This window comes from Lithobates pipiens, unplaced genomic scaffold, assembly GCF_037356315.1.
Source record: "Lithobates pipiens isolate NorthernLeopardFrog02 unplaced genomic scaffold, aLitPip1_a1.2 Scaffold_3, whole genome shotgun sequence".
In the NCBI taxonomy this organism is placed as follows: Eukaryota; Metazoa; Chordata; class Amphibia; order Anura; family Ranidae; genus Lithobates; species Lithobates pipiens.
In genome coordinates, this window is record NW_027507790.1 from 197,527,794 (window position 1) to 197,599,882 (window position 72,089).

The window sequence follows — 72,089 nt, forward strand, 5'->3', positions numbered from 1 at the left end:
GGTTTTCCTGTAACTTCATATGATTAGAAATGTTATTTAATTACAAAATATATGTATAGTTTATACTATAAAAGAAAATTGCTGTGCACCGCTAAAGTGTTCAGGTTTGACTTGAGGAAAAGGTGGTAACCCTAATGAGCCCCCCTATACTTCCCAGATCATTGCTCCTGGGTTTATATAACCCACATTCAGGAGGATCCTGTGAATAGAAGCAGCTTGTTAGAGTCAGGGGTAATAGCAGATGATGATTTTGCAGCCAGAAGTCATGTAGGATCCCATTATCAGACACATGACATCTCCTTCCCATTGATGTCATGCCACTCCCAGCACTGAGTGTAATGTGAGGAGGGAGGAGCCCGGAGACTCTCCTCCATCCATTCTCACATCATCTCCTCTCTTGTGCTGAGTGCACTGCCGGGGACAGCTGCTGCTGCTGGGAGTACTCCAGGTGAGAGCAGTCCATGGAATTAGTGGGGGGTTCATGGCAGGGATCAGGGGATCTGCTCAGCTCTGACTTGGATTAGTGATCCTGGATGTGTGGAATAAACTCTTGTAGGTGATCTCTGATCTGACTTTGATTTAAGGATCCTATGTTATAAGTGATCTCTCATCTGACTTTTATTTAGTGATCCTGTATTATTGGGGATCTCTCATCTGACTTTGATTTAATGATCCTATATTATTTGGGATCTCTGATTTGTGTCTTGTATTTAATGATCCTGCATTATTGAGGATCTCTGATCTGACTTCAATTTAATGATCCTATATTATAAGCCATCTCTCATTTGACTTTGATGTAATGATCGTATATTATATGGGATCTCTGCTTTTTGTCTTGTAGTCATCCTGTGTTTTATATGTTATCTCTGATCTGGCGATCCCTGATCTTCTCCAGTTACACCTGGGGTTTGGCATGATGTGTAAACTGTCTTTGTAGATGTAGCAGGTGCAATAAGATTGCTCTGTATGCCTTCCATTAGTGCAGTGTTGGCAACCTACCAGATTGAAATTTACTGACACGACACCCAAAACTTCCCAGCACAGCCAAAAGTTTTCCAAAAGTTAAAACATTACAGTTTTAAGTGCAAATTTTTAGTATTTAGGCTACAAACAAGTATAATATGCAATCAGCAATGTGATTTAAGGTAGATATTAAGGCAAAAAAAAAACGTATTTTATTTTTGATATAGTAAGTGGCTCAGGGACAGGACTCAGGAGGGCAAGAAATTAGAATAGGAAGACGCACACATGAAGTTGACACTTTAAACAGCACTGACAGTCCCGCTCCCGACCTGCCCTGCTCCTGTACAAGGCTCTGGCAGCTCTGCTTGGCTCCCTTGCACCATGACATCACCCGACACTCACCTCCTCCACCAGAGCTGCCCAAACACACTGTACCAGGGACTCGGATGGTTTTGGCTGGCACTGGACCGAGCCGAACATCACAGCCATATTCTTTACTGGCATGAGAAAATTAGGTGTGTGTGTGTGTGTGTGTGTGTTTTTTTTTTTTTTTTTTTTTTTAATTCTGGCTGCCAATAGAAATACAGATGGTTGGCAACACTGCATTAGTGTGACTGGGCTCCAGTATGGGTTTGGGGAAAGGTTGGTCTTTGAATACATGTGGCTGAAATTCTGTGTCCCCCCCATTAAAAGCAATGGGTGGCTGTGGGCTCATCTACTCAATGTGATCGCTCGTGCAGCGATTGATCAGCTCAGAATGCAGACTGCGAATGCGCCATAAATGTGAAAGTTTATAGGAAAATCAAATGCCGAAAGCAATCGTTTTGGAATTGATTGCTTACTGTATGTTCTATGTGATTGGCTTCCCAACAGGTTTGCGTAATGAAGGATAATGACTATATTCATTAAAAATATAGCGATCGTCTTGTAAAAACTACAGCTTGATATACATGTATGAGACCAGCAATAAGGTTATCAATCTTTCTCTACCACAACAACCCCCCATTTAACTATGGCCAACTATGATTGTACAATCCGATTGTAACATGTATGGCGACCTTAAAGGGAAGTGTACTATGGCCATGTTAAAGGATACTAGGCACAGGTTGGACAGGTAGGTAAGATTTTGCTGGTTTTAAATGTGGTACACTCATCGGTTTCATCAGAATAACAACATGCAGTTCTCTAATAGAAAATGCAGGATGAATAAAAAGCTGCAAGTGGGATCTGTATACAGAAGCAACGTGTGATTACTAATGTGTGAAGTGCAGAGATCTTAGGTGGTAGAAATTCTCGTTCTCTAATTTTACAACTCTAGAAGCCTCATTGCCATGAGATAGTGCAATCTGCACCTTGTCACTTTTCATCTGGCTTTTATGTTCATAAATATGTGAATGTACTTCTTTATCTTATCCAGTTTTGTGTAATCCTTTCCCCATATCTATCATTTATCAAAGCATTCTGACCAGAATGGTGTCTGTACAATGTAGAGGTGGTGATCACACCCTTCCTCAGTCAGCAGGTGTATTCCATTTCCTGCTCTAAGTCGTGACATTGGAATGTATGGGGTTGGCATTCACACTCGTCATCTCCCAGTGTATTGTACTCAGCATTTCCACCAACTCCCACTTCATTCTGGACAGTGCATGGGAAATCCATTGTATGGAACAGACAGGGGCTGAAATGAGGGCTCTCAGTGCTGACTGCCTCCTAGAAAATGCCCATCTGTCCCCAGGAGCAGCAGCGACTTGGCAGAAAAAATGCTGAAGCATCAAATGCTTGAGCATTTAATTAATTAAAATAAAATATTCTGGCCAATCAAATGAATTAACACCCAAGAGCTTGACACGCCTAAACATGTTTAGACACATGTACATGCATTTACAAGTTTTTATTTTTTTCTGCTTAGGAGCAAAGGCATCCAGGAGAGATGGCCAAACACCCTGTGTGCATAATGCCTAAGACAGCTTTAAAAGGCAAGGTCAGCACTTTGCAGCCTACATATGACTATATAGGTAGCTAAAAGATAAATAAAGGCTGGGTGTTGCATATATATTCCACGTGTTTTTAAGGTTGAACATGTTTCAGCTCCTGCAGCTCCCCCCATCCCCCCCCTCCCTGTGACTGTGAGTTAAGGATCTTGTCCCCACACACGCTGTCACAATTTTAAAAAGAGCGAGGCTGTACAGGTCTACAACCACATTGCCGCGTCATTCATTCAGTTTAATTCAGTTCTGTGAATGAATGCCTACAAGTACCTTTATCCTTTGCGGCTGACAGCTTGTAGTTCTCAATAAACTGCAAGGGCTCTGCTGAGTAGTCCATTGAGTTTCCTGGACTGAAGTAACTGCCTGACTGTATTGGAGGTACGGGCATGCCAGTCTGCAGGAGCCTGACATTATACCTGCGATCTGTCTGCAGTTAGGCAGCCCCATACACAACAAAATGTAATGTTCTGACACCTTTCTATGAGAACCAGAATTAAAGTGGAGCTCCACCCAAAAGGGGAAGTTGCACTTGTTTGAACCCTCCTCCCTCCACTGCTATATTTACCACTTTTGAGGGGCTATTGGGTAGCTGGTTAAGGCCCCTTTTCACACTGGGGTGCTTTTCAGACGATACAGCGCTAAAAAAAAGCGCCTGCAAAGCGCCCTGAAAAAGCCTCTCCTGTCTCTCTAATGTGAAATCCCCCAGGGCTTCCACACTGGAGCAGTCCTGCTAGCAGCATGTGAAGGAGCGGTGTGTATACCGTGCTGCCCATTGAAATCAATGGGCAGCACGGCTATACCGCTGGCAAAGTGCTGCCGTAGCAGCGCTTTGCGGGTGGTTGTAACCCTTTCTCGGCCGCTAGTGGGAGGTAAAGTACCCCGCTAGTGGCTGAATAGCGTAAGGAAATTGACGGTAAAGCGCTGCTAAAAAGCTGACACAACCACCTCCCAGGTGTAAAAGGGGCCTTAGACGGGTACCCACTCCCACTTTCAGCTCAGATCGCCACAGTGATCTGAGTCGGAAGTTTGTCCCCTCTCCTTCCACTCGCAATCTTCTGAGACACGTCACAGGTCCCAGAAGACTACAGGGCCATTCAAAAAGCGCAACGCGGCTCACTCATGCATGGTAGGAAACTGGGCATGAAGCCGCACTTCCTTTTTCCCTTACTAGAGATGCCAGCGCCTGCACCCTGGCTTGGGTGAAAATCGCTGGATCCCTGGACAGGTAAGTGTCCTTGTATTATAAGTCAGCAGCTACAGTACAGTTTTTTTTATTTATTTTTTTTTTAGCTGGGGGGGAGCCTGGAGCTTCCCTTTTAACCTTTCTAGCAATTTGCGTTACAATTGCTTTTCTATTGGATCAGACTATATATGCCAGCCTTCCCTCTTCACCTGCATCAGTGACCATTGACTGCTCTTGACCTGATCCCAGTTTTCCTCCTTGGATCACTTTGGTAGGTCCTGACTACTGCATACTGGGAACATCCCACAAGTGCTGCAGGTTTTGGAGTTTCTCTGACTTGGTGTTCTAGCCATTGCAATTTGGCCCTAGTCAAAGTCGCTCAAATCCTTATGCCTTCTTCTTCTTCTTCTTCTTCTTCTTGTTCTTGTTCTTGTTCTTGTTCTTCTTGTTCTTGTTCTTGTTCTTCTTCTTCTTGTTCTTCTTCTTCTTGTTCTTCTTCTTCTTGTTCTTCTTCTTCTTGTTCTTCTTCTTCTTGTTCTTCTTCTTTTTCGTCTGCTTTCGACCTCAACTTCAGGTACAACATGTTCACTTGCTGCCTAATCTATCCCACCCACTTGCAGGTACCACTGTCACAAGGTAATCAATGTTATTCACTTTACCTGTCAATGGTCATTGTTTATAGATGATACATACATACATGAATTATTTTATCTATCTCTCATGAAGCCAGCAATAGCAGATTATGCATTTTGACAATACCGTATATTTCTTTTGCTATCCCAGTTTGCATTATCCTCAGGAGTGTGGTAATGACTGCGGAAGGCAAGTGTTATTTTCCTAACAGGAAATTTGAATTTTAAATGAAGTCGGGTATTATTTGAATAAGCTTGTAGTTTAATCTTCCCCTTCTTTTTATTTAATTTTTTTATATGTTTCTGCTTTGGTTAAAATCTAGATCTGTACATTAAATGGAAACCAAATGAGCTGAAAGGAGAAGTACACCCAAAGCTTGTTTGGCTGTACTTCTCCTATGGAGGAAACAGGAGTGCAGTCCGTTCTGCACTACTGTGACCTGCTGTCGGCTGATGTCACAGAGCCAGTCCAGGTTCAGGAAAGATCGCAACCATACGGTTGGGTAACCCCTCAGATGCCTGGACCAGCAGTCACTGAAATCCTGAGCCGGCCCTCCACAGCCCAGCACTCGAGTTAGCACAGAGGGGAGCAGAGAGAAAAAAGTTTTGCGTTTTTAGTTCTACTTTAACCATCATATTATAATAGGCTAGGCGAGAATTCCCTGGTTTCCCAGAGGATATCCTATGAGGTCCTTCCAGTTGTGCGCAATCTGGCATCCTCTGGTCACATACTGGGGCCAGTCCGGTATCGGTGTACCGGACTGGCCCCAGTATCGTCTGATTACTGTAACCAATCGCACCCATCACATACCAGTTGTACACTATTGTGTTTTGTCTCTGTGATTGGTCACAGATATCACATGGTACAGACAGCCAATTACATTGCTCTGTGATTAGCCGTGGCCCAGTAATACATAATGGTAATAAATGGATGCCATTCATAAAAAGGATTGCTTATAAGTTAAGTTACTCTAGCAGCATTGCAGTGCTCTGGTCACCATATGTAACAAAAAAAAAACACACCAGTCATATAATGACGCTGTACTTCTCTGGATATATATATATATATATATATAACACACACGTATGAAGCCAGCCTTTAGGTGAGCCCTGTGCACAAATACTTTCATATACATATATACCATTAATAGCCACAAAGGATAAAAATCAACGTTGCATGCACCAAAAGACTTTGCAAACCTAATTGTTGCCTTGGAAAAGTAACAGTGACATTATCGCCTGTTCAGAGAGCAGAGCTATGGGAGGGGTTCTGCAGGCCCCACCCAATACAGGCTGCCTGCAGAACCCTACAGGAACGGATGGATACAAGACCATTCACCCTACACAAGTAGATAGAGCAGCAGTGACTGGTCTTAATGCAGGAATTTCCTCCACAGAGACTTATTTTTTATTTTTTTGCTGGATTACTGCACAGATCTAAAAGAAACACACCATCTATACCGAAGACACAGTGAGAATACATATGCCTCTTGTATTTACATAGTATGGCAAGGTGGGTGTGGAAATTCTCCCCGCTGAGTTATTGTATTCTGACAGTGGGGACTCCTCTGCTGTTAGAATTTACTGATCAGCACTGCAGCCAATTAGCTACATGCACTGATCAAATTAAAATTTACTAGCTGTCCCGTTCGAGAGGAAACCATCATTCTATATATTAATATATTATATCTATATATAAACTCCTCTTTGAATGGGAATGCCATAGATGGAGCGAAAATTGGCCAGTCCTTGCTGAACCAGCCAGACTTTGATTAATTTTATGGCCAGCTTTAAGTGGAAGTAAACCCTCCTATCGTTTTCAGCTAAGGAAGCTGCCATCTTGTCCTCTGTTTTAATTTTCAGTTGCCATGATGCTGCACTTGTGATCAGTTATGATACCAGCCATTGGATGGGATTGACAGTTTGGTTAAGAGCTCAACCAATGTGACAGCATTCCCGGCATGTGACAGAAATGTACCGTATTTATCGGTGTATAACACGCACCCCAAGTTTAGGAGGGAATTTTAAGGAAAAAAAATTACATTTAAATGCCCATCAATGCAGCCGTGTTCATGTCCATCTGCAGCCGTGCCGTTTTTTGGGATGGCATTGCGATGTGTACATGTGCCCCATACCCAGAAGTGCTAGGATTTCCATAAGGGCAGCAGCAATAAATGGCATGGTGGATGGGAACGGAGATGAGTAAAGGAGCAGGGAATGGGTTTTGAAGTTTTTATGTAATTATCACCGTGTTTTAAAGGCAAAGTCCACCCTTTAAAAAAATTGCATAATATTTGCAGGAAAAAAGTGCATTTTAATATTTGCAAATCAGCCTGCAGAGCATTGCAACCTTGATCAGTGGATCACGTATATAACGCCAGGCTCCTGCAGTCTTTTCCTCCAGCTCTTCATCTGTACTGAAGTATAGAATTTCAGTTAGAGAGCTGAAGGTAGTGTCAATGGACAATGAGCGTGGTGATCACTGCACTTCTTTGGTTCCATGAGAACTACAGTTTTATGTGCTGCAGTGGAAGATGGGTCTTGTAGTTCCTTCATTCATGGATCTGTGGGGAGGAAGAACCATGCTGTCCCAGGAAAGGGGGGGGGGGGGGGGGGGCGGCGGTTGGTGTTTGGGCTCTTGACTCATGTTACACCCAAAATAGGTATCATGACTCCAGGCATTTCCACTTGCATTGACAGGAGTGAGCAAAGGAATAAAGGTTCTGATGTTCCTCTCTATGCTGTTTCCTTGGTGTCTGTGGCAACAGGAAAATGCTACACAGACAACTGACAAGATGTTCCGTCCTTTGTTTAGAAGGCACAACCTGAGGCACAAGTTTTACCCTGCCTCTAGGTAGAAACGCTTAGACTTTGATGGATGGGATTATATATATATATATATATATATATATATATATATATATATATTTATACATTTTTTTTTTTCTTTGCCCATTGCAAATCCCCCTAATAGAAAAGTACAATGCTTTTCTTGGTGTGTCCCCAGTGCTTACATTTAGGGTGGTGGCCCAGTTACTAAACACAGAACTTAAATTGCTACTCTTTTGGTTGCTAAGTGATGAAGTAACCAGGCAATAATGCACTGTCAGAGGTATAGACGCATGCGGTGTCAGGTCATCGCACAAAATCAGCAGTCCTGGTTTTATAGGGCGTTTTCACACATAGTTCTTAATATTGTTTTTATGGTGCAGATTAGTACAGTAGCATGACTGAAATATGACGTCAAATGTTATCAGAGGTCACATTTTGTAGGTGAGATCACTAGTAGAGGTTTGTGAAGAATACTTGAAATGTGTGGCATGTGATACCAGTTACATAAGCGTCTAGTGACTTCGCTTACATGAAGAATATAGGATTACTTGATGTGGCAGAAGAAATCAGATGTGTGACTTTCACTTCCTGTTGTGAAATGTGGAGAATTACAGGTGTGTTCATCGAGGCTGGGCAAAGAGCAAGAGCGAGGTGCAGAATCCCACTGGAACCAATAAGATTTAATTGTGTCTAAATCGGTGAAATCATTTCTCATTGGTTTATTTTTTGCCCAAATATCTTGCCAAGTAGGGAAGTCGATTACACCACCTTTGCAAAATTAGAGACTTGTTGAGAGTTATTTGGGAGCTGGAGTTGAGACCTTATTATAATCGCCCCCGAAGTCTTCCAGCCTGCTGCCTCTACTCAGTACAGATTGAACAATATCCTCCTCATCTGCTCCTTCATGGTCCATTGTACCCTGCAAGCAGCCCACTCTCTACAATGTATACCTACACTTCTCTGTGTTGCCAACCATAGCAGAAACCACCTCAGTTAAGACACAGGACATCCTTTAACCAGTTTGTGTATGAATACTTCTTCCCATCAACCTTGAGGGCTCATTCATACCTATGCTTTGTTTTACACGCAGTAGAATAACATTATCTACTGCACATTACTACAGTGTGCATACTGTAAGAAGGTGCCATTCATCAACAACAACCCAACACCCCAAAACGTTAGTGGACTACACTACATGACAATGCACGTGTTGCCGTAGAGCAGGGATCTCCAAACTTTCTAAACAAAGAGACAGTTTCTGGTCCTTCAGAAATGGGCCAAACTGTGGCCAGCGGCCGTAGAAATTTTCCTGGCATCGATGGGACTAAACATCACCACATTTGGTGTGTGGGGGAGGAATGGTGATCCATTGGTTTTATTGGAAGAAATTTGTTGCGGTACATTGGCAACACCTTTAAAAACAAATGAGTTGCCTTATTGCAACGTAGCACTCTAAAGTGTGAATGGGCCCAGAGTGTTGGCTTTGCAGTAAAGAGCTTGTGTCCAGTCACCATGTTAACATGTTGTTCAGTCATCACAATTACTTAAATGGATAGAAAACTAGCACGGAGTCGGTGTCTGTTCACTATGACTGTTGTAAAAGGGACAGGGTGGTGGAGCACCCAGAACATTGTGCATAATTTGCAGGACAGATTCACTTTAACATGTGTGTGTAAAAGCTAGAACCTCTATGCGCTATCTGCGTTTATTATTGTTTTTGTCTCTCTTTTTGGGAAGTTCTACCTTCACTGTTTAGTCCTGTGTCCCATTGTCATCAGAAGAAAAAGTGAGAATTCCAAAATGTTATTTTTGTCACAGAATCTGTAGATTGGATATCTTCCAACTGGGGACCTTCCCCTCATTTTTCTGGAGGTTTTCACTTTTGTGATGACATTGGCAGCAAGGAAAATCTAACGGAGGTTTTAACCCTTCCCACCATGTCCAAGACCAGAAGACTGGATAGAGGGAAATAGGGAATCCTGAGGTGCTTGCTTTTACCTCTCCAGTGTCTCCCCATAACCTACGCAGCTTCCTATGTGAATTTATGAAAGTCCCTTGGCATTTCCTTATTTATTTTGGTTACTTATATAGCACTGTCGTTTATGCAGAACTTAATATGTAGCCCTTAAAGTGATTGTAAGGGTTCATTTAAAAAAAAAAAAAAAAAAAGTATATATACTTGCCTCCACTGTGCAGCTTTTGCACAGAGTGGCCCTGAACACCATCTTCTGGGGTCCCTCAGCGGCTCTCGCTGCTCCTCACCCACCAAGATAACCCCTTAGGAGAAACGCTCTCCTGGGGAGTTACCTTGTGGGTGCGCTCCCGTGTTCAGCATTCGGCGTCCATAGAGGCCCAATGCAGGACTTGGCCCGACGCCCACGTCATTGGATGCGCTTGACTGTAGCGGGTACCAATGGCTGCGCTGCTATCAATCTATCCAATCAAGAGCCGAGACCCTCAGGCAGATAGCCAGTGCGTCCCCGTGGTTCAAGTTCCAGGGCTCAGATAAGTAAAACGTGGGGTGGGGGGGGGGCACGGTCACTGCCAGGTGTGTTTTTTCACCTTAATGCATTGGATGCACTAAGGTGAAAAAGAAAAACGTAGGTTTACAACCCCTTTGATACATATAGTATACATTTACATCAGTCCTTGCCCTCAAGGAGCTTACAATATAAGGTCACTAACTCACATACACACTAGGGACAATTAAGACGAGCCAATTAACCTACCAGCATGTCTTTGGAGTGTGGGAGAAACTGGAGTACATGGCAGAAACCCACACAGGGAGAACATGCAAACTCCAAGCCGGTAGTAAGAAGAAAACCCACTCCAGGCATCTGTACCTGAATATCGCCTTTCCTGCCAAAGGGTGCTGGCTCAGTATGTATGATGAATATGAGCAAATTAGTATCCGGATATCTGCACTCCAAAAAACAGGATAAAATGCAGACTGCTAATGCATTTTACACCGCTCTCACTGGTGCTTAATCATAATCCAAGCAGGTAGTGCCATGGCTGGGATTTGAACCAATGACCCTAGTGCTGCCAGGTAGAAATGCTAGCCACTATGCTGCCCTTGAGAATCGAATTGTGTGAGGTAGAGATTTGTCTCACTTGTTACCCCATACCTGTGGGATTTTGTACCTCAGCTTTGGGGGCAGAAGAATGCTGGCAAGGTTAGAGCCAACTGATACTCAGCCTGGGGATAACTTAAAGTAAAGTAGCTCTAAAGCCATTTTTTTTCTTTATTCTTGAAGGAAATTGTGAGGTCTGGAAGCAATATCAAATTGGTGTGTTTTCTTTTTTGCAGTCTATTCACGCTGAAAAGATAAAAAAAATTTATTTGTCCTGCGACCAATCATGGAGCTCTCTCTGGCGCATTAATATGGAACTAAAAGCACCATACTTTCCTCTTCTCCAACCCTCCGAAGTTCACAAGGAGTTCCTCATCAGCATCTTTTCCCCAGCCCCTTCCGGGTGCCAGACTTTGGCCATCTTGATTAGCTAGAGCGCATGCGTAGGCGTTATGGCCTCCGTAACAATGGCAGCGTGAAAGAAATATAAACTGAGCCACACATGCATGGCTCGGTTTGCATGACACAGAAGACCGCAATCAGACAGGTAGGTTTATTTTATTACCAAAGAGACATTGCATGTCTCTTCTGTGATAAATAGCCTGCCTGTTGGTAGGTTTTTAAATGTTGCCTTTAATTCCACTTTAAGCAGAGAAAACGCCATGGAGTGTCAGCTCCACAATGCCACCTGCATTTTTAGGAATGTTCCATAAAATGTAGCTTGTGGTGAGTGTATCCTAGTGCTGAATACCAGACAGCAGTGGTGCTGTGTAGCCCCTGTTATAAATTGTCCCCCAAGGGGGAATTTCCCTTGCTTTTGAGGTGATTTTTATTTTCAATTTTTTTTCAAAATTTTGTTATTTCAAACTATTATAAATTGGAGAAAAATGTAGCATCGTCACAGAGTAAAGTGCAATAAAACAAATAACGGTAATTTTGTCAATCTAAATGGTGTGAGGCATCCAATGTAAATTGCGAGTGTATTTCCTCTCTCTGGAGAGACATCTGCAGCATATACTCTCCTATAGCTGACATACATCCATTGATTACTGTTGGTAGCTATAGACTGAAGCTGTCTCTTCCGGGTGCGAAAAAATACCTGCAATTACCGCCCCAAGAATAATAAATACTTAAAATGTGGGCACACATTTGCATACCTCCCAACTTTTTGAGATGGGAGCAATGGGGACACCTAAAAGCAAAAGTATATAGAGATACACACCCCTTAAAGGAGAATTGTACAAAAAAAATGAATAGTTAAACCCACAAGCGATTGTGTGGTTTTTTTTTTTTGTTTGTTTTTTTTCCACTACTATTCCTTTTTATACTGGCTTTTGAAATGTACAAATGCAGCAATTTAGAAATTGGATAAAAGGTTTAGCACTGGGAAACTCTTTATGAAAAATAAATGTGGGATTTATATACAACTATATATACAGTAGATCCGACCAAAATGAGGGACAAATGAGGAGGAAAGCAGGGCAGAGGGACTTGGTTGCAAATGAGGGCAGTCCCTCAAAATCGGGGATAGTTAAGAGCTATGCACATTTGCACTACACCTTGTGGTAGTAGAATGGTTGTTTGCTTAATGAGGTTAAATGGTTGCCAGAGAGTAGTAGATCCTGCTGAACTGGTTAGACTGGTTTCTACACATGTGAAGCAATGTGAACTGGTCTCCTTGTGATGCCCCTAGTTTCTCCAGCACAACCTTCCCACAATACATTCCTATTGTGTTCTGGGACAGTGTCAGCAATGTTAGGAGAAGTTCTGTGCACATAAAGTACACTACACACTGGTTTGGTTTAATAATAAACAGGATTATTTCATGGAGGAGATAATAACCGACTCCCCAGGCAACTGACTGCGGTTATTGCACTAACTGCTGTTTAATCTCATTAACGAGACACGCGAGGTCCCAAATCCCCCTTATTTTTTTATGGTTGATGTAAATCTGATGTATAGGTATGTATAGAGCAGTGATGGCGAACCTTGGCACTCCAGATGTTTTGGAACTACATTTCCCATGATGCTCAACTACACTGCAGAGTGCAGGAGCATCATGGGAAATGTGGGTGCCGAGGTTCGCCATCACTGGTATAGAGTATCAAACGCATTTCTTTGGGACTTAAATAAAAAAAAAAAAAAAAAAAAAAGAGGCTGCCAATAGCAACCAGTCAAATGTTCTTTATTTTCTAAATTCATAAACAATGTTGCCTTTGCCCAGAACAGCTATTTTTTCTATGAACGGGCACCTATCTATGCAACTAATACCATCAATTTTAAAGCGGTTGTAAAGGCACAACCCCTTCTTTTTTTTACCTTCGTGTCAATGCATTACGGTAAAAAAAACACCTGTGTGCAGCATCCCCCCACAATACTTGCCCCTCTCGATCCAACGGTGTCCACAAGAGTCTTACCTCTCCGGGGACTTGCACTCCTAAATGGCAGTTGGCTCCCACTACTGCCAAAAGCCAATCAGGAGATGGAGAAGGTTGGGACCAAGCTGTGGCTCCATGTGTGAATGGACACACAGGGCCGCGGCTCAGGAACATGCCTGCTTGTTTGCCCCCAAAGCAAGCTACTTGCTGTGGGGACACCCAACAAGAGGGGGGGGGGGGGGATCCAGGAGCCCTAGAACACCGGAGAAGAGGAGGATCTGGACTGCCGTGTGCAAAACCATTACACAGAGCAGGTAAGTATAACATGTTTGTTACAGTGGAAAGTATTCACAGCGCTTCATTTTTTTCCATATTAAAACCTTATTCCAAAATGGATTAAATTCATAATTTTTATTTTTTTTTTTAAATCTACAAACCATACCACATAATGACAACATGAAAGAAGTTTGTTTTTAAATCTTTGCAAATTTATTAAAAATAAAAATCACATGTTTGCCATGACACTCGAAATTGAGCTCAGGTGCATCCTGTTTCCACTGATCATTCTTGGGGTGTCTGTACAACTGTATTTGAGTCCACCTGTGATAAATTTAGTTGATTGGACATGATTTGGAAAAGGCACACACCTGTCTATATAAGTCCCCACAGTTAACAGTGCATGTCAGAGCACAAACCAAGCCATAAAGTCCAAGGAATTGTCTGTAGATCTCTGAGACAGGATTGTATCGAGGCACAGATCTGGGGAAGGGTACAAAAAAAATTCTGCAGCATTGGAGGAAGTTTGGAACCATCAGAACTGTTCTTTGAGCAGGCCATCAGGCCAAACTGAGCAGTCTGGTGAGAAAGGCCTTAGTCGGGGAGGTGGCCAGGAACCCGATGGTCACTTTGACAGAGCTCCAGCATTTCTCTGTGGAGAGAGAGGAACCTTCCAGAAGAACAACCATCTCAACACCAATCGGGCCTGCATAGTAGAGTGACCAGACAGAAGCCATTCCTCACTAAAAGGCACAGGACAGCCTGCTTCAAGTTTGCTAAAAGGCATCTGAAGTACTCTTGGATCATGAGAAACTAAATTTTCTGGTCTGAGGAAACAAAGCTTGAACTCCTTTGGCCTGAATGGCAAACTTCATGTCTGGAGGAAACCAGGCACCACTTGTCACCTGGCCAATACTATCCCTACAGTGAAGCATGGTGGTGGCAGCATCGTGCGGTGGGGATGTCTTTCAGCGGTGGGAACTGGGAAGACTAGTCCGGATCGAGGGAAAGATGAATGCAACAATGTACAGAGACCCCCCTTAATGAAAACCTGCTCTAGAACGCTCTGGATCACAGACTGGGGAGAAGGTTCATCTTCCAACAGGGCAACGACCCTAAGCACCAAGATAACAAAGGAGTGGCTATGGGACAACTCTGTGAATGTAATTGAGTAGTCCAGCCAGAGCCCAGACTTGAACCCGATTGAACATCTCTGGATGGAGAGATCTGAAAATCTCCACACTAGACCCCCCAAAACCATACAAGGCCACATGCTCGTATCATATGCTACTCCAGGTCATTAACTATTTCTTTGCTTTGAATTACTTACATAAATTACTTGCATGAGCTGCTTGCATGAACATAAGCATTGGCTCTAACCATGGAACCTGTATAGTTTAGACAAATCCGAATTTAAAAAGAATATGGTGACGCTGGTAATACCCCCCCCCGGCACATTTAGCACCTGTGATAGTCCTTGCAGTTGTAGGACCACAAGTATGTTCTTATACAGTTCCCATGTCAATATTCCCCACATTCGTTTGGTTATAGCGAGTCTAAGGATTAAAAGATGGAACGCTTATTTTTATATCTCTTAGGGCTCATGTCCATTGAGCTGCATTGATCTGCGTAGACCAAGCGTGGGGGCTTAGTGAATCCTTGTGAATGTCAAGGCATACCAGTTCTGCAAGTAGATAATTGATGGTTTCTAGATGTCCATTCCAGAATGCTGTCCTTTTGTGATCACTTTATCCATTTTGTCATGCCGTTATCTGCTCAACAAAGTTAAAATATACAATGAAGAGCCTGTGGAAGGGTGCATGAATAATGAGGGAAGCTGAGGGCCCTGGTACCGACTAGTACTGGTATACTGCCTGCACCAAGGGCACCACATAAATCTTCATTGTTCTGTAATGTAACTAAGGAATGTGTGTATCTGACAGAGGAAGGTTTCTTTGTGTATTCTGTGTGTATCTGACAGAGGAAGGTTTCTTTGTGCTGAACAGACACAAATATGTTGAATTTAAAGACCAACTTCAGGGGGGGGGGGGGGGGGATCTGCCTATGAATTGGAGCCCCTTTGCACTGCAAGGGTCAAATGTTTGTTTAGTTTAGGGGCAGAGTATTAAGGCCTGGTTCACACCTGGGCGCTTGTATGTTCATTGCACAAAAACACGTCATGAAATGCATTGATTCCATTGATACTGTTCACATCTGCATGCTGCCTTGTAAAAAAATAAAAAATAAAAAAAAAATAGACATGTCCTGATATTCTATGCATTTTCTTGCCCAATGAACTCTATGGAAGTCCATGAAAATGCATATAAAGCACATGAAAAAAGACCTGTTAACCGCATGTAAAACGCACTAAAAATGCTCATTAAAGAACATAAACAAAAGGAAAAAATGCATGACAGCAGAATGGAGAAATGAGGCCTAAGGGTTGGTTCCATCCTATACACCATTTTACACCCGTATATAGGATGTAACATTGTGCCAAGCGTACCCCCACCTCCAAAACGCCCTTCCTCCCATGACAGAATGGGGTTTATTTACTAAAGCTGGAGAATCAGGCATACATCTGCATAGAAATCAGTCAGCTTCTAACTTCCTTGGTCGTCTTATGACCACTAGGGGGCACTGCGCCACGCAAGAGCTGATGCAAGTGCCCGGTGGGCGTGATGACCACCGGGCACCCGCAATCGCTCGTGACAGAGTGAGAACCGGGATCTGTGTGTGTAAACGCACAGATGCCGGTTCTCTCAGGGGAGAAGAGACAGATCGTGTGTTCATACCAAGTATGAACACCGATCTCTCTCTTCCCCTTGTTAGTCCCATCCCCCTACAGTTAGAACACACTAGGGAACAGTTAACCCCTTCCCTGTCAGTGACATTTATACAGTAATGAGTGCAATTTTTATAGCACTAATCACTGTATAATGATCCCAAAAAATGTGTCGAAAGTGTCCGCCGCGATATCACAGTCCCGATAAAAATCACTGATCGCCGCCATTACTAGTAAAGAAAATAATAATTCCATAAATCTATTCCCTATTTTGTAGACGCTATAACTTTTGTGCAGACCAATCGATATACGCTTATTACGATATATTTATTTTTTTTTTCTTACCAAAAATATGTAGTAGCATACACTTTGGCCTAAACTGAAGAAAAAATGTGTGGTTGTGTGTGGTGGTGGGTTTTTTTTTTTTTTGGGGATATTTATGATAGCAAACAGTTAAGATATTGTGATTTGTTTTTTTTTCAACATTGTTGCTCCTCTCTTTTTTGTTTATAGTGCAAAAAAATGAAAACCGCAGAGGTGATCAAATACCACGAAAAGAAAGCTCTATTTGTGGGGAAAAAAGGAAATCAATTTTGTTTGGGTACAGCATCACACAACTGCACAATTGTCAGTTAAGTCGACGTAGTGCTGTATTGCAAAAAATGGCCTAGTCGTTGAGCAGCCAAATCTTCCGGGGCTGAAGTGGTTAAGATTTAAAAAATCTTCTGCCTTTTTATAACTCCTTTTTAAGCTTTGGCAATAAAATGATTTTGCACTCTCCAGCTTTAGTAAATAAAACCCAATGTGTAATTTTCTCAGAGAGCTATAATGAATGAACTACAAGCCCCATCTGCCACAGAGAGGCACTTGGACTCGTCCATTAATGCTTCCTCCAGGTCTCCAACTGAAAGTCCGTACCTAGGGAAGGGCATGAGGCTGGAGGAAGAGTCTCTGCAGGAGCCTGGCATTGAACCCCCAATCCACTGCTTGCTGGTGCAATGCTTTGCAGGTCCTGTGTAAAATAAATAAATGCACATTTTCTTCTTTTAGCAAATACTGTATAAGTGCATTTTTTTGGCCTTTAATCTGTAAATACTTCCCTAGTTCCTTGCTCCAGCAGGCTTCCGCCTGTCCCCTGCAGCAGTTCTGTAAGCTGTGATCAGCTCTGGTTGCACTCTAGCTTCCTCAGTGTACCACACGGGGTTAATGTCACAATATGGTACCTGATGACCCTAAGGCTCTGTCCACAGACCAGGGCTTGGGAGCAAAAGATCTGTGTTCTGGGTTTTCATCCCTGAATGAAAAAGACCCTAAACTCCCTGTGGGAGACCAGATACAGTATAGTGAATCCAGGGTCTTGGGTTTAGTAACAATTTAAAGTGGTTGTAAACCCTTACAAACCACTTTGACCCATAGGTAAGCCTAGATTAAGGCTTACCTGTAGGTCCAAGCAATATCTCCTAAACCTATATGGAAAACGTAGCGCAGGCGCACTGAGCGCGGCATTCTCAGTGACGGAGCTGCCGCGCGTGTCGGCTCCCGTGCGCATGCGCGGGAGTGACGTCATCGCAGCTTCGCCGAATGACAGCAGCGGAGCTGCGAGACCCCACCAACAAGATGGATGCGGCGGACTACAAGGGACAGCGGCGACTTCGCTGGCTCCTGTGTCAGGTAAGTGACACATAATGGGCTACTATGCGATGCATAGTAGTCCATTATGCTTTGCCTTTGCAGGGAATGAAAGAGGAAGTAAACTCATCAGGGTTTACTTCCTCTTTAAAGTCAGGATTTAATCACTGGTGCTGAATCAAGTTTCTGTTCTGTTCAATAAAGTCCTATTAAAGTGGTATTAAACCACTGGACTATTTAAAAAAAAAAGAATAGTGCCCAGGCCCCATCAGTTCAAAATGGGGGGGCCCTGGGCACCTGCTGAGCAGGACAGCGGGCTGTACTGTCTTATTACAGACATTGAGCCGCTTCTGCCTTCTCCTGCAGTGTTCTTCTCTCCCTCTGGCTGCACTGCAGGGGGAATAGTCCTAGCACATATGCTTTTTCCACCTGGAGTCCAAGCCCCCTTGGGTGCCCCTTTCCCCCACAACACTGCCGGCTTCCCTCTTCTCCCGTCAGCAGCTGTTTCGGGCACACAGGGATGTTTCAGGATGGAGAGCGGGTGAAGGGGCCCGTAAATATGTCATTTACTGGCTCCTTCCTTTCCTGAATGAACACAGTGATCAATCAATGGGGCCCCGTGATTTTTAACAGCAGCCCTGCCTACAAGGTAAAGGCATAATGTGCTAGTATCATCGTAGCATCGCATACTAGAACATTATGTTAAACTTGGCTTAAAACGAAGCCCTTCCAGCGCCGAGCAGCCATCTTCACCCATCTTCCTTCTGGGTTCATGAATTCCGGGAGCTGTAGCTTACGGCACAGGGCTCTGAAGGAACAGCCACCCAGGCCGATCCTTCAGAGCGTATGCGCCGGTGATGTCACTGGCTGCATCTATAGTAAATATCTCTAAGGCTCGGTTCACACAGCGGGCGGCACGACTTGCAGCGCTGCGACCTGCACACGATCAGCGGCGGCTTGCAAAACGACTTCTGTATAGAAGTCAATGCAAGTCGCCCGAAGTCGCTGCAAAAGTAGTACAGGAACCTTTTTTCTAAGTCGGAGCGACTTGAGTCGCTCCTATTAGAACGGTTCCGTAGTACAGAACGGAGCGCGACTTGTCAGGTGGCGAAGTCGCCTGGACAAGTCGCCCCTGTGTGATCCGAGCCTTAAACTGCATTTAGGAGATATTTACATTGCCTATGGGTAAGCCTTATTGTAGACTTGCCCTATAGGTAAAAGTCATGTATTGGAGTTTACGCCCACTTTAAAGACTACTGCAAAGGTTTAGCTTTTCTCTTGGAAGCAGATGACAGATTTGCCTTCAAAACACCTGATTTGGAAACTTTGTATGCTAATCCAGGGTGGATACACACAAAATACATATTTGTAAAACTTGTAACAAGTGTCTTGTGTAGAGTTTACGAGCAGAAGTAGGCTCAGGAGGAAATGTGGAATGTAAACTATCTTGCTGTGGGTAGAAAAAAAAAATCAAAAGAATGTTGAGTGTATTTCAGGCATTTGAGTATGAAGTTTCATGTGGGATCTTGGTTCTCCTTCCCCTTTTTTTTTTTTTTTTTTTTTTTCCTCCTTCAGGTAGGCAGGAATATATGAATAATAAATATATATATATATATATATATATATATATATATATATATATATATATATATATATATATATATATATATATATATATATATATATATATATATATAATTAGTTGTGCCCGTTAAGCTAACTATGAGTTGACCTTCCAGTTTTGGCTAGATCGGGCAAAGATCTCATGTCTGTAGATTCTGCACACGATCCTGACCTAGTGGGTTTGGGAGAAACAATCAAATGGGTCTCGAATCCTTTTTATGCAACCCCCAATTTCAAAAAAGTTGCGACACTGTGTAAAATCCTACATTAAAAACAGAACGCAGCAATTTGCAGGCATAATTCATAATTTATTCACAATAGAAAATGTATCAAATGTTTAAACTGAGAAAATATACCATTTATAAGAAAAAAAATTCATTTTTGAAATTGTTAGCAACAACATGCCTCAAAAAGCAGGGACAGAGCTGTTTGCATCCCCTCTTCTTCTTTAACACTCTGTAAATGTCTGGGAACTATGACCAGTTTCTTGGGTTTTGGGAGAGGAATGTTGTCCCAGTCATAGGCGTGTGCCAGATGTGCCTGGCACATCCTAATTGCCCCGAGCTGTCTCCTGAGATCTGCCTCGAAATGTTGCATCCAAGCAGTATGTAGTCCATTCTGCCTGTAAAACCGTTTCACTGGCAGCAGATCATGGCGGCTTGCCAGAGCCTCTCTGTTTGTGGAACTGACATGTAATGTAACTGCAGAGAGAAAGACCAGCTGTCTAAAATCAGCGGCGGGTGGGACCAAATGGCTATCAAGCACTAGCCAATGGGATAGGGTCTGGGCAGGCTGCTACATTAATGTGGTTCCGCCCCATTTCTTAACCCAGGGCTCGACAAACCCCAGGCGCCAGGTCGCCAATGCGACCAGAAATCGCAACCTGGCGCCTAAGCTGCTGCCACCAGCCCACTCACTATCGATGCAGCAGCATGAACAGTGACTGCCGTCCTCCTCCCTCCTCCACACTCAGCTGCGCTGAGTGTGTGAAACTGACAAGCAATGGAGAGAGGAGGATCTGTCAGCCTGATGCTGGGGTGGGCGGGACCCGGCAGGGGTGGGGCCGGGACCCGGCCGGGGTGGGGGCGGGACCCAGCAGCTATCAAACACCAGCCAATGGGACCTGGGCGGGCCGCTACGTGTATGTGGCCCGCCCCTTTTCTTAAGCAGCCCAATTGTTGGCTGGTGTTTGATAGCTGCTGAGTCCCGCCCACCCCGGCCGGGCCCCGCCCACCCCGACATCAGGCTGAAATCTGACATATCAGCCTCTCTGTTACTTGTCAGTTTCACACCCGGCAGGGTCTCGCCCATTCCGACATTAAGCTCAATTCTGACAGCTCCTCTGTTACATTTCAGTAACAGAGTGCTCCGTGTGAAACCTGCCACCGCCAATCAGTGCCACCTGCCACCAATCAATACCACCTGCAACCACCAACCAGTGCCACCTGCCACCGCCAATCAGTGCCAGCGCCACCTGTCAGCGCCAACCAATGCCACCTGCCAGTGTCAGTGCCACCTGCTAGTGCTAATCAGTGCCACCTGCCAGTGCCACAGTCAGTCAGTGCCACCTGCCACCCCCAATCAGTGCCACCACCAATCAGTGCCACCTGCCAGCGGCAACCAGTGCCATCTGCCAGCGCCAATCAGTGCCACCACAAATCAGTGCCACCTGCTAATGCCAACCAGTGCCACCGCCAATCAATACCACCTGCAACCGCCACCCAGTGCCAACCAGTGCCACCTGCCAGCGCCAACCAATGCCACCTGCCAGTGTCAGTGCCACCGCCAATCAGTGCCACCTGCTAGTGCCACCGCCAATCAATACCACGTGCCACCGTCAACCAGTGCCACCGCCAATCAGTGCCACCTGCCAGTGCCACCTGCCAGCGGCAACCAGTGCCACCTGCCACCGCCAATCAGTGCCACCTGCTAGTGCCAACCAGTGCCACTGCCAATCAATACCACCTGCAACCACCAACCAGTGCCACCTGCCACCGCCAATCAGTGCCAGCGCCACCTGTCAGCGCCAACCAATGCCACCTGCCAGTGTCAGTGCCACCTGCCACCGCCAATCAGTGCCACCTGCTAGTGCCAACCAGTGCCACCGCCAATCAATACCACCTGCCACCAACCAGTGCCACCGCCAATCAGTGCCACCTGCCAGTGCCACAGTCAGTCAGTGCCACGTGCCACCACCAATCAGTGCCACCTGCCAGCGGCAACCAGTGCCATCTGCCAGCGCAAATCAGTGCCACCACAAATCAGTGCCACCTGCTAGTGCCAACCAGTGCCACCGCCAATCAATACCACCTGCAACCACCACCCAGTGCCACCCAGTGCCAACCAGTGCCACCTGCCAGCGCCAACCAATGCCACCTGCCAGTGTCAGTGCCACCGCCAATCAGTGCCACCTGCTAGTGCCAACCAGTGCCACCGCCAATCAATACCACGTGCCACCGTCAATCAGTGCCACCTGCCAGTGGCAACCAGTGCCATCTGCCACCGCCAATCAGTGCCACCACAAATCAGTGCCACCTGCTAGTGCCAACCAGTGCCACTGCCAATCAATACCACCTGCAACCACCACCCAGTGCCACCTGCCACCACCCAGTGCCAATCAGTGCCACCTGCCAGTGCCGAGTGTCACCGTCAATCAGTGCCACCTGCCACTGCCATCTGCCACTGCCAATCAGTGCCACCTGCCATACCCCTGATGTAACAGCGTTTCAATGGAGTTATTGACTGGGTGCTCCATTGTGAGTTAGGGATAGGGGGTGAAAATGAGTGGCCTTACCCCGGGAGCTGAAAAAAAAAACTGGCTCCTAAATTCAAAGCAAATTTGTCAACCCCTGTCTTAACCAGCCCAATCATCACCTGGTGTTGCTAGCTGCTCAATCCCGCCCATCCCTGATATCGCGGCGGAGTTGTTACAGCTCACTTTTCTCCCTGCAAGCGGTTACTTTATCTGACAGTTTTACACATTGAGCAGCTTTTGCAAGTCTCGCCATCTGCTGAATGTGAAACTCCCCCTCCCCACTATCAGTGCCAATCTGAGTTGCCTATTGGTGCCAACCAATGCTGCCTCAGTGCTTATCAATGCTGCCTATTGGTGGCAAACAGTTTTTCCAATCAGCGCTGCCTACCAGTGGACATAGGTGGCACTGATCGGCAGCACTTATCAGTGTCAATCAGGGGAAGCTATCAGTGCACTGAGTGCAGGGATGGAGAGATGAACTCTGCAACTAGGCACATTGTCCATGGGGGCTGGTGGGGCACAACTGAAATCTGTTGATGTTTATTAATGCCACATGCCAAGCTTTAGTATAATAAGTAATCACCACACTAGTATTTACAATGAACTACTGGAGGTAAAAAAAGTGTCAGTAAAAGGCCTGCCACTAAACACTGTTGTGTTCCCACACCACAAAAAAAGTGCAGCGCTAACTTACTTATCAATAACTTAACAATAATGGTGAAACCCTCTAATGTATGGTAATCTCTAACTTCAGTATTGCCACAATACCGGTCTCTGTGATACGCAACGTCACATATAATATACATCAAACTGAAAATAAGATAAAACAAATTAAACTTGGCAGGGATGGTGGAAACCCCTCTGCCGATAATTGCAAAACAAATGACTTCAAGTGCAACAACGTTTTAGTTGGGAGGTTCACATCATTATAGCACTTTGGAATTTATATTTTTTTAGATAGTAACTAAAACATATAAAATTAAGTGTAACTATTATAATGTGAATTATTGCACTTGAAGTTAATTTTCCACCACCCCTAAGTCCATGTCTTTACCTTTCTTTGTGTACTGGTGCACAGTCATGTTGGAACAAGAAAGGGCCATCCACAAACTGTTCCCCCCAAAGTTTGGAGCATGAAATTGTCCAAAATCTCTTGGTATGCTGACACCTCAGTTCCCTTCACTGGAACTTAGAGGCCAAGCCCAGAGCCTCAAGAATAACCCCCACACCATAACTCCCCCCCCCCCCTCCCCTTCCACCAAATGATTTGGACCAGTGTACAAACCAAGGTCCATAAAGACATGGCTGAGGGAGTTAGGGGTGGTAGAACTTGACTGTCCTGACCTTCTGGGATGAGTTGGAGCAGAGACTGCAAGTCAGACCTTCTCATCGAACATCAGTGCCTGACCTCACAAATGTGCTTCTGGAGGAATTGTCAAACATTCCCATAGATGCTCCTAAACCTTGTGGACATTCTTCCCAGAAGAGTTGAAGCGGTTATAGCCTGTAAAGGGTGGGCCAACTCAATATTGAACCCTACAGACTAAGACTGGCCATTAAAGTTCATGTGCGTGTAAAGGCAGGCATCCCAATACTTTTGATTATGTGTGCGTGTATAGTATACCAGGGCTCGACAAACCCCAGGCGCCAGGTCGCCAATGCGACCAGAAATCGCAACCTGGCGCTTAAGCTGCCACCAGCCCACTCGCTATTGATGCCCCAGACATGCAGAGCATAACACTGACTGCCGTCCTCCTCCCTCCTCCACACTCAGCGAGTGTGTGAAACTGACAAGCAACGGAGAGAGGAGGATCTGTCAGATTTCAGCCTGATGTCTGGGTGGGACCCGGCAGGGGTGGGGGTGGGACCCAGCAGCTATCAAACACCAGCCAATGGGATCTGGGCGGGCTGCTACGTGTATGTGGCCCCACCCCTTTTCTTAAGCAGCCCAATCATTGGCTGGTGTTTGATAGCTGCTGAGTCCCGCCCACCCCGGCCGGGTCCCGCCCATTCCGACATTAAGCTCAATTCTGACAGCTCCTCTGTTACATTTCAGTAACAGTGCTCTGTATGAAACCTGCCAGTGCCATCTGACAGCGCCAACCAGTGCCATCTGCCACCGCCAATCAGTGCCACCTGCCAGTGTCAGTGCCAACTGCTACTGCCAATCAATGCCACCGCCAACCAGTGCCACCTGCCAACACCAACCAGTGCCAGTGCCAATAGTGCCCCCTGCCAGTTCCAAATCAGTGTCGCCTGCCAATGCCAACCAGTGTCACCTGCCAATGCCATCTGGCAGTTCCATGTGCCTGCCAGTGGCAACCAGTGCCACCTGCCACTGCCCATCAGTGCCACCTGCCACTACCAATCAGTGCAACATGCCACCTGCCAGTGCCACCGACAACCAGTGCCACCTGCCAACACCAACCAGTGCCACCGCCAATCAGTGCCACCTGCCAGTTCCAAACCAGTGCCACCTGCCAGTTCCAACCAGTGTCACCTGCCAGTGCCATCTAGCAGTTCCACGTTCCTGCCAGTGCCATCTGGCAGTTCCACGTTCCTGCCAGTGCCACCTGCCAGTTCCATCTGTTGCCAGCCTTACTCTGAAACAGCGTTTCATTGGAGTTATTGACTGGGTGCTCCATTGTGAGTTAGGGATAGGGGGTGAAAATGAGTGGCCTTACCCCGGGAGCTGACAATCCATACCACTCTAAAAAAAATAACAAAAAAAAAAACTGGCTCCTAACTTTTTTAACCGGCTCCTAAATTCAAAGAAAATCTGTCAACCCCTGTAGTATACATACACACACACATATATATATATATAGATATCTCTATATTACAGTATCTCAGAAAAGTGATTACACCCCTCACGTGTTGTTAAATGTTTTATTCTATCATTTTATATGACACTTTGCCACAATGTAAAGTAGTGAGTGTACAGTTTGTATAACAGTGTACATTTGCTGTTCCCTCAAAATAACCCAACACACAGCCCTTATTGTCCAAACGGCTGGCAACAAAAGTGAGTCCAACCTTAAGTGAAAATGTCCAAATTGAGCCCAGTTAGCCCCCCCCCCCCCCCCCACGGTGTCATGTGACTTGTGTTACAAGGCCTCGGGTGTGAATGGGGAGCAGGTGTGTTCAATTTGGTGTGACCTCTCTCATACTGGTCACTGGAAGTTCAACATGGCACCTCATGGCAAAGAACTCTCTGAAGATCTGAAAAGAAGAATTGTTGCTCTACATAAAGATGGCCTAGGCTATAATAAGATTGCCAAGACCCTGAAACTGAGCTGCAGCACTGTGGCCAAGACCATACAGTGGTTTAACAGGACAGGTTCCACTCGCCATGCTTGACCAAAGAAGTTGAGTGCATATGCTCAGCATCATATCCAGAGGTTGCCTTTGGGAAATAGACATGAGTGCTGCCAGCATTGCTCTAGAGGTTGAGGGGTTGGGGTGGGGGGGGGGGGGGTCAGCCTGTCTGTGGTCAGACCATATGCCACACACTGCATCAAATTGGTCTGCATGGCTGTCATTCCAGAAGGAAGCCTCTTCTAAAGAGTATCCACAAGAAAGCCCATAAACAGTTTGCTTAAGACAAGCGGAATAAGGACATGGATTACTGGAACCATGCCCTGTGGTCCTAAGAGACCAAAATAAACGTATTTGGTTCAGATGGTGTCAAGCGTGTCTTTGGGGGGGGACCAGGTGAAGACACAGACAAGTGTGTCTTGCCTGCAGTCAAGCATGGTGGTGGGAGTGTCTTGGTCTTGGGCTGCATGAGTGCTTTTGGCGCTGGGGAGCTACAGTTCATTGAGGGAACCATGAATGCCAACATGTACTGTGACCTACTGAAGCAGAGCATGATCCCCCCCCCTCCCTTCAGGGACTGGACTGCAGGGCAGTATTCCAACATAACGACCCCAAACACCTCCAAGACAACCAGTGCCTTGCTAAAAAAATCTGAGGGTAAAGGTGATGGACTGGCCAAGCATATCTCCAGACCTAAACCCTATTGAGCATCTGTGGGGCATCCTCAAACGGAAGGTGGAGGAGAGCAAGGTCTCTAACATCCACCAGCTCTGTGATGTCATCATGGAGGAGTGGAAGAGGACTCCAGTGACAACCTGTGAAGCTCTCGTGAACTCTGTGCCCAAGAGGGTTAAGGCAGTGCTGGAAAATAATGGTGACCACACAAAATATTGACACCTTGGGCCCAATTTGGACATTTTCACTTAGGGGTGTACTCATTTTTGTTGCCAGTGGTTTAGACATTAATGGCTGTGTTGAGTTATTTTGAGGGGACAGCAAACTTACACTGTTATAATAGCTGTACACTCACTACTTCACATTGTAGCAAAGTGTCATTTCTTCAGTGTTGTCACTTGAAAAGATAGTAAAATATTTACAAAAATGTGAGGGGTGAGATAGATATATGCCTGCAGGGTACACGTGTGCACCGCTGGCGGGCCGCTTCTGCTGTGATTATTCACAGCAGAAGCAGATCTGCTTGTGCCCGGTACTCAATGTCCACTGATTGTCGGGCAGATGTTCAGAACGGAGCTCCGTTCTATGTAAACTAAGCAGAGTTCCATTCGGACAGAGGAGAAGTTGGACTAAAGTCCCTCTCTTCCAATAGTGAAAGCAGCACACATGGAAAAACACAGGCTAGGCACACAGTTAGCCCCTTCCCATCCAGTGCCTGCATATTTTTAGCACTGATCAGTGTATTGGTGTCACTGGTTCCCGCTAGTGCTGCTCAATTCTGGCAAAAAATGAGAATCGCACTTTTTTTTTTGCTTAGAATTAAGATTCTCTTCTGATTCTCCCAGTGTAACATCATCTTTCACATTGTACAAATAAATTGGGCTAACTTTGTTTTTAGTCTTTTCTTCACAAACAATTGCATTTGAAAGACCGCTGCACAAATACAATGTGAAATAAAATATTGCAGCAACCACCATTTTATTCTCTAAGGTCTCTGCTAAAAATATATATATATATATATATATATACACAAATAATTATAATGTTTGGGTTCTAAGTGTCAGAAAAAAGGTTTAGTCTTTTTAAGTGGTTAAACTGACCTCATTTACAGATGGAAGTTTATTCCTTTGATCTAAGAACGAAATGTTACTTTTGTTTCTAGTTATGGTGGTTTTGAGATAAACTTGGCAGGCTGCCTGGATTATTAATTATATATATATATATATATATATATATATATATATATATATATATATATTTTTTTTTTTGTCAGTAAATGAGCAGAGAACTTTGTGCACTTGTTGCATAGAATCGGAAAATGCTGTTTTAAGAATCGGAGGGGAGTAAAATCTAAATTTTTGATTTTTAACAATCTTGCAGCTCTAGTTCCCACAGAGCGTCGGTGTCCAATTGTCCACCACAATATCGCAGTCCCACTATAATTTGCTGATCACCGCCATTACTAGTATAAAGATGATCTGATGGGGATGTGCCCTTCTCCTGTCCTCCCCTCCAATGAGAAAAGTTCTTTCGTTGCTCATGAGATACAAATGAGGATATAATTACCGTATATACTCGAGTATAAGCCGAGATTTTCAGCCTCTTTTTTGAGGCTGAAAGTGCCCCCTCGGCTTATACTCGAGTCACCGCTGTCTGACTGCTCGATCAGCGTATCGAGCAGACAGACAGCGGCCATTCTAAAATTCAAAAGCCGCGCCTCCGTCTCCGCCTCCGCCTGTGATAGGCGGAACACTGAATTTCCCAGCAGTCAGTGTTCCGCCTATCACGGACATCCGCTCATCCTCGTACTACCGACGAATATGAGAGGATGTCCGTGATAGGCGGAACACAGGCTGCTGGGAAATTCAGTGTTCCGCCTATCACAGGCGAAGGCGGAGGCGCGGCTTTTGAATTTTAGAATGGCCGCCGAGAAGAGCGGCGATCCTGGAAGGACGGAGGAGGCTCGGGACGACGGCTCGGGACGGAGGAGGCTCGGGACGGCGGCTCGGGACGGCGGCTCGGGACGGCGGCTCGGGACGGCGGCTCGGGACGGCGGCTCGGGACGGCGGCTCGGGACGGCGGCTCGGGACGGCGGCTCGGGACGGAGGCTCGGGACGGCGGCTCGGGACGGAGGCTCGGGAATTGACTTTGTGGGTATTAGTCTAGCAGAGCTCTGTGCAAGGAGCAGTATAAAGGTAAGAAAAGGGATCCTCCCGTCAAGTTCTCCTTAATTATTTTGCTGATAGCGATTAAGAAAAGTAAGGGCTGTTTTAGAAGTTAATTGATCAACCTCTGTGTGCATTGTATTGTGTGACTGGTATAAGTGTAAAATGATTTCATAAACACTGGTAAGCTTTAAAGTGCAGCAAGTCCATACAGGATTTCTACACATACTAATTGGCATTGTAGATTCAAAAACAAACAAACTATAAACTATGTCCTTATTCTCCAATAATAATCCATACAAATCCCCTACATAATGGCCGGTGATCTATTTTTTCATGAAATAGTTTCTCACTGTGGGTTTTGCTTCCTTGTAATGCCAAATCTTTCCTTTCCCCCATATCTTTTTGATTGGAGCAAGCAGTGCACATTAGTCGTAGTCACACAAGGCTGCACGGACACACACACACAAGGCTGCACGGACACACACACACAGGGATGGATGGATGGACACACACACACAGGGATGGATGGATGGACACACACACACAGGGATGGATGGATGGATGGACACACACACAGGGATGGATGGATGGATGGACACACACACAGGGATGGATGGATGGACACACACACAGGGATGGATGGATGGATGGACACACACACAGGGATGGATGGATGGATGGACACACACACAGGGATGGATGGATGGACGGACACACACACAGGGATGGATGGATGGATGGACGGACACACACACAGGGATGGACGGACACACACACAGGGATGGACGGACACACAGGGATGGACAGCCATGTCTCACCCTCGGCTTATACACGAGTCAATAAGTTTTCCAGTTTTTTTGGGGGTAAATTGGGGGCCTCGGCTTATATTCGGGTCGGCCTATACTCGAGTATATACGGTATATAATTTGTGTGCCCCTTTCACGACTTGTCTTGGGACTGCAAAGTCCCATGGCAAGTCGTACCCCATGAATTCCAATGAGTACCATTCATATCTGTGTGACTTTTTAAGTCGCACTGACTTCAAAGTAGTCCCTGTACTACTTTGGTCCGACTTTGATGTGAGTTGAGGTCCATAGACCTCAAGTTTACACAGACATTCCCTGAAATTGCGGCTGCAAAATCTTGTTAAAATCGCGTGAATTTGAAGTTGCAGTAGTGTGAAAGGGACCTTAGGCTTGTTCATCACATAGTAACTGGATTGGCACATGTTTATACAGTCATACAGGAGCCTTTAGTTGTACTTTAGGCTGGAAATTGCAGAACTTTTATTCATATAACATTTTTATCTGCCATCATCTACAATCCCATTAATGTAAGAATATATGATTTTGTTTAACAGAACCCAGTTGAACATGGCTTTCAATGACCTAACTTCCAGAGCAGTACTTCTTTACGACGAGTGGATTAAAGATGCTGGTAAGTGATCTCCATATTGATTTTGATTTGTCCTTGCAACATCAACCATTCCATATCTACAACCGTTGTACACTTCTATTTTTAAAATGTACAAATTTTTTTATGGTTAGTACAACCTCAGTTACCCACTGATTGTGCCATTTTTCTTTCTTTTTTTTTTTTTTTTTTTACACAAGCCTTCTGACTAGAAATATACCAGATGAGTATCCTAATGAAGTAGTAGACACTGGTTGGTTTAAAATTGAACTTCAGATTTATCTTCTGTCTTGCACAGTTGTACAGGTTCCTCTCCTGTATTGGATTTACTTGCAGATTTACCTGCACATTGTTAGAAACTCACAGGTGCATCAGAAGTTTGGCTGGAGCCCGCCTAATTTCTTGGCTCTTTTCTTTACCAACCCCAGTTCTCATGTCCTATTCATTCACTGGGTTTCAGTTCTTTTTTGAAGACTTGGCACCACGTATGGATGTTACCTTGGGTATTCTGCCAAGCAATGCCGACTCCTCCAGACTGACATCCACCCATGAAGGCATTTTCATATTTGTATTATGTCTTGCAATGGCCCACTGCTTGCATCGGGGCTGAAGTTTCTTCATCCGACAACCGATAGACCATAAGAGCCTATGGGTGATGTTGCCTCTTCATGGCATTGCTAGCTGTTGAAAGCTCTTTCCCCTACCCTGCAGCCAGTGCTGGCTGATGCAGGGGAGATCACATGACTGGGCAGGAGCGGCCTGAAAATAGGTAAGTACCGTATTTATTGGCGTGTAACACGCATTGGCATATAACACGCACCCCAAGTTTAGGAGGGAAATTTAAGGAAAAAAAACTTGCATTTAAATGCCCATCAATGCAGCCTTATCAGTGTCCATCTGCAGCCTTGTCCATCGTTGCACCCTTGTCAGTGTCATTTGCAACCTTGTTCATCATTTGCAGCCTTGTCAGTTTATTTATTTATTTATTTTTTTGCTGCTTTTTCTTTTAAAAATGGCGCCACCGAGATACAGAGCCAGATGTAATGTGTATCTCTGGCAGCTTTCGGCCGCCCAGAACAGCCGAAAGTGGCTGAAAACCGCCCAGAGGCTCACAACGACGGGTGATCAGCGTACCTGCGATTTTTTTTTTTTTTTTTTTTTTGTTTTTTTTTTTTTTTTATTTTTTTTTTCCCCTGATTTTAAGGGGAAAAAAGTTAGTTGGGTATAGCCTTATATTCCACTTTAAAGCGGAGGTCCACCCTAAAGTGGACCTTCCGCTCATTGGAACCCTCCCCCCCCTCGGGCGCCACAATTGGCACCTTTCGGGGGGAGGGGGATGCAGGTACCTGTACAGTACAGGTATCTGCACCCACTTCCGGCATAGATTCTGCAGAAGGTACGCCCCTTTCCGCAGAATCTATGCCCCTTTCCGAAGGTCCCCCGCTGCCTGCTGGGAAACACACGGATCCCAGAGACAGCGGGGACCATCCTTATTGTGCAGCGCGACTCGCGCAAGCGCAGTGGGGAAGCGGAAAATGAAGCCGAAAGGCTCCACTTCCTGATTCCCATACCCAAGATGGCGGCGGCAGCACCCGAGAGACGATCGAGAGATCGGCTTCGGGTGCCGACATCGCGGGCGCGCTGGGCGGGTAAGTGTCATTTTTTTAAAAGTCAGCAGCTGCAGTATTTGTAGCTGCTGGCTTTTTTTAAAAAAAAAAAAAGGCTGACTCCCGCTTTTAAAGCTGAACTTTAGGCATACATACAAGACATATTGTTGCAGCTCTGTAGTCATAAAGGCCACATCTACGCTTGAGCTTTCTGCAGTTCAAAGCTACAAAACTCTCAAGTCCAGTTGTTTTAAATGGTGCCTGTTCGCACTCAGCTGCCTGAAAAAGTACAGGAGCTTCTTCTCAGGCATTTTGTTATTTTTGGTCTAATAGACCTCATTAGGATTGTCTGCTATTCATATTTATATATATATATATATATATAATTTATTGGCCTCATTCACACTTGTGCGACTTGGGACTGCAAATTCGCATGACAAGCCATACCCCATGATTTCCAATGTGTATTGTTCATATTTATGTGACTTAAAATAGTCCCTGCACTACTTTGGTCCAACTTTAATGTGACTTGAGGCCCAATTACCTCAAGATTACACAGGCATTGCTTCAAGTCATGTCAAAGTCATGTGACTTTCAGGTTGTGCAAGTGTGAATGGAGCCTAAAATCTATGTGGCCAAAAAAACAAGATCCTGCAAGAAGATCGCAAGAACATCGCTCCTATAATGTGCTAAAAAGCATGTGCTGACGATAATTATTCTGATTAGAAGAGAATGCATAGTGACATGGAGATGAGCTCTTGACTTTGCTGCTTCTCCTTGCACTGTCCAGTTAGACTGGGAGGGTCCAAGATGACCTGGACTCAGAGGAAGTAGGGTGAGTGATTTTGACTATCAGATTGAGGATATAAAAGAGGGTACCACAGGGAAAATCTTTTAATTGAAGGGGAATATTGCAGAAGCTGGTAGCTTATGTTTTAAAGGGCTGTTCGTTTTTATCTCTGTTATTGGCAGGAGTTCTGTCTTAATCAAAAAGAAAGAAAGTTCTATATCTTCTATTTAATAAGTTCACACCTTGTTACTAATACAGGAGAATGGATTTAGAATGAAGTCCTGCCAGGCAGTTTAATGTGTTCACAAAGCAACGTTCCCATTATCTGACTCTGATATATGAATAACTAAGTGGATTAGTGATTTATAACGTTTATATACAGTGCTGGCTGAAGTCCAGCAGCAAAGTCAACATCAATGTCATGAAGGTGGTTGTACTGCCTCTTATTGTATTGCTTGCGTCCTAGTCTACATATAGGCTTAATAATGTATAAACTACCTTCTAAAAAAGTGAGAGATGTCTCTAGGGTCGTCTAATGTCTCCTCAGAGGTGATAATTGCCTCTTTGATGACCATTTTTCTGGTAATGTTTTCAGAATTCCTCCTTACTCTTTGGTCACCATTAGCTTGTTGGCTGTTTCGGTTATCTGTCGGCTGAAACAACCAGTCATAAAAGTGAAAGAATGTGAGAAGGTTTGTCAGCTATACGAAGGAAAGCACTCAAGGGCAGCAACAGTGGGCAAAGAACAGGAGTCACAATGGTGTGGCCTGAAAATAGCCTGAGAAGTTACATGGGGGCATTGAGAAGTCCTGCTGCCACTGCCTACCTTCCCTTTAGCTTTCTTAAAGTGTATGTCCAGCCAAAATGTGTTTTTATCATTTTGGTGGCCTACTTTCTATCCAGTAGCCAAAATGTTTTCAATCTTTTGTTTTCCCCTCACGTCCTGTGCTGGTGACAGACAGGAAATGATGGTAAATCGTCAACTGCTTGGACACAAATATAAAAATATTTTTTTAGTAGAATAGGGGAAGGCTAGATCCCTCTCAGCTTCTTATTGCTGTTTAGGTCCCTGTTACTTCCTATCTGGCAAAACCATTGTTACTAGGACAGAAATTAGGGAAATCCTTTTAACAGAGCCCTGGACAACTGTAAAAGAGGTTCTAACCTTTTTTTTTTCTAAGGAAAAATGTAAACCTAGACGTACTTTACCAATTTTTTTCAGCTTTTTTTTTCCCCCTCTTTCTTGAAGCCGAGTCTCCAACCAAAGATAAGCACCAGCCTTAACAGGCCTGTAGAGCTGGACAGTAATCGTGTTCATACACTCTTTTTGATAAATGATTGATCGATAAAAATGATATGCCACACACGGGGACCTGGATTTCGAACAATAATTTAAGATACAATCCTAGTTTTATGATCTTAAGGCATCAATTGCATCTCTTTTTGCATATAATCTCATAATCCCATCCAAAATGTAATCATATTTATTAACAAAGTATTGCAGTGATTCCAATTGATAATTTTTGCCCTGGCCATTGGACTCTTGGGAATGCATGAAGGTAAAAAAAAGTTGGGCCTTTACAACCACTTTAATTTTCCGGATGTAGGCTTTTACTGCTCTGTGAAAAGTGTAGCCATTTGTATTAATGCTGGTCCACATCTAAATTCCTACTCTCCGCCTCCCATATTTATTTATACAGAGGATGATTTTGGTCACTATGAGCAGCTATCGGGAAAAGATTGCCTGACATTACAGTGGAAGTAGTTTAGAGCAAAGAAAGAAGAAAAGTTGATTGCAGAGTTTGGGGGAGTATGTGCCCTCGCTATGTTGATCATGGCCTGTTAGTCAGTGAACACAATACATTATTGTACTTGTGACAGTGCAGTGGGCACACAATATGAAATTCTAAGCCCCTACACAGCATGGTGGCTGAAGAAGGAAGAAGGTCCTCTAGGTCAGGATTAAAGGAATTGTTGCTCTGAGCAGCGTCCTTAACCCTTTCTGGCTATTTAAATGTTTTTTGTATATTTTTCATATCTTAAAGGGTCAGTCCACTGAAAGGTGTAGTTTCTACTGTAGGTGAAGTCTGGTGAACTGAGTTTGTGACTTGGAGATTGCTGTGACCGCTATAGATTTCAAATCACACAGGAGTCTTGGGAGGCACTAGATGTTCGGGTTTTTCTCCTGGATCTGAACCAAATATACGGTGTTCTCCCAGGTGTTATGCATCTCGTAGAGACCTAATGTAGCAGTCACCCAGCAGCAGATTCCCCACAGTATGCCAAGCCCACAAGTCTCATGATTGGTCATGTGGTGCTTCTACAATGGGCAAAGGAGAGGTCCACAGAAGAGTAGTGCTACGTTCCTCAGTCTACACACATTATCAATGTTTTTTTTCCCCTATTGTGTGTACAGAGCCATCTGCCACCACAAGCTTTCTGATAACCATCCTTCACTTGCCTAACCCAGAAAACCTTCCAGGCGATGGAGCCAAAAGACTTTTGTGCTGAGGCTCAGGCTGGTGGTGGCCATAGGACAAAAGAGTCTAGATATCCATGAAAGTTCACTGTGCAGATAAAATCATCACTTCTCTTTGCACTTTTCAGGTGCTATAATCCTTTTTTAAAAACTGACATAGATGTAAATATAAAGCCGGCCAAAGATGGTGTGATTATTTATTTTCCTCAAACCATGGGTTGGAGAAAAAAATAACTTAATTCCTCCCCCCCCCCCCCCATCAACACTAAGCTATTGTGTTCTCCCAGGAAGGGGGAACCATGCTTGCCAAGAGAACTCGTGATTATTGCTAGTGGCAAGAATCACATAAAAAAAAAAAAAAAAAAATCCAACAGGCTGATTGTACCAACTTGATCGACCGACTTGTGTACAATCACCCTGCCCATAAATGGTTCAAATCTTGTCTGGTCTCTGTTGAACGCAACTGAGATTCAAACCATCTATGACAGGCTTTAGAAAGTTGGAGTAAAAATTTTGGCCCCGGATCTGGGGTTGACATACCAAAAACAAAGTACTTGCGATGGGAGTGGGGGAAGTGAAGCTCAGTTGCTTATTTATTGGCAGCAATTGTGGCAGGGGCGCAGCCCTTTATATAATAAGCCTCTCTACATTCCAGAGTTTTCCACCATACCTGTGGGCCTAGGTAAAGGGGCAGCGCAAGGAACTGTCAAGTTGGACACTAGGACTGGGATCAGGACCAATGGGAGCAGACAAGAGATGGCAGGCTACAGGATCATGGCAGAAATCAGGATCAGGATGAATAGGCAAAAGGGTATCTGGTTAACAGGCAAAAATGCAAATCGAGGGATGGGTTACAGTATATACCTTCTGAACTACTGATGGCCACTGGATCTGCATGCTTCAGCTCAGGGAACCACAGTACCTCCAGCAGGTGATGCAGGTTCTAACCATAAATGAAATAAATGTAATTGAGTGAATTAATCGTATTCTATTTTATTGTTTTTTTTGTACTATAAGTTATTGTGAGTGTAACCTAAAATGATAGTGTTTTTTGTTTTAATCTTTCTAGATCCACGTGTGGAGGACTGGCCACTCATGTCCTCTCCAATCCCCCAGACGATCATTATTTTGGCATATATTTATTTTGTCACTTCGTTGGGTCCCCGGCTAATGGAGAACAGAAAACCTTTTGATTTGAATAGGATAATGGCTGTGTATAACTTATCCATGGTTATTTTCTCCTTGTACATGTGCTATGAAGTAAGTTCACACTAAGTATATTCAAGACATGACCCTTAGAAAATTAATGGAGGGGTGTAAGAAGTTTAGGCTAAGATAGGCAAGTACACCTTTTGCTCTTGTACTTGTTAAAAATTCCTCTCTCAGCAATCTACACTTATCAGTCTTAATTGGGATCATTGCTCTATTTCAAACATGATTTTCTGATTGCTTCTTTGTGATACTGACTAGGACTTGATGTAGGTGTACAATGCGTGCATGCATCTGTGTTCTTGGAACAGTGGGGAAAAATAATTATTTGATCCTCTGCATATTTTGTAAGTTTGTCCACTTACTGTACAAAGAAATGAAGGGTCTATAATTGTTATGATGGGTGTACAGTGGAACCTTGGTTTACGAACATAATCTATTCCAGGAGAATGCTTGTAATACAGAGCACTTGCATATCAATGCTAGTTTACCCATAGAATTTAATGGAAGCGAAGATAATCTGTTCTGCATTGACTTGTATTGCATGCAATACCGCATGTGGCCAGAGGTGGGGGGGCCTTGGAGAGCCTCGGAAATACTCAGACAGCTCGGCTGAACTCGGAATCTGAGTATTTCCGAAATGTTCCGACTGTCACCCCCGCACCTCTGGCCAAATGCAGTACTACACCCCCTATTAGTTTGAATTCTGCTGGTTTTGGGAGACAACACTCTCACAAACCGAGTCAGAGTTATTATAAATAAAAATAAAAATAAGATGCTGGTCTTTCAAAACGCTTGTTAACCGCGTTACCCGAGGTTCTGCTGTATTTTAAATGATATGACAAACAGAATATAAACTCCAGGAAAAAAACCACGATACAAATGTTATAAATTGAGTTGCAGTTCAGCGGGTAAAATAAGTGTAGCAGAATCTCCTGACCTCTTCCAGTCTAATGTGAACCTTCACGGCCAAAGATAGCTGACATCCTTCAATATGTGGTGGGTTGTGAGGCATAGTGGGTGCAAAGGTGGTAAAAGTCATTGGGCACCAGACACTTCTTGGATGTGAAAGAGCACTTTGCTTTCCTGTGCCCCAGAATCAGCCAAAAGCGGGCTATTGGCCACTATTGGCTGACATGGCAGAGCCACTCAAGGCTCTGGACAGATCCCAATAATAATGTTGAGATCCACCCGGCTGCCTAACTGACAGATGTGCCCAACCCCTCCCCAGACTGGGTCTCCAGTGAGCGTAACAGAGTAGAGAGCGATGACTAACAGTCACTGCTCTCAGCTCCAAACAGGCCAAGAACTTAGCAGTCATCAGGCTTAGAGCTGATGTTGGATAGCTGCAGCATCATTCTCGGGATAAGTTGATCTCCAGGAGCTGCTGGTTTCTAACATTTTTGGGTGTATCAGATAGTGTGTCTCCTGCTAGGTGCTGTGGCTCCTCCCACCAGCCTCTAAAACCAGCCATTTGCCATGCAAATTTTAACTGGTTCTTTAGGAACAGACCGAAATTTGCTCACTGGGTGGCCATGTCTGCCTGCTTTGTTTGACAAAAAAAAAAGGAATCTGCTGGAAAATTTTCCAGCAATCAGATACAGCTACTGCCCAGGTATTTTTAACAGCTGTCTGAGACAACCGTCACAAAGTCTGAGGACTCTGATCAACAAACTGAGCACAATATACTAGATATGCTTCTGTGTTTGGAATGGTCAGAATTCTGCAGGCAGGTGAAGGGAACTGGCAGATCACCAGGTATTTGCTTGTAAATAAGACTGTAGCAGCACCAGAATGAACAGGCCCTTTTCACATGGGCTGGACTCATCTGGTGCACCTGTCAGTTTTTCAGGTGGCCCCGATTGGACCCCCAGTCTCCTGTATGGAGCCTCCATAAACAGATGGATCAGATCGGATGGCAGTCGGGTGTAAACGGACAGGTGGTCTGTTTACATCTGACCGCCTATAGAGGAGTGTGTGCTGTGTCTATGGGACACGGAACAGCCACCTGCTCAGCGGAGATCAGATCAGACAGATCCCCTGCTGAGCAGGCAGACTCCAACAGAGGCATTATTAATTTTATCAATTTTGCGGGAAAAAATTAAGTTTAATAACACACCTCATGTATCTAAATCCAAAAATGTAATATATTGCAGCTCACAGTCCTTATATTTTAGTGGCTGCATTCGTTTTTCTTTATTTTTTCCTTAGGCCCCTTTCACATGAGACGGATCTGTAATGATCCACCCCGTGATGATCCGCTTGCTCAGCGGGGATTGCTCCGTTTATCCCCGCTGAGCTTGCTGATGACAGGGCGGTCCCTGCACACTGTTCAGGGACCACCCTGTCAGATCTCCGCTCTCGTCTATGGGGGATCGGATGAACATGGGCCGTCTGTCTGTGTTTATCCGATCCGCTCTGCAGACGGATAGAAAAATAGGATTTTCCTCCGTCTGCAGAATCGGACCATAGCGGAGACGGACGATATTGGGTGTCAGCGGATGTTCATCCACAGACACCCGCTATCCCATAGGGATGCATGTATGTCTGTATTTCATCCGCAAACGGATTGATGAAATACGGACATGTGTGAAAGGGGCCTTATCCTTTTTCATCTGGTAATCCTGTAAAGACCCTTCACTTTTTTTTTTATTATTTATTTATTTTTCATGTCTATGCTTTTTTTTTTTTTTTTTTTTTTTCTCCCCTACTGCTTCTATGGTGGCAGCCTTGGTTGTCTTGGAAGCTTGATTCCAAACATCTGCCTTCTGAACCTTGAAAAGAAAGCTAATGCAGCCACCATATCTAGAGACTGGTAAGCTGCAGTATGTAACAAATTTTATTTTGGGGTTTAAAGTGTTTGTAAACCTCTGAAATAAAAAATGAACTAAGCATATCCTTCTATAGTGTGTGTATACATCTCAATCTATAGCACATACGATCTATGCTGTGCAACATCCCCGCCCCCTGCCTTCTGAAGCTAAGAAATGCTGTGTAAACTGTGCACTTTAAACAACTCTGGAGAAGGCTTTCTTTCATCTCGGTGTTTAACCTGAGGCCAGTCACTTCACTGGGTATATGTAAGGGTTTACAACCGCTTTAAATCCAGTATAAATATGTTTTGAGTAAATGTCTATATGTTTCTCTGCATGCACACAGTAATGTTAATCAAAAGCTCTATCAACTTTTTCTTTTATGGTTGGTAGTCATAATTACAGTATCTTTAACCACTTCGCCCCCTGAAGGTTTCACCCCCTTAATGACCAAAGCGGTGATTCGCCGGAGCCGCGATGACATCACTCCCGTGCATGCACGGGAGCCCACACGAGCGGCTTATCGCTATGATCAGCGGCGCGCTGCGTGCGCCTGTCTTTTTGTAAATATCTCCTAAACCGTATAGGTTTAGGAGATATTTCTTGGACCTACAGGTAAGCCTTAATCTAGGCTTACCTGTAGGTCAAAGTGGGTTGTAAGGGTTTACAACCACTTTAACAGGACAGGTTCCACTCACAACAGGCCTCGCCATGGTCCACCAAAGAAGTTAAGTGTACATGCTCAGTGTCATAGCCAGAGGTTGTCTTTGGGAAATAGACGTGTGAGTGCCTCCAGCAATGCTGCAGAGGTTGAAGGGGTGGAAAGGCAGCCAGTCAGTGCTCAGACCATACGCCGCACACTGCATCAAATTGGACTGCATGGTTATCATCCCAGCATCATATCCAGAGGTTGTCTTTGGGAAATAGACATATGAGTGCTGCCAGCATTGCTCTAGAGGATGGGGGAGGGGGGGGGGGGGTCAGCCTATCAGTGGTCAGACCATATGCCACACACAGCCTCTTCTAAAGATTATCCACAAGAAAGCCTGCAAACAGTTTGCTGAAGGCAAGCAGACTAAGGACATGGATTACTAGAACCATGTCCTGTGGTCTGATGAGAGCAAGATAAACTTATTTGGTTCTGATGTCAAGCGTGAGTGGCAGCAACCAGGTGAGGAATACAAAGACAAGTGTATCTTACCTACAGTCAAGCATGGTGGTGGGAGTGTCATGGTCTGGGGCTGTATGAGTGCTGCCAGCACTGGGGAGCTACAGTTCATTGGGGGAACCATGAATGCCAACATGTACTGTGACATACTGAAGCGGAGCATGATTCCCCCCTCCCTTCAGAGACTGGGGCACGGGGCAGCTTTTCAACATAACGACCCCAAACACACCTTAAAGATGACCACTGCCTTGCTAAAGAAGCTGAGGGTAAATGTGATGGACTGGCCAAGCATGTCTCCAGACCTAAACCCTATTGAGCATCTGTGGGGCATTCGCAAACAGAAGGTGGAGGAACGCAAGGGTTATAACATCGACCAGCTCCGTGATGTCATCATGGAGGAGTAGAAGAGCACTCCATTGGCAACCTGTGAAGCTCTGGTTAACTCCATGCCCAAAAGGGTTAAGGCAGTGCTGGAAAGTAATGGTGGCCACACAAAATATTGACACTTTGGGCCCAATTTTGACATTTTCACTTAGGGGTGTACTCATTTTTGTTGCTGGTGGTTTCGAAACCAATGGCTGTGTGTTGAGTTATTTTTTTTTTGGGGGGGGTGGGGAGGGGCGCACAGTTATTTATACAAACTGTACACTCTCTACTTTACTTTGTAGCAAAGTGTAATTTCTTCAGTGTTGTCACATGAAAAGATATAAATAAAATATTTACAAAAATGTGAGGGGTGTACTCACTTTTGTGAGATACTGTATATTGGCGTGAGCTGTTCGGCAAGTGGTTAAAAACTTCTGACCTTTCCAACACTTGTTTCCTGTATCTGTGCCAGATATTCAGTTAACATGCACAAGTGTTAATCATACATGTTAACGATTAAAGCCAGCCAAAGATTAAATTTTTTTTCCACAATTTTATTTTAGTTTTGAGTAACGAGTATTATAACCTTATTTCAGATTGATAACCTTGTCGTAAGCTATGCTTTGCTTTTCATTGCAGTTCCTCATGGCAGGCTGGGCTACGGGATATACCTTCCAATGTGACATTGTGGACTACTCCAGGTCACCGCAGGCTGTTCGTGTAAGTCAATGATTTATGATAACCGGCTCCTGTGAGCAGTGAAATGTGTAAATGGTGACGGTAAAGCAAATAACTTTGTAAACCAGCTGAGTTAGAAGATAGGACTAAGAAAGCTTGCAAGGTCTGAGCTTGATAATCACACTGCGTGATACAAAAGAAGAATTTTCTAATATACAAATACTCTGTAAATGGCCTTTATTTCTTGTATCATACAGTCCACATTATTATGTTCAGTGTTTGATGAAAGGATGAACATATACAGTATTATGTGTTTCCTAATTAATATGATGTTCAGGCAAGATAAATCTAATGTTTACAATGGAACCTATTTATATTGATGGATTGCATTACATTGGACAAAAATAATGCATGTTGCATTTTGGCTGTATGGACCTGCATCTTGCTGCTCATGCTAAAGCAGCAGCACAAATCTAATATCAACACGTTAACTTATCCATTATGGTGTTAATGAGGCTTAAAGTGATTGTAAACCCCATTCAGGAAATCTCACCTAGGCACATATAGCTGTAGTGTTTACTTATCTCTCTCCAAGTCCTGTGTCTTTCTGCTGCACCGTTCCCCTGTTATCGGCATGATACATTCTGCCAAGTTCTCTGACACAGGAGGTAAAAGCAACTGGAAATTTTGTGTTGGGGAAGGTAACTCGGAGAGCTTGTCTATTCACAGTACAAGTTTCTTTGTTTCTCTGCCTATGTGGAGGGAGGGGTGTGTGCCTTTCCTCCAATCAGCTCTCACACAGTGTATACCCAGACTCCCCTCCCACTGCTGAAACAGGAAGAAATATTTCTAACTCAATGTACACTTTTAAAATAATATAAGGAGCTGAAAGCGGCAGATATACATGTAAAACTTATGTAGGGAGATTTGTTTCATCCTTGTGTATCATCTGAGGCTGTTCACTTCACTGGGTATAGGAGAGCGTTTACATCCACTTTAAGGCATAATTAAAGGCACACATCCTTACCTTATTTCCAGTGATCTGACACCTGACAGTGGGGCTGTCCTCTTCTTCTCTGGTTCTTCCGGGTTCAGTTTTGATTGGCCAGGGAAGGAGTGCATTTGTACTGGCACTGTGCTGGAGTTTAAACTGAGCTGCACATGCGCAGCTTCGTGTAAATTTCACAGAGGATTGAAAATAGGCAGGCAATTGTACTTTTTATTGTAGAAGAGGCATTGCAACAAAAGCGTGTGTATATATGTATGTATATATGTATGTGTATATGTGTGTATATATATATATATATATATATATTTATAATATTTTTTTTATAAGAGTTCCTGTACATGGGTTTCTGGTTTAGAACCAAGCCAGATGCACAAAAAATAACCTGCATGTTTTACATTATTCTGTAATACATTGGCTTGTATAGAGCTATAACAACAAAGCACAACTCTATCAAGATCCTATTTAAAATTCAAATGCTACATTCCACAGCCATCAGAAATACTTTACATACAGATACCTGACACAAAAAAAACCACAATTGATACTTTATTTGCAATTTTTTCCCCAGAAATTGTTGAATTTGCAGATTCATTTAGCTAAATCTTTTGTATCTGTACTGCTTTGACCTTAGAAACAGACTGTATACTCCAAGAGCTTTTCCTAAAACTGTAACCTTCGCAAAAAATAAATAAATAAAAAAGATCTTTGACACAAAACGCCAATGCATCTGTAGGTTTTTAGGACACACACACACACACACACACACACACACACACACACACACACACACACACAGATTCATTGTGCCTAGAAAAACTATTAAGAAGGAAATCAAATATTGTGAATACACACACCTACACCTGGGCCAAAGTTCTTGTGGCCTTACTTCTGTGGGTCACATAAGTACGCACTAGTTCTGATTGATAGAGAAGAAAAACCACCGCTCCAAAGCAGCCCTCCAGGGCAAAAGCTTTTCCTCCTATTGATGAGCCCCAGGTGCTGGCTGTTACACACACTGTGGGCAGGTAGACACAGTGATCACAGTGCGAAACGCGTCAGATTTTTGGTCCCTGTTACCTTTTTGGTCCCTGTTACCTTTTTGCTGTGGATGATATGATTTGATGTGACCTACGTTATTTCAATAAAAGACGGGATTTCAAGTCTTTCTCCTGTGTGCAGCTATCCAGAGTTTTGTTCTGTCTACCTGCCCACAGTACGCACTAGTTATGCACTTCTGTGACTCGGATCCAGCAGAAAGTGGTCTAAAGTCCCCTGATGACTGACGTCACTAAGCTGGCCCAGCTCCTGGAGAGATCCCCCAATTTAATGTTGGCATCCACCCAGATCAGCGTGCTGCTGGGAGACTGAGTCAGCCCGGTGCGGGAGGGATAGAGCAGAGAGCCGCTGACCAAGAACCGAGCAATCGGAGGTGATCGCTCAGTTCTCGGTTTTAAAGGTGACAGCTGCAGTATCGGACTGAGTATGCGACTGAGGCTAGGTGAGTATGGTTGTTTTTTGTTTTCTTTAATTCCCCAACGTCTTTTAAAGCTAGAATATACATTATTGGTTCAGGGACACTTTCCCAATTTTTATTTATTTGTTTATTTTTTCCCAAATCTGCATTTGATTAACACTTCCGTTTTGCATGGTAAAGCTTTTTTTTTTTTTTTCTCACAAGTTTGTTTTGGGATTGGATAGGGTGAGCATTAGAACCTTTTCAGGTTATATCCCCACTGCTGATATTTTGTCTTCCTCCATGGTGAGAAGGTGGTGATCATTATTGGTCTGTAAAAAAACCCAAAGGGGTTCATGTACAAGCGAGGATATCTAATTCAAATTATTGGCTTCTGATGTCTGTGATATTTCTCCCCAATTGTGCTGACATAAGGGACATGCCACAATAGACAATGGGTTTACCTTTGCAGGTCTGACTCCTACTTTGAATCCCCAAAGGATTGTTGGTCTATAAATAAGGGTAATTAATAAATAAATGTACAGGCTCTGGAAGATGGCCTTGCATGCTTGTTGCTATGTTATCATGTTAGACACATGCCCTAGAACATGGGTGCTCAGCCCCCATGCCCTAGTACAGTGATTCTCAATGAGGGTTCCGTGGAACCCTAGGGTTCCTCCAGAGGTTGCTAGGGTTTCCTTCAGCATTGGGCCATTTCTTCCACTCAAATAAGTTCCCACTGTCACCATTGATATTTTTAACTATATGTTAAAGGAGGTAATTCTTCCCAATGACCACAAGTGTAAGGACCATTCTTCCCACTGACCATCACACTAATATATCGTGAGTTGTAGATTTCTAATTTTTAGCAGGGGTTCCCCAAGACTGGAGAAGTATTTCAAGGGTTCCTCCGTGTTAAGGTTGAGAAAGGCTGCCCTAAAATCTAGAATTCACACACAGCTTTTGGAAACGTGTCTTGCATGCATTCTAAAAGCAGTGCAGGGTGCGCCTAACTTTGATACCTGTCTAGAACGTGTACTTGAATTTTGCACATGCTTCGCCACTTTTGGAATCCTGTCTGCGCCAGGATCTCTCTCTGTATGCCAAAAGGGAGTTGGTCCTTATTCGCACTACTTTTTGTATTTCATTTTGAATTTGGTGCAAACATTGTGCCACAATGTAGAAGTGGCATATTTTAGAATTACTTGAATTGGCTCCTTAAGTCGTCAGAACTAAAGTGTCACATATGCCTTGTGAATTTGGCGCTATCAAATAAGAGATTAACACCAAAAAAGTGGTGCAGGAGCATTGAATTCCCTTTATGAATTGTTATGTTTGGAAGAGAATTCTGTCACTAACTGCAGTCCAGCTGTGTCAACAGAAGTCTTTTGAATACATCTTCCTTGGCATCATCCATGCAATAAAATCTTGGATGCATTGTCATTAGAGGATGTAGACTCAGTTTCAGAATTGTTTAAAAAGTTGTTCTTTAAATAGAACTTAAATTAAATTTTAATTTGTTTCCTCCTTGTGCTTTGTAGATGGCATGGACGTGCTGGCTTTACTTTTTTTCAAAGTTTATTGAATTACTTGATACAGTAAGTATAGCAATGTGATACTTGAATCAAATATAAAATGTTGCATTACACTCGCTCAGTGATCACAGCCCTCCGCTGCATGGCTCTGTGGCATAGTTGCATAGTAGGTGAGCTTAAAAAAAGACTCAAGTCCAACCTATGTGTCTGATTTATTGTTTATCCCTGTAAGTTGTCGTTCAGGTGCCTATCTAATAGTGTTTTTGAAATTCTCGATGCTCCCTGCTGAAACCACCGCCTGTGGAAGAGAATTCCATATTCTCACCGCTCTTACAGTAAAGAACCCTCTACGCAGTTTAAGGTTAAACCACTTTTCTTTCAATTTTAGTGAATGGCTGCGTGTCTTATTAAATTCTCTTACGCGGAAACGTATTATCCCTATTGCGGGGTCACTAGTATGGTATTTGTACATTGAAACCTTGTACCCTCACAAGTGTCTCCCCTGTACCCGTAACCTTTCCTCTTAACTAATGTCCTCTAGACCCCAGTGACGGCTGGTGCTCATTTTTTTTGGGGGGGGGGGGGGGTTTAGCGCAAACAAGCGGGAAAAAAAATTAAAAATCAATTGCAGCCACTGTGCCCATCAATTGCTGCCAGTTTGCCCATCAGTTGCTGCTACTGTGCCCCATGAAATGCTGCCAGTGTGCATCGCCCGGCACTTACCTGTCTCGCAGCGGGTCAGTGGTGGCGTCCTGCACGCTCCTCGCTGTCTTCTTCCATCCTCTCTTCCGTCTTCTCTATTAGGCGTCCAATCACAGTGCCCGATGTTTCAGCCAATCGGATGACAGGTAACAGACCCGAGCACCTGATTGGCTCACATGCAGCTGAGTGAACAGTGAACGCACAGCATTACGCCTACTGTTCACTTTTTTTGGGCACCTATTAGAGCCTACAGCTCTAATCAGGTGCTTCCAAAAAACACCCCCGCCACTGTAATTCAGGTGCCCGGCACCTGAAAAGGGGCCGGACACCTGAATACGGGGTGTTAGCGACGACCATAGATAGATTCATACATTGCATGAATCTATCTATGGTGATAGAGCGGTGCCAGGAGAGAGGGTGTGGCACTCCTGCACCCTTTATGGACGCACTGCCACTGCCAAACCCTTTATTCGTTTTTGTTGCCCTTCTCTGGACTTGCTCCAGTTCCAGCCCATCCTTCCTGAGGGCTGGTGCCCAGAACTGGGCAGCATACTCCAGGTGTGGCTGGACCAGAGTCGTGTAGAGTGGGAGAATTATTGTTGTATCTCTGGAGTTAATCCCCTTTTTAATGCATGCCAATATTCTGTTGCTTGCAGCAGCTTGGCATTGTATGCCATTGCTGAGACTATCATCTACTAGGATCCCCAGGTCCTTTTCCATCCTAGATTCCCCCAGAGGTTCTCCCCCTAGTGAGTAGATTGCATTTCTATTTTTGCCACCCCAATGCATTATTTCACATTTTTCCACATTGTACCTCGTTTGCCATGTAGTTGCCCACCCCATTAATGTGTTCAGATCTTCCTGCAAGGTTTCCAACTTACCATGGCTTATATAGCCAAGTGCTCTACTCCCAGTATTTGTTGATACCTGTGCTTTCTGAGATGCGCTCGAGTCCCAGTCTAATCAAATGTATGCCAGCTTGTGAAAAATAGTTGGTCCTATGTTCCAGTGGTGCTTGTGTAGATTTTTATCTTGTACTGTATTTTGTTCATCAACAAACCATCTTCCGTAGATCCATACCACATCAATATTTGTCACCCCCAGTCTGCTTGAGACCACCTTAGTATCCCCATCTGTACATTGGGTTTCTTGTCCTTTTTATATTTCAAAATAGAATGCACATGCAAATTCTATCTGCTCATTATTTTGTTTTTTATTGTTTTATATAAACCTTAGACAAAACAATATACATTCACTAGTCACTTTACTAGGTACACTGTGCTAGTACCGGGTTGGACCCCCTTTTGCCTTCAGAACTGCCTTATTTCTTCATGGCATAGATTCAAGAAGGTCTTGGAAACATTTCACAGATTTGTGTCCATATTTGCATGATGGCATCACGCAGTTGCTGCAGAATTGTCGGCTGCCTCTGCATGATGCGGATCTCCCGTTCCACCACATTCCGAATGTGCTTTATTGGATTAAGATCTGATGACTGTGGAGGCCATTGGAGTACAGTGACCTCATTGTCATGTTCAGGAAACCAGTGGTGAGATGATTTGAGCTTTGTGACATGGTGCATTATCTTGCTGGAAGTAGTATCAGAAGATGGGTACACTGGAGTCATAAAGAGATGGTCAACAACAATATGCAGGTAGGCCATGGCTATTTTAAATGATGCTCAATTGGTACTAAGGGGCCCAAAGTGTGCCAAGAAAAAAATCCCCCACACTATTCTACCACCAGCTTGAACTGCTGATACAAGGTGGGATGGATCCATGCTTTCATGTTGTATACGCCATATTCTGACCCTACCAGCTGAAAGTTGCATCTGAAATCCAGACTCGTCAGATCAGGCAACATTTTTTCCTATCTGCTATTCTCCAATTTTGGTGAGCCTGTGCAAATTGTAGCCTTAGTTTCCTGCTCTTAACTGACAGGAGTGGTCCTTGGGTGATCTATAAACCCTAGATTTGGTTGTACGTGAAAACCCTAGTAGATCAGCAGTGTTTGAAATACTCAGACCAGCCTACCTGGTACCAACAACCTTACCACGTTCAAAGTTAAAGTTTCCTTTGTTCCCCATTCTGATGCTTGGTTTGAACTTCAGCAAGTCATCTTTACCACGTCTAGATGCCTAAATGCATTGAGTTGCTGCCATGCGATTGGCTGATTTGATCAGATCATTCCTACCAAACATACATACAGTGCCTTGAAAAAGTATGCATACCCCTTGAAATTTTTTGTCATGTTGCAACTAAAAACGTAAATGTATCTTATTGGGATTTTATGTTATAGACCAACATTTTTAACAAATAAATATGTGGGAAATGTGGCATGCATTTGTATTCAGCCCCCCCTGAGTCAATACTTTGTAGAACCACCTTTCGCTGCAATTACAGCTGCAAGTCTGGCCTTTTCAATGATTCCAAAAGTCCTTATTCAAATTTTATAACTAATTGTTTTCTCTTATTTCCTAGATCTTCTTTGTATTGCGTAAAAAGAACAGTCAGATTACATTCCTGCACGTGTACCATCATTCCGTCATGCCATGGACCTGGTGGTTTGGAGTCAAGTTTGCTGCAGGTATTTTCTTCAGTTTAGATGTGTTAATTTCTACATGTGAAAAAACATTGCTAAAAAAACAAAAAAAGCATTATTAATCAAAGAGCAAAAATACATACATAATGGCCAAGTTGACACATACAGGGAAATGCACTAAAACTGGAGCACACAGAATCGGGTGCAGCTGTGCACGGTAGCCAAATCGGCTTCTAACTTTTTTTTGTTTGGTTAAGCTTTGGCAATAAAATCTGGATGCTGATTGGTTACTATGCAGAGTTGTATCAGATTTTGCACCATGCAATTTTAGAAAATAACCCCCTCACACTGCCCTGACTAAAACAACCAAACATGACTTTGTTTCCAATGCTGACTCTTGTCAACCATCATAACTCTTGTGTTATAAAATGCAGTCTCGGAATGTGTCGGTCTCAATGGTGAAATGACCCGGAGCAGGTTTCCAGCATGTAACCATTTTTTGTTTCTTTTCTGGTTCAGGTGGTTTGGGTACATTCCACGCATTGGTGAACTCTGTTGTACATGTGATCATGTACACTTATTATGGGATGTCAGCGCTGGGTCCAGCCTACCAGAAGTACTTGTGGTGGAAAAAGTACATGACTTCTATACAACTGGTATGTAGAAACTTTACAAATATTCTAGCTGCAGCAACTGCCTAGTCAGAATTCCTGACATGGTACAATGAATGTAGCTGTTGGGGAGAACAGATCGATCGTAGTAGAAGGCAGCCCTCCAACTTGTGCTCAAGGGAACTGCTCTTTCCTACTGGTCTCCTCTACCCAACATCCTAAATTTGCTATGTATTCATAACATTTTGTTATATAATGGTGAAAAAATTGTGGTTACCGATATCTTTGTACCTTTTTGATACAATATTGTTTCCTTCTCAGGACTCAACTCCTCAATACCCATGTACTAGCTAATCGTGTTCCTTTTGAAGTTGAATTGTACTTCTATTTTCTTGTTTCTAAATAAATAAAGAATTTATAAAAAAAAAAAAAAGAAGAATGCAAGACCCAGACATGACCCAGCTTTCAGTTGTCAGTAGTAAAGTCCAACATAACTTGTAACTGAAGAACAAAACTTTCGTTCCTGGCTTTCTCATTTTCAGCCAGCATGGTTTCTTTATCGCAGGGATATGCAGTTAGTGGACCTCCAGCTGTTGCAGAACTACAAGTCCCATGAGACATAGCAAGAGTCTGACAGCCACAAGCATGACATGCAGAGGCATGACGGGACTTGTAGTTTTGCAACAGCTGGAGGTCCACTAATTTCATATCTCTGCTTTATCGAATAAACTACCACACACTTTCCAGCACATAGACCCCATCTACAGTGATTCCCTGGGTTACTTTTTCACACAGTTTTATAATTTCATCAACATATTTAACTTATTTTATTTACTACATTGTCACCAAGTAGTAATTTCTGTATTAGTACATATCACTTAGTACAGGGGTTGACAAATTTGCTTTGAAATTAGGAGCCAGTTAAAAAAGTTAGGAGCCAGTTTTTTTTTTTTTCAGCTCCCGGGGTAAGGCCACTCATTTTCACCCCCTATCCCTAACTCACAATGGAGCACCCAGTCAATAACTCCATTGAAACGCTGTTACATCAGGGGTATGGGCTGACCAGAAAGAGTAAGGCTGGCAACAGATGGAACTGGCTGGCACTGGCAGGTGGCACCGGTTGCCACTGGAAGGCACGTGGCACTGGCAGGTGGCCCTGGTTTGGCACTGGCAGGTGGCCCTGGTTTGGCACTGGCAGGTGGCCCTGGTTTGGCGATGGCAGGTGGCCCTGGTTTGGCGATGGCAGGTGGCCCTGGTTTGGCGATGGCCCTGGTTTGGCGATGGCAGGTGGCCCTGGTTGGCGATGGCACTAGTTGGCACTGATTGGTGGCACTGGCAGGTAGTGGCAGGTGGCACTGATTGGCGGTGGCACTGGTTGGCATTGGCAGGTGGCACTGATTGGCGGTGGCACTGGTAGGTGGTGGCATTGGTAGGTGGTGGCAGGTGGCACTGGTTGGCGGTGGCACTGATTGGCGGTGGCAGATGGCACTGACTGACGTCACTGGTAGGTGGCACTGGGTGGTGGTTGCAGGTGGTATTGATTGGCGGTGGCACTGGTTGGCACTAGCAGGTGGCACTGATTGGCGGTGGCACTGATTGCCGGCGGCAGATGGCACTGGTTGCCGCTGGCAGGTGGCACTGATTGGTGGTGGCACTGGCAGGTACCACTGGTTGGCACTGATTGGCGATGGCACTGGTTGGTGGTGGCAGGTGGTATTGATTGGCGGTGGCACTGGTTGGCACTAGCAGGTGGCACTGATTGGCACTAGCAGGTGGCACTGGTTGGCACTAGCAGGTGGCACTGGTTGGCACTGGCAGGTGGCACTGGTTGGCACTGGCAGGTGGCACTGGTTGGCACTGGCAGGTGGCACTGGTTGGCACTAGCAGGTGGCACTGGTTGGCACTAGCAGGTGGCACTGGTTGGCGGTGGCAGGTGGCACTGATTGGCGGTGGCACTGGTTGGCGGTGGCAGGTTTCACACGGAGCACTCTGTTACTGAAATGTAACAGAGGAGCTGTCAGAATTGAGCTTAATGTCGGGATGGGCGGGACCCAGCCGGGGTGTGAAACTGACAGGTAACAGAGAGGCGGATATGTCAGATTTCAGCCTAATGTCGGGGTGGGCGGGACACAGCAGCTATCAAACACCAGCCAACGATTGGGCTGCTTAAGAAAAGGGGCGGGCCACATACACGTAGCGGCCCGCCAAGATCCCACTGGCTGGTGTTTGATAGCTGCTGGGTCCCGCCCCCACCCCGGCCGGGTCCCGCCCACCCCAGCCGGGTCCCGCCCACCCCGACATCAGGCTGACAGATCCTCCTCTCTCCATTGCTTGTCAGTTTCACACACTCAGCGCGGCGCTGCTGAGTGTGGAGGTGGGAGGAGGACGGCAGTCAGTGTTAATACTGCTGCATGTCTGGGGCATCGATAGTGAGTGGGCTGGTGGCAGCTTAGGCGCCAGGTCGCGATTTCTGGTCGCATTGGTGACCTGGCGCCTGGGGTTTGTCGAGCCCTGACTTAGTAGTAGTTGAGCTTTATATGTCACTAAATATGCAAAATGACCCACGTTGTATAGTTTTACAACATTCAATACTAGATACTCACTATTTTGTGTTTGTTTTTTTTCTACTTCGCTTATTTTTCATACATAACTCATATCAGCAAAATACTGTCATTTCCCAAGCGTTAAACTTAATTAAACTTTTTTTTTTTTCCTTTCCTTCTACTCGACAGTTAACATGCCTATAAAGTTGAGAGCTAAATATGCCACGCAAAGATACAGTACATTTTAAAGCCTTAACTCCCACATTTGATGTCTCTTTTTAAATAATTGATTTGGGTCATGCTGGCCCAAACTGACTATTTACTGCACTATTGGGTGCACTTAAGAGAAGTGTGTTTTTGTTTTGTGTGTTTTTGTTTTGTGTGTTTTATTTTTTTTATTATTACAGTTATACTTGCCTAGGTGAATGCCTCAAATCTCTCCTTTTGCACTTTTTAAAAGTAAGAGATCAAAAAAAAGTTTGCTTTAAAAAAAAAAAAAAATTTGTTTACTCCCCCCCCCTAGACCTGTCGTGACATGACGTTGCTCCAGTCCTCCAAGGCCATTAAGGCATTCAGAGACTATCTAGTCTCCCATTGCCCCTGTGACCAGCTGTTCAGATCGTTTCTTCAGGTGAAAACTGTAAGCACGAGAAACACTGCCAGGAGGGTAGGGATGTCCCCTCCCGCCGCTTCGGAAAGCAATCCAGTGGCTAATGAGCTGTTTGGACCACATTCGTGAGGTAGGCAGTTGCCAGCTGAAAAATCTGTATTATGGCTGATAGTTTCAACCATAACCACGGTAAACCACTTGCAAATTAAAATGTGTGTGTGTGTGTGTGTATGTGTGTGTATGTGTATGTGTATATATATATATATATATATATATATACGTATTGCAGTTGGCAAGTGGTTAAATGCGGCGTTAGGCTTTAATTAATACAATGCAGCATTAGGATGATTTAAAGCAGAACTTCAGCCTGCCTCTGTTGGCTCTGCCCACCCCCCTCCAAAACACCACCAAATAAAACATGGCATATGTGCTGATGAGTTCTGCTGAGCTGCGGGTCCTGACAGAGCCCATCGGCACATCTACGCATGTGCAGGTGATTTTCTGCACCTGAGCAAAGACGGGGACGGTTTAGGAATTGACTCTGATGGGTGTTTTTGCACATGTGCAAGAAACCCTACACGTGCACAGATGGTCAGGGAAACCATTGCATGCACAGCTGTGTCTCAGGGCTCTCTCTGGACAGGAAGCCCTACAACACATCTCCATACAAACAGAGGGAAGTGAGTAAAAAAACATTCTTCCGTAGGTTAGAAGCACTTATATGTATATGTCCAGGAAGTGGGTAAGAGGCAATGCAGCATGACATGACCTGAGGATAAAGATCTGCTTTCACTGAACATCACTTGCATCTTCAGCTAAACATATTTGTTACAACATGGACATCGTTGACCTGCTATATTTTAGGCAAAAACTGAAGATCCCCCCCCCCCCCCATTTTAGCCAAACTGTGACAATAATATTTTCTTTTCTTCCAGACCCAGTTTGTGATGGTCACTTTGCACATTTGCCAGTTCTTCTTCATGAAGGATTGCCAGTACCAGTTCCCGGTCTTCCTCTACGTCATCTGTTCGTATGGAGTCATCTTTATGGCCCTCTTTCTCAATTTCTGGTTCCACGCCTACGTCAAAGGACAACGGCTACCGAAAGCTTGTCAGAACGGCAAGGCACACCAAAACGGGCACGTGAAGGACAAACATCATTGATGCTAAGAACACAATTTCTATCTGTACCACACAATGGTATCTTAGGATTTACTTGACAATCAAGCATCCATTAGCAGTCAATGGACCACATTTGCACTTTTCTTCCCATCATGAAAAAAAGCTCTGTATTTTTACTGTAATTTATTTGGGATTATTTGCTGACAAAAGGGTGTACAGTTTTATTTTTTTTTTTTTTTTTTGTTTTTGTTTTTTTATTTACTACAGATGTACATAGATTTATCGCTGATCACTCAGGAAACTGTAAGCTTGTTAGCATGGATGTGCATGATAAGTATTTTTTTACTTGGAAAATCCTTTTGATCCACATGTGTGATCCTCCTCATCATCATCATCAGTCTGAGTGAAGGAATGATTGCGATTGACCATGAATGATAGTCCCAGTCCTGAGACATGACACAGGTTTTTATAACAGTGTCCAGTGCTGCAATCTAATACCACATTTCACATTTTGTACAAGCAATAAAAGATTAAACATAAAAATTTTTATCTTTTTTTTTTTTATTTATTCTATACTATATTTTTATTTTTGCAAATTAACATTCCAATAAAGAGACCCTGTCATTACCTAACAGAAATAAAAAAAAAAATGTATATATATATTTATTATTATTTATTATTATCCTTGACCCTATACCTGTTGAAGTGACTAGCCTCAGGTGATACATAGGGGGGAGATTTACTAAACCGGGTGCACTAGGAATGTTGTGCATGGTAGCCAATCGGCCTCTAACTTCAGCTTGTTCAATGAAGCTTTGACAATCCTGTAAGCGGTTTGATTTCTTTGCAGAGTTGCACCATATTTTGCTCTCTCCTCCAGTTTTAGTCAACCCCACAGAGATTAAACAAATCCTCCTACGTAAGTTTTACCTGTTTATCTGCAGTCTTTTCTTCACTACATCTGTTCAAAGTACAGCATTTATGCAGCTTGTCTGAGTTTTCAGAAAACAGGAGGCGAAGAGGTGAAATAACACGCCACAGAGCTCAGTGAGCTGATTGGAAGTAAGGAATGCATTCTATGCATTAACATAAAAAGCCTTCTGTGTGTAGCAGCTCCCCTCAGCCCCTCTAATACTTACCTGAGCTGCATCCGATGTTGCAGGAGTTTCCTGACTGCTCAGGACTCCCCTCCTCGTTGACTGAGACATCAGCGGTGCGCCATTGCCTCCCGCTGCTGTCAGTCAACCTATGAAGAGAGAAAGGGGCGGGGCTGGGTCATAGCTCATGCCTGAATGGACACACAGAGCTGGGGCTTGGCTCAGGTGCCCCCATAGCAAACTGCTTACTGTGGGGGCACTCAACAGGAGGGAAGGGCCAGGAGCACCGAACAGGGATCCTAGAAGAGGAGGATCTGGGCTGCTCTGTGTAAAACCAATTGCACAGAGCAGGTAAGTATAACATGTTCATTTTTAACTAAACAAAAATGAGACTTTAATATCGCTTATAAGTTGTAGATCTACATCCACACAGAAATAAATGTTACTTGACAGTATATAAATGTGTGCCAAACACATGATCAATGAATAACCCAAAAACATAAGTATAGGAAAACTGCACGCTTCCTGGCTTAACCACTTAAAGTGGACCTTCAGTAATTTTTTCCAACTTTCCATCTATTAAATTTTACTGCCCTTTGGATAGTAGAAAAAAAACTCTGCCAATAAATACCTTATGCAGCTCACTTCCTGTTTCTTGTCTGGTAAAAAGCCTAGGCTTATGACATCATGCACCGCACAATCTCTCGCTCTCTCCTGAGATTTTACCAGGGAGGGGGATGAGTCATAAGAGGGCCAATGAGAGCTGCAGAGGTGCCTCTGTAAATCCAGGAAGTGAACAGGCAGCAGCTTCAGCTGCCCACAGTTAAAATGGATGCAGCCAAACTCGGTGGAAGAAGATTTCTGCAGCATATTTTGGCAAGTACAGAATCAGTTTTTATATATATATATATATATATATATATATATATATATATATATATATATATATATATATATATATATAAATATGCAAAGTGGTTGGAGGGAAGCTTCAGAATGGCAAAGATGTTTTTATTACAAATTATGTGATCAGACTACAGTTCCTCTTTAAGGATCCAGCCTTCTTCTTACATGTGGTGTTTACTAGTAAAAATCTTTTTTTTTATTTTTTTTTATTTTTTTTTTGGAACTACTTGGAACCCCCCAAAAAAAAAAAAAAAAACAGAGATATATATATATATATATATATATATATATCTCAGAGACCCTAGAGAATAAAATAGCGGTCATTGCAATTTTTTGTCATACGATATTTGTGCAGCGGTTTTTCAAGCGTAATTTTTGGGGAATACATAACCCAATTTTTTTTCTAAAAAAAATGTCAGGCCTGGTAAATGGATACCAAACATGTCATGCTTTAAAAAGGCACATGCCTGGGCAGTATTGCTAAAACAACAGTGTTTAAAAGTCATTCCAGGTTACCACTTTACATCTACAGAGGAGGTCAAGTGGTAGAATTACTGCCCATGATCTGACGATCGTTGTTTGCTTGCAGGACAGACCCGCATTAGTCTCTTCTGCTGCTAGTTAGTCACTCCAGTTGCTATTACAAGAGAGCCAATCGTCTGCTTTAAAAAACGGTACTGGGGGGATCCCTGCAGCTGCCACTTGAAGTCAAATATCATACCAGGTACATGATTTGACAGCAAGTGGTTAATTAAGCCAAAGATGTAAAGAAATGAAAAAAGCGCTCTCAGAAATATCTAATAAAAGATTTACAATTGTGCCCAAAACCTCTGGAATCCAATCCTAATTAAAGTTCTTAGTGCAAATAAAACCTAATAAATAACATCAAATAAACAGTTGTGCAAAAAAGTCCATAATGCAGTACTTAACCACTTCAGCCCCGGACCAATAAACACCTTAAGGACCAGAGGTCTTTTTCCAATTTCGCACTGCGCTGCTTTAACTGGTAATTGTGCGGTCATGCAATATTGCACCCAAACGAAATTTGCGTCCTTTTCTTCCCACAAATAGAGCTTTCTTTTGATGGTATTTGATTGCCTCTGCGATTTTTATTTTTTGCGATATAAATGGAAAGAGCGAAAATTTCGAAAAAAAAATATATTTTCTTCTTTTTGTTATAAGAAAAATCGAATAAACTAAATTTTAGTCATACATTGAGGGCAAAATTTATTCAGCCACATGTCTTTAGTAAAAAAAATGTCAATAAGCGTATATTTTTTGGTTTGCGCAAAAGTTATAGCGTCTACAATCTAGAGTACATTTTCTGGAATTTACACAGCTTTTAATTTATGACTGCCTATCTCATTTCTTGAGGTGCTAAAATGGCAGATCAGTACAAACCCCCCCCCCCCCCAAATGACCCCATTTTGGAAAGTAGACACCCCAAGGAAATTGCTGATGGGTATGTTGAGCCCATTGAATATTTATTTTTTTTGTCCTAAGGGATTGAATAATGACAAAAAGAAAAAAAAAAATTTTTTTTACAAAAAGTTGTCACTAAATGATATATTGCTCACACATGCCATGGGCATATGTGAAATGACACCCCAAAATACATTCTGCTGCTTCTGAGTACAGGGATACCACATGTGTGGGACTTTTTGGGAGCCTAGCCGCGTACGGGACCCCGAAATCCAAGCACCGCCTTCAGGATTTCTAAGGGCATACATTTTTTTATTTTACGCCTCACTACCTATCACAGTTTAAGGCCATAAAATGCCAAGATGGCACAAAACCCCCCCAAATGACCCAATTTTGGAAAGTAGACACCCCAAGCTATTTGCTGAGGGCCATGTTGAGACCATTGAATATTTTTATTTTTTTTTGTCCCAAGCGATTGAATAATGACACTAAATGATCACTAAATGATATATTGCTCACACATGCCATGGGCATATGTGAAATGACACCCCAAAATACATTCTGCTGCTTCTCCTGAGTACAGGGATACCACATGTGTGGGACTTTTTGGGAGTCTATTCGCGCACGGCACCCCGAAAACCAATCACCACCTTCAGGATTTCTAAGGGTGTAAATTTTTGATTTTACTCCTCACTACCTATCACAGTTTCGAAGGCCATAAAATGCCAAAATAGCACAAAACCCCCCAAAATTACCCCATTTTGGAAAGTAGACACCCCAAGCTATTTACTGAGAGGCATGTTGAGTCCATGGAATATTTTATATTTTGCCACAAGTTGCGGGAATATTACAAACTTTTTTTTTTTTTGCACAAAGTTGTCACTAAATGATATATTGCTCACACATGCTATGGGCATAAGTCAAATTACACCCCAAAATAAACTCTGCTGCTTCTCCCGAGTACGGGGATACCACATGTGGGGGACTTTTTGGGAGCCTAGCCACGTACGGGCCCCCGAAAACCAAGCACTGCCTTCCGGATTTAAATATAAAATGCTACCAAAAAACCTGTTAGCGATGGCAGGGATCAGGCCTGACTCTGCGATCGCTGCAGTTATGTGTTTAGTAAGTGACAGTGATCGATCGATACTGCACTTGGGTGGGCTGGGCAGAGGGGCAAAACGCAGGTGCTAGCAGGTATCTGGGCTGATCCCGCTAACAATGCGTTTTTTTGGAACCCTAAACTGCTGGGGACGCTAGTATAGATCTGATCAGATCAGATATTGATCTGTTCAGATTCTATACCACTACGGGAGGTTTATGCTTTGCGTGTGGGTGTTAGCGGTACTGGCACTAACCTAGCGCTGCCTGGGGCAACGCAGACCCTGACCCTAAAACCTAATTGATATCACCTGCCGGGTGATCAGGGGGTTAAACCTTTATTGGGTAATAAATGGTGGGTGCCCTGATGCTATAAAAAACAAACTAACCAGAGTCACCCGTAACACTTATACAGTGATCAGTGGTGAAAGGGATAACTAGGGGCAATCAGGGGGTTCAAATTTTTATTAGGTAGTATATGGGGGTCCCTGGCGCTATATAAAAACCTGACGGGGAACCTAAATAACGAACTGGCTAACCAGCGTCACCAGTGACACTTATACTGTGATCGCTGGTGAAAGGGTTAACTAGGGGCAATTGGGTAGTATATGGGGGTACCTAGCGCTAAAAAACCTGGCGGTGAACCTAAAAAAATAACTAGCTACCTAGCGACAGTAGCGACACTAATGCAGCGATCAGAAAAATGATCGCTTAGTGACACTGGCAAAAGGGGGTGAAAGGGTTAACTAGCAGCAATCGGGGTTAAAAACATTATTGGGTAGTATATCGGGGTACCTAGCGATATAAAAACCTGGCGGTGAACCTAAAAAAATAACTAGCTACCTAGCGACACTGATGCAGCGATCAGAAAAATGATCGCTTAGTGACACTGGCAAAAGGGGGTGAAAGGGTTAACTAGCGGCAATCAGGGGGTTAAAACCATTATTGGGTAGTATATCGGGGTACCTAGCGCTATAAAAACCAGGCGGTGAACCTAAAAAAATAACTAGCTACCTAGCGACTGTAGCGACACTAATGCAGCGATCAGAAAAACGATCGCTTAGTGACACTGGCAAAAGGGGGTGAAAGGGTTAACTAGCGGCAATCAGGGGGTTAAAACCATTATTGGGTAGTATATCGGGGTACCTAGCGATAGAAAAACCTGGCGGTGAACCTAAAAAAATAACTAGCTACCTAGCGACACTAGCGACACATGCAGCGATCAGAAAAATGATCGCTTAGTGACACTGGCAAAAGGGGGTGAAAGGGTTAACTCTAGGGGCAATCAGGGGGTTAAATCTTTATTGGGGGGTGATAGGGGGTACCCTGGACCTAACACTAACTGTCCTGACAGTTTTTACTGTCACAACTGACACTGAATGCAGTGATCAGTAAAGAAATGATCAATGCAATCAGTGACACTGTGACTGAGGGGGGGCGGGGGGCGATCGGGATGGGATCGGGGGGGATCGGGGTGGGGTTTGTGTGCCTGTGTGTACCTACATGTCAGTGTAGTGTTGGTGCACACTTACTTTGTGTCTTCTCCTCGTAGTCCGGTCAAAAAGACCGCCCCGAGGAGAATGACATCACTTCCTCCTTCCTGTGTAAACAATACACAGTGGGAGGAAGCTTCTCATTGGCCAGGAGCGATCCAGAGGGGGTGGCCGAAAACCAACGGCCATCCCCTCATCACGGAACACTCCTGGAGCGAACCGGACCGTCGTATCCAGCGGGAGGGGGTCCGATTGGACCCCCCACCCGCTGGAAGGCAGGCACGTACATGTACGTGCTTGTGCCTGCCTGTGCCATTGTAATGACGTACATTGGCAATACGGCGGTCCTTAAGTGGTTAAAGAGGAGCTCCAGACCCCCGCCAACTGCAGCTGTTGACTTTTTAATATATGGACACTTAACTGTCCGTGATGTCAGCACCACAGCTGATCTTTGCATTGGCTGTTGGAGCTGCCAGCATTGCCATTGACCTTCACAGCTGGTCCCCTACTGCGCTTATGCAGGGGACCGCCAAACTCCTGAGAGATGGCGCCACGGGCCGTTCTCCTGGAAGGGGACCTGTTGAAAAGAGTTTCCCCCCCCCCCACCGAAAGATGCCAATTGTGTGCTGAGTGCTAAAAGATGCCAACCTGAAGGAAAGTGACACCCAGGAGAATAGTGCTCTTCCTCTTTCCCAATCGAAGCACACCACACTCACCAGAAATGTATGGCCACTTTTCTCAAGCCACTTTATTAGGTACAGCTTGCTACTACCGGGTTGGACCTTTGTGCCTTCTGAACTGTCTTAATTCTTTGTGGCAAAGATTCAACAAGGTGTTGGAAACATTCTTCAGGGATTTTGGTCCATAGTGACATGATAGCATCACACAGTTGCTGCAGATTCATGATGCCAATCTCCTGTTCTAAAACATCACAAAGGTGCTCTATTAGATGAGATGTGATGACTGTGGAGGCCATTGGAGTACACTGATCTCATTACCATGTTCATGAAACCAGTGGTGAGATTTGAGCTTTGTGATGTGGTGCATTATCCTGCTGGAAGGAGCCATCAGAAGATGGGTACACTGTAGTCATAAAGGGATGGACATGGTCAGCAATGATACTCAGGTAGGCCATGATATATAAATGATGTTCAATTGGTAAGAGGCCCAGAGTGTGCCAAGAAAATATCCCCAACACCACCACCAACCTGAACCATTGATACAAGGCAGGATGGATCCATCCTTTCATGTTGTTTACACCAAATTCTGATCCTACCATCTGAATGTCGCAGCTGAATTCGAGACTCGTCAGACCAGGCAGTCTTGTATTGTCCAATTTTGATGAGCCTGTGCGACTTGTATCCTCAGTTTCCTGTTATCTGACAGAAGTGGCATTTGGTGTGGTATTCTGCTGCTGTAGCCCATCTTCTTCAAGGTTCAATGCGTTGTGTGTTCAGAGATGGTATTCTGCATACATTGGTTGTATCGAGTGGTTATTTGAGTTACTGTTGCCTTTCTATCATCTCAAACCAATCTGCCAATTCTCCTCTGACCTCTGATATCAACGAGACATTTTCCTCAACACAACTGCCGCTCACTGGGTATTTCCTCTTTTTTCGGACCATTCTCTGTAAACCCAAGAGATGGTTGTGTGTGAAAATCCCAGTAGATCAGCAGTTTTTAAAATACTCAGACCAGCCCGTCTGGCACAAACAACCATGCCACATTCAAAGTCACTAAAATCTCCTTTCTTCCCCATTCTGATGCTCAGTTTGAATTTCAGCAAGTCGTCTTCACTACATTTGGATATCTAAATGCATTGAGTTGCTGCCATGTGATTGGCTGATTTGCAATTTGTGTTACCGAGTGGCTGGTGAGTATATATCCCTTTCTACCCTGCAAGTCTCCAAAAGGTTAGCTCAGAACAACCCTGAGAGTCCACTGGTCACTACCCAGAATGCTGTGCGCAGAGTTATGTGACTGTTCCTCCGAGCACACACAACTCCTAGCTAGAACAATTTACAAAACATCAACTGGGTCAATATTTAGGGGTGGGGGCACAGAACCACTGATATCAATAATTTCATCATTTTATTATTAATTATAATGAAAATTACATTAATCATTAATGAAATCAATCAATTTAATTTTAAATACATATTATTAACTAGTTAATGGCGGAAACAAACCTAATGCCCATCCCCAATACCCTCATTCATCACCTGTACACCTCCATACACACCCATCCATAATTTGTACACCTCCATACAACCCCTGTTTACCCCCTTTCATCAACTTTATACCCCCATCCATCACCTGTATACCTCCATACACCCCCTGTATACCCCATCCATCACCTGTATACCTCCATACACCCCCTGTATACCCCATCCATCACCTGTATACCTCCATACACCCCCTGTATACTCCATCCATCACCTATATACCTCCATAGATCCCCCTGTATACTCTAGCCATCGCCTGTATACCTCCATACACCCCCCGTATACCCCATCCATCAACTGTATACTGCCATATACCTCCTTCATTGAATGAGTTTATCAAATGTAAATATTGCAGAATATACAGACTCATGCTATATACTGTAACTAAGCTCCATTTCATGCTGAATAAACTAAATTAATGTATCTGAAATAGAAAACCATCTTCAAATAGATTTTTACTCAAAAGCATTTTATTTAAATAAATTTGATTTTAAATAAAAAAAAATCTAACTGAAATTTTAAAACTCTGATTTAAAGAAAAAAAAAATCTCTGATTTAAATTTTAAAAAAAAAAATCAGACTTTTTAGATTTTTTTAAAAACAAAACATGTATTTTTTTTATTTTTTTTAAATCATTGATTTTTATCCACCCTGCCAATAGTGTAATTGGCAATCGTGACTAACTGTGACCCCCTTGTGTTCCAGCCTAAGCTGTTTGTCGCTGAATCCCACCTCTGCCAGGATGGCTGCCTCCACACAGAGACCTAGTGCAGAACAAGATTTTCTGGGTGGATCCCGACATTAACCAATTTGCTGACCGCACTATAGCCAAATGACGGTTACAGCGTGGCGGGCTAGTTTTGGGAGGCCGCCATATGATGGCCTCCCGTGTGATTGCGCCCACTGCAGGTCACAGGTGGTGCACTCTGTGATCACTGTGTCTAGAGGACACTGCGGATCACAATTGAGGTAAAAAGCCAATCAGCGGCTCTTTACCATGTGACCAGCTGTGTCCAATCACAGCTGTTTACGGATGGAAACAGAAGCTGGTTATCAGCACTCCTTTCCCCATGGTGACAGCGTGAGGAGAGGAGAACTGATAAATGGCTTCTCTAAAAGGGACATGTACACTGATAATCAGGACACTCTTTTAATGCTACATATGCTCTATGCATTCTATAAAAGAGGGATCAATTACAGCAACCCTTGGCTTTGGGTCTCAGCCGCACACAGAAAGCCAGTTGTCAACTAGGCAGCCAGAGTGGATCGAGCAATATTGGATTGGCCATGGAGCAACTTACAGCCCGGGTTTACACATGTGCGTTGCGAATTGAAGCTCCGGTTTCACTGCGAAGATAAAATTCAGTTGTTCAGAGGTTCCTCTGCATTTTAGCTGCGGATCAGTGAGCAGGGAGAGGAGGGCGGTGTAGTGAGGAGAAGGAGAGAATTTGTGTTCAGAATGGAATGCATCTGTGAATCAGATGCATTCCCATAGAAGATAATGGGTTGTAATTCGCACTGCAATGCCCAGAAAACGCACAAGTTTTTTGTGCAATGCACAGTGCGAATGCAACGCACATATGTGAACCAGATGCATTCAAATGAATGTATTTTAACAACTTGCCGACCGCCGCACGACGATATACGTCGGCAGAATGGCACGGGCAGGCATATGGGCGTATATATAAGTCCCTGCCTGCCCGCGGGTGGGGGGCCCGATCGGGCCCCCCCCCGGTGCCTGCGGCGGTCGGCATTTCTTCGAGAGCGATCCGGGATGAGGGGGCGGCCATTCATTCATGGCCACCCCCTCGCGATCGCTCTCGACGAATGGAAATCCCCCGTGACATCACTTCCTCTCCTGTAATGTAAACACAGGAGAGGAAGTGATGTATTCTCTCCTCCGTGTCGGTATTTTCCGTTCCGACACGGAGGAGAGCGGATCGGTGAGTTGCACCAACACTCTACACACACAGTAGAACATGCCAGGCACACTCACACCCCCCCTTTACCCCCCGATCACCCCCCCAATTACCCCTGCCCCCCAGTCACAGTGACACCAATGTCATTTTTTTTTTTTTTTTTTTTGCATTGGTGTCATTTGTGACTGTAATAACTGTTAGGGCAGTTAGAGTTAGCCCCCTTTAGTTCTAATGTACCCCCCTAACCCCCCCAATAAAGGTTTAACCCCGTGATCACCCCCCGTCGCCAGTGTCACTAAGGCTGGGTTCACATTGCAGCGGTTTATGAGAACGAATGTGATTCGCACCGCACTGCAGTGCAAATCACATCCGATCTCTGTGCGATTCGAGTTCAGCCATTCGCCGCACCCGCCGCACCCGCCACACCCGCCGCAAATTTGCACGGGACCCTTTTTTTGGCCCGCAGCAGAATCGGATCGCATGGGTGTTCACACCATGCGATCCGAGTTTGCAGATCGCACTGCGATATGCGAACTGATCTGGGGGTGTCAGTAACATTTCACTGACACTCCCAGCAGTTCGCATAGGGCAGTGTGAACTGCCGCCGGGAGGCATGTGATGCGGGAACCCGCCGCGGATTCGCGGCGTTTCCGCATCGCTCCAGTGTGAACCCAGCCTAATAAGCGATCATTTTTCTGATCGCCGTATTAGTGTCACAGGTGACGCTAGTTAGGCAGGTAGGTATTTAGGTTCGCCGCAGCTTTTTATAGCGCCAGGGACCCCCATATACTACCGCATAAAGCCCCCTGATTGCCCCCTAGTTAACCCTTTCACCAGTGATCACCATATAACTGTTACAGGTGACGCTGGTTGGTTAGTTATTTTTTTATAGTTTCAGGGCACCCGCCATTTATTACCTAATAAAGGTTTAACCCCCTGATCACCCGGCGGGTGTCATTTGTGACTAATAACTGTTAGGGCAGTTAGGGTTAGCCCCCTTTAGTTCTAAGGTACCCCCCTAACCCCCCCAATAAAGGTTTAACCCCGTGATCACCCCCCGTCGCCAGTGTCACTAAGGCTGGGTTCAGATTGCAGCGGTTTGAGAACGGATGTGATTCGCACCGCACTGCAGTGCAAATCACATCCGATCTCTGTGCGATTCGAGTTCAGCCATTCGCCGCACCCGCCACACCCGCCGCACCCGCCGCAAATTCGCACGGGACCCTTTTTTTGGCCCGCAGCAGAATCGGATCGCATGGGTGTTCACACCATGCGATCCGAGTTTGCAGATCGCACTGCGATATGCGAACTGATCTGGGGGTGTCAGTAACATTTCACTGACACTCCCAGCAGTTCGCATAGGGCAGTGTGAACTGCCGCCGGGAGGCATGCGATGCGGGAACCCGCCGCGCATTCGTGGCGTTCCCGCATCGCTCCAGTGTGAACCCAGCCTAATAAGCGATCGTTTTTCTGATCGCTGTATTAGTGTCACAGGTGACGCTAGTTAGGCAGGTAGGTATTTAGGTTCGCCGCAGCTTTTTATAGCGCCAGGGACCCCCATATACTACCGCATAAAGCCCCCTGATTGCCCCCTAGTTAACCCTTTCACCAGTGATCACCATATAACTGTTACAGGTGACGCTGGTTGGTTAGTTATTTTTTTATAGTTTCAGGGCACCCGCCATTTATTACCTAGTCTCACTAGTGTACCCCTAAATTTAGGGGTGTCTACTTTCCAAAATGGGGTCATTTGGGGGGGGTTTGTGCCATCTTGGCATTTTATGGCCTTCAAAACTGTAACGCCCTTAGAAAGCCTGAAGGCGGTGCTTGGTTTTCGGGGCCCCGTACGCGGCTAGGCTCCCAAAAAGTCCCACATATGTGGTATCCCCGTACTCAGGAGAAGCAGCAGAATTTATTTTGGGGTGTCATTTCACATATGCCCATGGCATGCGTGAGCAATATATCATTTAGTGACAACTTTGTGAAAAAAAAAAAAAAAAGTTTGTAATTTTCCCGCAACTTGTGGCAAAATATAAAATATTCCATGGACTCAACATGCCTCTCAGCAAATAGCTTGGGGTGTCTACTTTCTAAAATGGGGTCATTTGTGGGGGTTTTGTGCCATCTTGGCATTTTATGGCCTTCAAAACTGTAATAGGTAGTGAGGAGTGAAGTCAAATATTTACGCCCTTAGAAAGCCTGAAGGCGGTGCTTGGTTTTCGGGGCCCCGTACGCGGCTAGGCTCCCAAAAAGTCCCACATATGTGGTATCCCCGTACTCAGGAGAAGCAGCAGAATTTATTTTGGGGTGTCATTTCACATATGCCCATGGCATGTGTGAGCAATATATCATTTAGTGACAACTTTGTGAAAAAAAAAAAAAAAAAAAAAAGTTTGTAATTTTCCCGCAACTTGTGGCAAAATATAAAATATTCCATGAACTCAACATGCCTCTCAGCAAATAGCTTGGGGTGTCTACTTTCTAAAATGGGGTCATTTGTGGGGGTTTTGTGCCATCTTGGCATTTTATGGCCTTCAAAACTGTAATAGGTAGTGAGAAGTGAACTCAAAAATTTACGCCCTTAGAAAGCCTGAAGGCGGTGCTTGGTTTTCGGGGCCCCGTACGCGGCTAGGCTCCCAAAAAGTCCCACATATGTGGTATCCCCGTACTCAGGAGAAGCAGCAGAATTTATTTTGGGGTGTCATTTCACATACGCCCATAGCATGTGTGAGCAATATATCATTTAGTGACAACTTTGTGTAAAAAAAAAAAAAAAAAATTTTTTTTGTCATTATTCAATCGCTTGAGGCAAAAAAATAAAATATTCAATGGGCTCAACATGCCTCTTATCAATTTCCTTAGGGGGTCTACTTTCCAAAATGGGGTCATTTGGGGGGGTTTTGTACTGCCCTGCCATTTTAGCACCTCAAGAAATGAGATAGGCAGTCGTAAACTAAAAGCTGCGTAAATTCCAGAAAACGTACCTTAGTTTGTAGATGTGACAACTTTTGCGCAAACCAATAAATATACAATTATTGACTTTTTTTTTTACCAAAGACATGTGGCTGAATACATTTTGGCCTAAATGTATGACTAAAATTGAGTTTATTGGATTTTTCTAATAACAAAAAGTAGAAAATATCATTTTTTTTCAAAATTTGCGGTCTTTTTACGTTTATATCGCAAAAAATAAAAATCAAGAGGCAATCAAATACCATCAAAAGAAAGCTCTATTTGTGGGAAGAAAAGGACGCAAATTTTGTTTGGGTACAACATTGCATGACCGCGCAATTACCAGTTAAAGCAGCGCAGTGCCAAAGTGTAAAAAGACCTCTGGTCATTTACCAGCAAAATGGTCCGGTCTGAAAGTGGTTAAAATGTCCTGTGAATTGGATGCAGTGTAAGCCGCATCTAATTCACAAGCTGATAGCAGGCATTAGTTGTATACTCCTGTGGTCCAAAAACAGCATATGTAGCTAAGAAAGTATTGGTTAGGGTTGCAACATATCGTCACTGATCCGTGATCAGAACGGGCCACCCTGTTCTGATTGGCACACACCGCAATCCGCGGAGAGCTCCGTGGCCTCGGCCTTAGGGAAGGCTACGGCTTCGGCCTAGCTCCAGAGCGGCAGTCATCTTGGTGCATCCGTCGGCCGTTTACAATGTGATCGCTCCGTCAAATGATGGAGCGATCACTTGTAAACAAATTGGTGTCATGATGACGCCAGTTCCTCTCTCCCCTCTGTGTACCGATCTGTACAGTGAAGGGGAGAGATCGGATGGCAGCAGCGCTGTGGGCAACTGCAGTCACAGCCATCCCTCCATACTCAGCAATACTCTGCCATACCCTGCCAATACTCTGCAATACCCAAACATAGTTTGCAATACCCTGCCAATACTCTGCAATACCCAGCCATACCCAGCCAATACTCTGCCATACCCAGCCATACCCTGCAATGCTCAGTAATACCCAGCCATACTCAGTCAATATTACAGTGGGGAGATTGTGGATATTACAGTGGGGACTATATGGTGGTGGAATTTTCACAGGTTTTTGCAAATTCAATTATAATTTGCTGATCCGAAAAATGATCTGATCTGTGACTCTGATCCGAGGAACGATCCGATCCGTGAGTTTTTTGATCCGTTGCACCCCTAGTATTGATAGTTGTAATGGTAGACCTCCAGCCAAATATTCTAGGCACCTAAGCATATGTCTGGCCTAGTTACCTGGCTACTTATTGAATAAATGTCTCAGGTTCCAGGATTGCTCACTAGTTCCAGGCCAGTGACAAAGAGTTATTAAACCCAAAACCAAAAATGTATTATATTGCAACTTACCAATCATTGGATGTGGTGGCTGCAATGGTTTTCTTTTCTTTGGCTTTTTTCCCCTCTCTTTTTATCTGGTCATCTGGCCAGTAGCATACCTCTTGTGAGACATAACTCTGGATGAATGAGAACAGGAGGCACAGCAGGCGGCAGCATTGTCATTCTGGGGGGGGGGGGGGGGGTAGTGTTAATTTTATTAGCCTATTTAGATAAATAAAGAAATTGAAGGCAAACTCCAGCTCCCACTTTATAATCAGTTATAGCAAACAGTTTTTTTCCCTTTTGAGATTATGAATAAATAAATAAAAGCTGATTATTGCCGGTGTTAGGTGGTTTTTCCCATCCATGTAAACTGATACATTCTGCTGGAGAGCTTCGACTTTTAAAAAACAGGCTTGCTGGCTGGATCACCAGATGAAAATAGAAGAAAGAAAGCCTAAAAGAAAACCAAAACAGCCATCACATCTTAGATTTGGTAAACTGCAATATAGTAAATGTTTGCTTTTGATATTTATCACTGCTTTAAATTATTAATACCAGAAGATCAGCACAAAGGCAATTTCGGTTGGAAAGGTCAGCAACCAGCAGCCTCAAGATTTGTCTGTACAAAAATGTTGTTTTCATAATGAGCTGGTGGAATCTTCTCAGTCAGCTGTCTTAGTGCGACATCTTGTGGCCAGTGTTGATCATTGCAGCTACTTCTTCTGCTATAGCATTGGTGACTACTATAATTCATTTTAGGTGTGGGCCTCTCTTTCAGACTTCTTGATCAAACACTTTCAAACGCTTTCCAAATAAATGTAGACTGTAGAAGTGAATGTGTGGTGTATGTGCTAGTCATCTCATCTTGTGCCATATGTTGTTCACAAGTGCAGATGTGTTTTCCAGGTGTCTATTATCTCCCCTTTAGTGCCCATTTTTGTGCTCCTTGAATAGCCTTCAGAGACACTTGTCTGGCTCCCTACCACCATCTGTATGTTCTATGTTCATCTGTTACTGAAACAGCAATGGAACTTGAACTTATATAATGATTTTCCTATAGAGGTTGCTATTATTTACACTCACCGGTCACTTTATTAGGTATTAGTTTGCTAACCAAATTGCTAACCAGCCAATCACATGACAGCAACTCAGTGCATTTAGATATCTAGACATGGTGACGACAACTTGCTGAAGTTCAAACCGAGCATCAGAATGGGAAAGAAAGGGTATTTAAGTGACTTTGAACATGGCATGGTGGTTAAAGTTAGACGGGCTGTTCTGAGTATTTCAAAAACTGCTGATCTATTGGGATTTTCACGCAGAACCATCTCCCAGGTTTATGGAGAATGGTCCAAAAAAGAGAAAATACCCACTGAGCGGCAGTTGTGTGGATGACAATGTCTCTGATATCAGGGGTCAGAGGAGAATGGACAGACTGGTTCAAAATGATAGAAAGAATAAATCAAATAACCACTTGTTACAACCAAGGTTTGCAGAATACCATCTCTGAATGCACAACACACCGAACCTTAAAGCAGATGGGCGCCCTCCCACCACAATATGTCTGCCGTCTGGCCATCATTTGACAGCCGGCAGTCGGAAAGTAGTTAATTATACTTTAATAGTTAATTTTTTATCAATTAATAAAATGTAAAGTAAATAAACAAACGAGAAATCCAAATCAAATTAGTATTTGGTGTGACCACCGTTTGCCTTCAAACCAGAAACAATTATTTTATTTTTCTAGATACACTGGCACACTGTTTTTGAAGAAACTTGGCAGGTAGGTTGTTCCGAACAGGATCTTCTGTGGATGTATGTTTTGTGGTGTAATTCCACACATACAAATGGCATGTGTGTAAATCTATTTAAAGCAGAGTTCCACCCAAAAGTGGAACTTCCGCTTTAAGCACTCCTCGCCCCCTGACATGCCACATTTGGCATGTCATTTTTTTGGGGGGGGGGGAGGGGGGAGTGGGTACCTGGTTTAGAGTGGGACTTCCTGTCCCACTTCCTTCTTCCTGCTCTTAGCCGCCTAGGCGACCCCTCCTCTCCCCCTAAGGGGCCTTTTTCTCCCTGCAATCTTCTGGGACACATCACAGGTTCCAGAGGATTGGCTGGCCACTAGCAGAGCACAGCGTGACTCACGCATGCACAGTGCTAGCCCAGCTGTGAAGCCGAAAGCTGTCACAGCTGGGTTCCCACAGTTGCTATGACGGCGCTGGCGGAAAGGAGGGGGAAAGGAGCGAGGCTCCGTGCGGCCACACCGCTGAACTGTGGGTCAGGTAGGTGTCTGTTTATTAAAAGTCAGTAGCTGCTGACTTTTAATAAACTTAAAAACAGGTGGAACTCAGCTTTAAAGTGACAACTTTGTGTAAACAAATAATATTTTTTTGGCCATTTTCCAAAAACTTGTGGCAAAAAATAAAATCATCCATTGACTTAACATGCCTGTCAGGAAACAAATCCAGCTAACACTCATTCTCCTCTGCAGCCAATGCTCGTGCACATGTACCATCTGTAGCGGTGCCCCCCGTGGGGTCACTGCGTGTTTCAACATCTACACATCACCCTGCTTGGTCAGACTTCCATTTAAGGCACACTTTCTCCAGTCAATGAACAGTCTCTTTCTTGTTTTTGTTGTTTTTATTAGGGGATTAAACTTCCTCTCCTCCATGGCCTTCATGCACTCCTGAATTGTCAAAATTTCACAGATAAAAAAAGAATGCTTGTCGTTGTCGGTCCCAGATTCATTTAATAATTTTTTTTATGTCAGTGTCCATGTGGTGGGAATATGTGTGCACACTGACAACAGCACTATGATAGAGAGCATTGACACCAGCACCGAGATAGAGAGCACTGACACCACACCAGCACCGTGATAGAGAGCACTGACCAGTCCTTAAAAGGACCTTTGTGGACCTAGTAGCTAGTGATTTGCAGACTGTCCCTCAGTCCCTACACTGATAAAAGACAGCTGCAGAATCGGGAAGCAGTCAAGTATAATATTCTTTCTATATTTGAAAGAAAGTATATTATACGTGTACAACCCTATATACTGTACACCTATACCAGTCCTTAAAAGGACCTTTGTGGATCTAGTAGCTAGTGATTTGCAGACTGTCCCTCAGTCCCTACACTGACAAAAGACAGCTGCAGAATCGGTCAGCCAGGCCCGGACTGGGACAAAAAATAGGCCCGGGCATGTTAGAATGAGCAGCCAACTTTTCCAGGGACCGGGGGGGGGGGAATGTCGGTAGACATTTGCGGGGATGGCACTGTGATATAAAGGGGACTGCACTGTAAAGGAGCACTGTAATGATTACAGTGCAGTCCCCTTTATATCACAGTGTCCCTGTCCTATTGTGGCCATACAATGCTAGTACTGTCTGTCTCCTATTGTGCCCATGCTGCCCAGTGACACTGACCTGCTCTCTTTGGTGGTCCTGGACAACATGGCGCTCTCTTTCTGGTGTTGCGGTACAGTGTGGCTCTCTGGTGATGTGGGGGCAGTGTGGCTCTCTGGTGGTGCAGGTACAGCGTGGCTCTCTGGTGGTGTGGGTACAGTGTGGTCCTCTCGTGGTGGGGGTACAGCGTGGCTCCCATGGCTCTCTGGTGGTGCAAGTACAGTGTGGGGCGCTCTCTCTCTCTGGTGGTGTGGGTACAGCGTGGCTCTCTCTGGTGGTGCGGGTACAGCGTGGCTCTCTCTGGTGGTGCGGGTACAGCGTGGCTCTCTCTGGTGGTGCGGGTACAGTGTGGCTCTCATGGCTCTCTGGTGGTGCGGGTACAGCGTGGCTCTCTCTCTGGTGGTGCAGGTACAGCGTGGCTCTCTCTCTGGTGGTGCGGGTACAGCGTGGCTCTCTGGGGGTGCGGGTACAGCGTGGCTCTGTCTCTGGTGGTGCGGGTACAGCGTGGCTCTCTCTGGTGGTGCGGGTACAGCGTGGCTCTCTCTGGTAGTGCGGGTACAGCGTGGCTCTATCTGGTGTTGCAGGTAAAGCGTGGCTCTATCTGGTAGGGTGGGTACAGCGTGGCTCTATCTGGTGGGGTGGGTACAGCGTGGCTTTATCTGGTGGTGCTGGGGCTATTAGTTCCTCAGCACAGTCCTCTTTTTACATGTCTCCTGTAGTGACTGCTTGATTCCAGGTTTTCTCCCCTCCCCCCAGCAGAGTGCATGCTAGCTAATGTAGCCGTCTCCCTGCTGAGATCAATTGGGCCTCTTATCTCTACTACATTTCCCATGATGCTCCATTATTTTTTTCTGATTGGCCCTCTACTGTGGCCAATCGGGAGAGAAGAACAAGCAGGAAGCTCTCAAGCTCTCATGCTGCAAACAAGCCCGACATGAGAGAGGGGGGAGCATCCTGACAGCGGCCCACAGCTTACACCCCCCCTCCACTGCGCAGAGGGACAGCTATGGCTGGAGGAGGAGGAACAGTAGTCCGTAGGGGCCGAGAGCGGAACTTTCAGCGCGGCCTTGAGGCTGAGCTGTGTGTGAGAGACACACAGCTCAGCCCATGCAGCCGCTAGTTCCGCTGGAGAAGGCACAGGCTGCGGCCGCAGCCGCATGGCGGTTGGCGAGCGGCGGCCGCGGCCGCGGCCTGTGTTAACCCTGTCCAGGCCGCGGTTGCCGCTTACCTCCCGCTGTGCGGCCTGATCAACAGGCTGTGGAGCGAGCGGCCCACCGG

General features: G+C 44.5%; 1 protein-coding gene across 1 annotated transcript; it reads left to right on the forward strand.

Annotated features, from left to right (window-relative positions):
* Positions 1 to 323: 323 nt before the first annotated feature.
* ELOVL7 (ELOVL fatty acid elongase 7) lies at positions 324 to 53,470 on the forward strand. The gene is made up of 8 exons (XM_077462683.1): positions 324 to 448; positions 29,640 to 29,716; positions 35,638 to 35,828; positions 40,764 to 40,844; positions 44,806 to 44,862; positions 47,982 to 48,087; positions 48,562 to 48,698; positions 52,742 to 53,470. Exons 2-8 carry the CDS (start codon positions 29,653 to 29,655, stop codon positions 52,967 to 52,969), a joined length of 864 nt encoding a protein of 287 aa, XP_077318809.1. The 5' UTR covers positions 324 to 448; positions 29,640 to 29,652; the 3' UTR covers positions 52,970 to 53,470.
* The last annotated feature ends 18,619 nt before the right edge of the window (positions 53,471 to 72,089 follow it).

Excerpts from the sequence above, each read along its gene's own strand:
- ELOVL7 (XM_077462683.1), top strand. The coding sequence starts at position 29,653 with ATGGCTTTCAATGACCTAACTTCCAGAGCAGTACTTCTTTACGACGAG. Across the intron at positions 40,845-44,805 it reads GGTCACCGCAGGCTGTTCGT|ATGGCATGGACGTGCTGGCT; the intron begins GTAAGTCAATGA and ends TGTGCTTTGTAG. Across the intron at positions 48,088-48,561 it reads TGGAGTCAAGTTTGCTGCAG|GTGGTTTGGGTACATTCCAC; the intron begins GTATTTTCTTCA and ends TTTCTGGTTCAG.